The 72,089-nt window shown below is 43.3% G+C and overlaps 1 long non-coding RNA gene across 2 annotated transcripts; it reads left to right on the top strand.

Moving 5' to 3' along the window:
- Positions 1-11,976: 11,976 nt before the first annotated feature.
- LOC140906896 (uncharacterized) lies at positions 11,977-69,805 on the top strand. Of its 2 annotated transcripts, none has more exons than XR_012157293.1 (4): positions 11,977-12,025; positions 64,479-64,543; positions 67,433-67,572; positions 69,393-69,805. It is a non-coding gene; the product is annotated as an uncharacterized lncRNA (long non-coding RNA). The 2 variants fall into 2 exon arrangements; XR_012157292.1 differs by lacking the exon at positions 11,977-12,025 and adding an exon at positions 58,916-59,052.
- Positions 69,806-72,089: the final 2,284 nt, after the last annotated feature.

The raw sequence follows: 72,089 nt of genomic DNA, 5'->3' as shown, positions 1-72,089 counted from the left end.
CTGCTAAGGCAGTCTGACTTGCTGGGGAATTCCTAGTGTAGGCAGGGAACTGTGCAGCCAGGAAATACCCCCATCAGGAGGGAGTGAGACATGGGTCTCCACCCAAGAGAGATAACAGCAGGGAAGCCAGAAGCCTTGCAGGGCCACAGAGGGGGAATACAGGTGCAGTTGCCCTGAACTGTGGCAAATAGTATGATGGAAGTTTGGACAGCTTTGACATTCCTTATGAAACAGAGTTACAACACAGCGATAATTAATGAAGGCTTCAATTGATTGATTAGATGAAAGTGAAAACCTCCAAATAAGTGTAGCCTAAGGTGCAGTGTGCTTCCACAGCAGCCCTGGGAACTACAAGTTTTGGACTACAAACTGCAGCATGTTGGGAGAACTTCCTTGTTCCTGCCAGGACGTACCCTCCAGCCCCCCAGCAGGACATCTCAGCACTGACTGAGCTGGGAGCAGGTAGCGGGCAAGCAGAGAGGAGGCTGCTGGACTGTAATCCTGTTCTATGTTCTTTACAGAATAAAGCCTTGTTCCTGGACGTTTGTCTGAGTGGGTCTGGTCTGAGGTGAACACACATTGATACACAATGCAGAGAACACAAAAGAGCCTCAAGTTTTCCAGTTTCCCAAAGTTGTGTAAAAAGTCGCAAGGCAGGCTTCCCCTATCTTGAACAAACTCGTACTGGGCCAGTGAACAGGAGAGGGGGTTACATTTTTTTTAGTTGTTGGTGCCGTGACTCAAATAGGGGAAGTTTAATTTTTTGCACACAGTAGGGAAGCTGACACAAAAGAGAACCAGGACAGCATGGATTCACGGTTTGAAGCCCAAGGGGATTGGCCTGACTCTGGTTTGGTGTCAGTGAAATTAGAGACCCCCAATGGGTGTTGTAGCCAGGAGACTCCTGTTACTCAGGGTGAAGATATTGGGGGGGCAGGAGGAATCTTGGGGAGGAACACGGTAATGCCATACCTCCCTGCACAGTACCAAATCCTTGGGGTTCCTGTGTTCAGTGGTGGTGCAGATTGCAGAGTAGACATAAAGGACTGGATAAAATGTATACAGTACCTGCTAACAGCCACTGGCATTCCTGAGCTTTTGAAGTTCCCCACCCACATCAGATATCTGAGTGGGGGCCCCCGTAAATTAGTCCTTAATCTGCTGCCCCAGGAGCAGTTTCCAGCCCAAGCTATTGAAGAGCTTAAAGCAGAGTACAGTGACTGCCATTTATCTCTGGACCTCATGGCAGACTTTTATGAGAGACACCAACGCCCTAGAGAGACAGCTTCGTCTATGCCATCAAGTTAGAGGCACCACTGCGGGTAGTAGAGGAGACGCTCCGAAGGGCCACACTTTTCCTGATTGGGACTATAAGTTGACACAGCAGTTCATGCAGGGCATCCGAGAGCGAGAAGTTTGGGACAGGTTGGCACCTATGCAGCCTTGCTGCATGACATTCTGGCAGCTGCAAGGAGAACTGCGCCAGCTGGCTTGGGAGAGGAATGTAGAGGGTAGAATAGATATGCCAGCCCAGAGGATAAACAGCATGCAACAAGGTGCCCTGTCACATGGTGCTGTGCAGGCTGTTCCCAACGTGCCTCCACCCAAGGTGCCTTCACTGCCTCCAACCATATCACGTGATGTTGGAGGCAGTGAAGGGCCTAACTGGGCTAGTCCAAGAACTGACTGTCCTCCAGAGCCAGAGCCAGGAGAGAATGGGACAACTAGAGGCACAAGTGCTGCAGCAGGATGCAGTAGCGAAGACAACACCCCAAAATTCTAGATGGGGAAGTGGGTGAGGTACCCCCTGATCTTAGTGTCTGTGGCACCAGAGGCCATTTAATATACCATCGTTGTGGACAAGAAGGCCACATAGCCCGGGGCTGCCGTCAACCCCCTCAGCCCCATCCCATGGGGCCACGGCAAGTTGAGGCTCCCTCTTCTTTAAACTGCTAGAGCCTGACACCAAGAAGTAGGTGAAGGGTATAGAGCTGGTGAGAAGTCCCCCACTAGCGTCAGTGTGCACAACTTTCCAGCGTAATCTACCAGCTGCAACCTGTCATCCTGGACTGGTGGGGCTCTTGAACGAGGAAACTGTTGAAGTGAATGGTATCCTGTGCAAGGCTCTAATTGATTCAGAGTCTCAGATCACAACCATCAGAGAGGATTTCTGGAGAAACCACCCTACCCTGGGCAAGTTGCATCCCATGCCTGTAGATATCCTAATAGAGGGAGCCGGTGGCCAAGGAATTTCCCATCAAGGAGCAATCAAGTTAGATTTATTTTTTCTTGGCTGAACCTACAAGGGAGTCCCTGCCCTTGTGGTGCCTGGGATGAAGTACTGCCAGGGAGTCCCCATGTTGTTTGAAACAAATGTCATCCGTTCAAGTTGGCAGGATTTAGCTAACCAGTGAGGGAATCAATTCCCTGCCTGCCTGAAAGGGAAGTCACCAGTGTGGTATGCAGCCTAGAAGCAAGTGATCTCTGGCCAAGAGAGGCCATCCTTGAGATAAACTGGCAAGCGGCCCATCTTGTTAGGAGCTGGAGAAGGAAGAATTGTACCTGTGAAGGCCCCTTGGCGTACAGGATGGGGACCATACACTAGAAGCTGATGCTAAGACTTACCTGCCAGAAGACCTGAGGGTGGAGGAAGGCATAATGAATGTTGAACATGGGAAGGCTTATATTTATCTGCAGAATGTAGGACAAACAACAGAGGTAATAAAGAGGAACCAGCATCTAGCTACAGCTTCAGTAGTCTACAGCATGGCTAGCATGAGCAGCAACTTAAAATATTCTCCAGGACAAGCACTTGCCGACAAGCACAAGCACACAAGCACAAGTGGCACAGGCCGATGCTGCTGTGCAGGAAGTGGACCAGAGTCAGGTAGCTGTGCAGGACCCAGCTCAACTGAAGATACTGGAAAAGTTCCTGAGGTGGAATGCAGATGTATTTTCTCAAAATGATCTCAACTTGGGCTGCACTTCCACAGTCAAGCATGAGATACTGCTGATTGATACTATTCCTGTGAGGCAACCCTACCAGAGAATACCTCTGGCACAATACCAGGAGCTCTGTAAAGACTTGCAGGGGGTGGTGGAGGCAGGAGCAATCAGACCGAGTCAAAGTCCTTATGCATCACCAATAATGGTGGCGAGGAAGAAAGATGGTTCTATGAGACTGTGTATTGACTACAGACAGTTGAATGCTAAAACCACTCAAGATGCATTTCCTCAGCCCTGTATCGAAGAAGCCCTGGATGCCCTAGGAGGAGCCAGATATTACTCCACACTGGATCTTACCTCAGGGTATTGGCAGGTGGAAATGGCAGAGGAGGATAAACCCAAAACTGCATTCATCATCCCATGGGGCTGTTTGAATGTAATCTGATGCCTTTTGGTCTACAGAATGCCCTGGCTACCTTCCAGAGGCTTATGATGCATGTCTTTGGGGATTTAAACTTCTCAGCAGTACTGATTTACCTTGATGATGTCATATCATTCTCCCATACTTTTGAGGAGCTCCTGGAGATGGTTTTTGATAGACTCCGTCAACACGGTTTCAAGCTGAAGCCCAGGAAGTGTCACCTGCTACGAGAAGAGGTAGGATACCTTGAGCACATAGTATTGGCCCAAGGCATTGCAACAGATCCAAATAAGATACAGCAGGTGAGGGATTGGAAGACTGCTTCTAAGAGGGAAGTGTTACAATTTCTTAGATTCCTGGTTATTACAGGAGATACATCAAAGGCTACTCCAAACTGGCAGCCCCTTTATTCAGATTAACTGCAGGTGAACCCCAGACCAGAAGGAGAAATCAAAGTGGTTCCACTAAGATACCCAGTTTTGTTTGGATAGAGGACTACGACCAAGCTTTCACAGAGCTGAAGACAAAGCTGACTACTACACCAATACTGGGATATGCTGACTACAGCTTAACATTCATAGTCCAGACAGATGCATCTACAGAGGGGCTAGGAGCTGTACTGGTTCAGGTTCAGGTAGGGAAGGAGAGGGTCATAGCTTATGCCAGCATGGGCTTAACTCCCTCAGAAAAAAAATACTCTGCCCATAAACTGGAGTTCTTGGCGTTAAAATGAGCGGCAGCAGATAGGCTCTAAATTGATCTACTAGGACACCAATTTACAGTGCTGACTGACAGCAATCCACTGACCTATGTTAGTACTGCTGCTAAATTGGATGCAACCAGTCAAAGGTGGATGGCAAAGATGGCAGAGTTCAACTTTGACATAAAGTACTGGCCTGGGAGAAGTAATGCCAATGCTGATGGCCTGTCTCAGTTACCCCGGGAGGAGGTGGCTACAGTTCTGAATGCCGGATGCAATGTGTCCTCCATAGCAACCCAGGGTGAATGCCAAAGGAATGCAATGGTGAGAGATGAGCCACACCATAGGCTATGCATAGAATTAATCCCAGGCCTACCTAAGGAAGAACTGAGGAGGCTGCAGGAAAAGGATGCAGTAATCTCCTGAGTAAGGACCTACATGCCTAGGCAATGCCCAGGCAGTGCCCGGAAGAGGCAGAAGAAAGAAACACCAGGGCGGACATTACTGAATCAATGTAAGTGATTGCAGCTGGTAGAGGGGATCCTTTACAGGAGGACAACAATCCCAGGAGAGGGACAGATCCAACAGGTGGTGCTGCCCGAGAAACCTCAGAGAGAAGTGTTCAAAGCTCTGCACATGGACATGGGTACAGGTGGGCATTGACCGTACAGTGGATCTCATCCGCACTCGCTGTTATTGGCTAGGCATGCAGTTCACCATCCAGGGCTGGTGCTTCTTTTGCGAAAGGTGCTGCCTAAGAAAGAGAGGCATCTCTGAAGGCCGAGCTCCACTTATCTCAATGCATACCAGTAGGCCTCTGTAGGTAGTGTGCTTCGATTTTCTCACCCTGGAATTGTCCAGGGGGTGCATCAAGAATGTCCTTGTAGTCACTGACCACTTCACTTGTTATGCTCAGGCATAGCCTACTCTTGACCAGCGCGCATCTTCTGTGGCCAGGGTGATGTGGAAACAGTTCATCTGCTACTATGGCATCCCTGAAAAGATACATATGGACCAGGGGAGAAATTTTGAAAGTAATCTCCTGGTCCAGCTTTGGAATCTATTGGGGACTTCAAAGAGCAGAACCATGCCCTACCACCCTCAAGGGAATGGGACTACTGAGTGTTTCCACCGAACACTCATGAATATGCTGGGAACCCGGCATCTGGGCCAAAAGGCGAACTGGAAGGATTGTGTTGAGCCCATGACTCATGCCTATAACTGTACCCACCATGAATCCACTGGGTTTTCCCCATTCTTCTTAATGTTTGGCTGGCCCCCCAGGCTGAAGGTAGATCTGGCCCTGGGTATCCCTCACCGGGGAGATGAGCGGGTAGAGGTGGAGTGGTACATCTTCTGGCGAAGGGAATGCCTAGAGAGAGCATATCATCAGGGTGCACAGGCATCTGAAGCTGCCAAACTTCACCAGAAACAGTACTATGACCACCAGATGTGAGAAGCCCCACTGACTCCTGGAGACAGGGTGCTAGTAGTCAGGGAGAAGAAAGGGAGACAGAAACTGGGAGACAGATGGGAACCAATCCCCTATATTGTGATCAGGGGACTTGCCTGTCTATGCTGTACAGCTGGAATCAGGAGGAGGGGAATGAGTGATACACTGTAACCAAACTACATCATGCATGTTTCTACCTATCAGTGGAGTTAATCAACCAGCAGGCAGGGAGGTACAAATGGAGGAAGCCAAGCTGGGGCTTGAGGGAAACTTCCCATTGGAGGCAGCGGTCGGAAAGGAACTTACTGTTGGCTCTGTAGATAGACCGGCTGTTATAGGGGAAAGAAAACCAGTAGGGGGATGACGTACACAAGGGATACCCTGGACATGGGGGATGGGCAGTGCAATGAAGGGGTGTCAGGGCTACACTGTATTGAGTCACAAGGCCCAGACCCAGACCAAGACCATCTTGACTCAGACCCTCAGTACTCTGACCTGGAAGAGCCTGATCACACCATGGGGACCACAGAAGGAGACCGACCAAACTGAGGAGAGTCTGAACAAACCTAACTGAATTGGAGAAGGGCAGACAGAGTGGGACCAGATTGGAGAGGTGCCCAGAGATAGTTCACCAGCTCCTCAGCCCTCAACAAGACAGTGAAGGGCACCTGTCCAGCTCGATTTGGAACAGTGGGCTGCCTGATGAAAGAGAAGCAGAGACCGGGGGTTTGGCTAGTGTTGCTGTGGGGAATATTGAAAAGGGGGTGGCATATGATAATCAATCTGAGAGGTTTAGACTAAGGAAAGGGACGAGGTCGCCCTTTCGATAAGTGGGGGAAGGGTGTAGCCCAAGGTCCAGTGTGCTCCAACAGCAGCCCTGGGAATTACAAGTTGTGGACTACAAACTGTGGTATGTTGGGAGTACTTCCTGGTTCCTGGCAGGATGTACCCTCTGAGCCCTCTCCTCCCCCCAGCGGGACCTCTCAGCACTGACTGAGCTGGGAGCAGGTAGCTGGCAAGCAGAGAGGAGGCTGCTGGACTGTAATTCTGTTCTATGTTCTTTACAGAATAAAGTCTTGTTCCTGGTGGCTTGTCTGAGTGGGTCTGGTCTGAGGTGAACACACACTGACACACAGCACTGAGCACACAAAGGAGTGACAGGCCCAGTTTCCCAAAGTTGTGTACAAAATAGCAAGGCAGGCTTCCCCGATCTTGAACAACCTCATACTGGGCCAGTGAACAGGGGGTTACATAAGAAAGCAAGAATGATACAAGTGAAAGCAAAGTCAAGGTAAGTGCATGTACTCTAGGACTCTGGTGGTCTAGCAAAACGTGGCAGATGGGAAGGTGTCAACCATGTTACTTTTATTATTGCTCTGTTGATTCCGACAGTGTCATTATTGTGTATTCTTTACAACAGGCTGTAATTTAAAGGTACATGACACTTAATGAACAGTGCATCATGTAGACTCTTGCAATTTGCAGCTTTTCAGATCTGGTGGGTTTCCAGAAGGGATTTGAAAAAGATCAGGAGGGGACTTGGGGAAGCAGAGTCATGGATACAGCAACAAAGACATTACAAATGGAGAGGAATTAGGACAATAAGGACAACAATATTGAGATATAGGTTCACTCACAGGCCCCGATTTTCTGATTTTCCTGATGGGTGCTCGACCCCACACTCCACCCCAGACTCCGCCCCCACTCCATCCTTTCCCCCAAGACCCCACCTCCACCCTGCTCCCCCACTTCCCGCCCATTCCTTCCCCTCTCCCAAGCATGCCCCGTCCCCGCTCCTTCCCTTCCCCCTCCCCCTTCCCCCCAGTGTCTCCTGCCTCCAGCTTCTCCCAGCTCAGCCTAGGTGCCTCGCCAGGCCAAACTACCCTGCTCCTGGGGCCCATCGTGCGGGGCTTGGACACGCAGACAGCTTTGTGCCTGGGGGTGGGAGCATGGCCCAGATTGGGGACAGCCAACACCAGATCAACCAGCCCCAGTGGGTCCGGCTCCTCAGCTGCCTTTGCCATAGCCTGGCCCTCTTCTCCCTTAGTGCGCTGAGCTGTTTCCTCCCCATGCTGCCCCACGGATGCAGTCTGGTCCCCCACCCATGCTGCCCCTGGATGCTGGCCCCTCCCAGTTGCTGTTCTGCAGCCCAGCAGCTGCCTGAGAGAACCTGGCTGGGGACGTGGTTTCCGCTCTCTGCCACAGCCCAGTTGCTGAGGTCCTTAGCTGAGCAAGCGGGGAGGGGAGCCTCTGGCTCGCTCGCCTCCGGCACCCTCGCCCAGGGATGGGAGTGGCTCTCTCAGGCAGCTGCTAGCCTGCCATGCTGCAGAGCAGTTTCTCAGTGGCCGGAAGGAGCTGGTCCTGCCCCTTCCACTCCCTGCCAGTGAGTGAGCACCCAGGTTGTTTTTGTGGGTGCTCGAGCCCCAGAGCACCCATGGAGTCAGTGCCTATGCGTTCACTGGCGCTGCCAGGCATCCCAGGGGATCAACAGAGAATGCATAACCTAGTTCAATATATTATGTTACTCTGGTCATACTCATTCCCCAGCCAACAGCACTAACTTCTGGGACAGCTCAGGAGTTAGCTGTCCCCTGGTGGAGTGAGGAATTGTGGGCACTTTTCCTGCAACCCGCTTGTGGGCAGACTTCCAGACACTGGCTCCCTGAACCCTGGGATATGTCAGTGTGGCCAGCATGTCCAATGGCTGAATTAGGACTTACATATAGAAAATATTAAATTACCCTTGACTGATCTCAGAACAGATACAAAATATTGAATAGGAAAATATTCAAGCCTTTGGAAGCATCCCTTCCAGGCTTTATGTCTGTTTTAAATATGCTGCATTGCTGTGACAAAACAGTTTTACTATCATTTATTTGAAAAAAAAATGCAGGAAACGTCCCCTTGTTCTTTTGCTCTTCAAATCCTCGATCACCCAGGTTACATTCCCAGCACAATGACATGTTACAGCTGTAACGATGACAGGCTGCTTGATCTTGTATTAAACAGCAATTTTACTTTAATTGTTGTTTTTCATTGCTTAAACCATGGCAGCCCAATACTCTGTTGTTTCTGGCAATTCATGCTGACCATGCATCACACAAACAGCTCCTTTACTTGTTCTCTGTTTCCTTACTCATTCCCAGAGCCGGCTCTACATTTTTTGCCGCCCCAAGCAGAAAAAACAAAAACAAAAAAAACCTGCCGAATACACTGCCGGCGGAGAGAACAGGAATATCGGAGGGAGCTGTCGCCGAATTGCCGCCATGGGAAACAATGGAGAGGTGTTGCCGTCAAATTACTGTCAGGGCTGCTGCCGGAGTGCCACCCCAAGAACAGCCTGAGTGCCGCCCCTTCAGCAGAGCTTCCCCAGGCACTAGCTTCCTTAGCTGGTGCCTAGAGCCGGCCCTGCTCATTCCCCTATTATTAAAGGCCTTATTACTGTGTCATCTCTTAACAAGTATGCAGACATGGCATATGTACAAATCCAGTTTTTTATTTCCTATGCACTGCATGCTTACATTTCTAAGAAAACTCTTGATGTGCAAAGAGCAGCCACCCCTTTGTCTGTAGTGGTTGTTTGCCTGTAACAGAGGATGCACATACAAAACAGTCTTCAACAATATTATCTGATCTCTTCACCTTCTAGCTTTTGAGGCAGTTCCAAAACACAGGTGGCATTGTGCTCGTCTTTAAAAAATGCGAGTAAGAAGGATGGATTTTCATTTGCTGCCATGAGTATAACAAGAGAAAATAAAAGTTTGAACATAGATTCCTCCGAAGAACCTATAGGGATTTATTTGCTGGAGTTTGCATTTCCATTGAAAAGCTCATTGTGGCCCCAGAGTATTTCTTTCTGTTCTAATGGTCTAGTCAAGTGCAAACGTTTGGGGCCTAGCTTGTTATAACTGCTTTTGAAAGTAATGTGCCAACCCAGAGCATGGCATAATGGAATCATTTATTTTTCCTGACCTCCTTACTTCTGCTGGTACCTTTTTGATTATGTAAAGTGATGAATCAACCGACAGCAACTTCAGAGACTTCCTGGCTTGCACAAAATCCCACTCTTACTGTAACCAAGGTGCAAGCAATGCACCCACTAATGAATTCATCGGAGGGCGGTATTCATTGTTTGGAAGGAAGCAAGGCTAGAATCACACTAAACTTTTGTGTCTAAGTCCTAATTTGGGAGACTGGGTAACTATCTAGTTATTTTTTGTTTTTAAAGAAGTCAATACATATTCTCAGTGTGACCCCATTAAAAGCTATAGTGACATCAAGTTTCACATAAGAATGTTCATATTATCACATCTTTTGGCTTTCCTACTTTAGTTTCAGTGTGTCATGTCTCTTCATATACAGCATGTGCTGAGGGACTGCTGGAATTCAATTATCACCCGTCACTGTTATTTATATTGATTTGTAGATCATCCGTTGTGACAAGTTCATTGTGCAGCCTTAACAGGCCTTAATGGCGTTACTGTTTATTAATAGTAATGCACCAGTCAACTTCAAGTCTTACATTAAATGTAAGCTAGTTCATTGTCTGAAAGCTCAGTGGTGCCAATGTATGGTAGGTAGGGGTGACAATAAGACTGTCACTAATGTGTTACAACACTGCCCTTTATGCTAAGCCTCTACAAACATGACAAGGAACAATTCCTCTAATTAATGAGCTCCCACAGATTATTTTTCTTCTACAGATTTCTGAGCATAAAAAGCAGTTTCTTCAAATGGACAATTAAGTAATAAAGAGATGTAAGTAATCGAACATTTGTCATACAAATAATTGCCTGTTAATGTTCCTAATGTGCTAACCATGCTTTCTAGTTCTCACTCCTTTACAGTGTTCTTTGCTACGGCGTGTCTCCTTGGCCTGTGCAATTCCTCCCTGCCCGGCTTTTGGGCTGCTTCTGTAATGACTGACTGTGGTCAGTAGATAGCACTGCAGCATACAGGATCTTCTGAGCCAGTTTAGCACGCGTCTGGTGACAAACAATAAAAAGGGTGAAGATTAACATTCCAAATGGTTAGCACGTCAGAACAGAACACTAAACCCAAGAATATTACAGAGAATAGAGAGGTGAAAAATCATGTGCACCACGGGGCTCTTTTTCTGGCCAATTGTGTAGAGTTTTATAACGAGGGCAGAGTTCACTGGCAATTATTGCGGGGAAGAGTTTTCATGGAAGGCTATTTTTCTTTCATTCCTGAATCCCTGCTCTATTAAAGATCCATAGGAAAAGTGTGTTACATTTCTGTTGAACAGCACTGAGCCAGCTGTACCATGAGGCAGGAATGTTTAGGAACAGGACAACACAATGGATAAACAAATGTCCTGAATTGCTATATGATGGGTTACGTTTCACAATGTATGCTGTTTACTGTAGCACACCAGCAATATTAGAGGGAAATACAGCTGCACCGTTCATACAAACCAGTATACTGGCTGTTTACAACATTTAGAGGCCTAATTTCCAAAATGAAGCTATGTGTGTTTGCCTGGATGTAGATTTGTATATTTCCCCTCTACGCTGTGATCCTGGCCATGTGACAGTTAACAAGTTGGGTTATTTTTTTTATCCAATACAACATGTACTGATAATTCCAGGAGGAGGTTGCCTTGAAAAAGCCATAAAATTTAATCAAGGCATGGAGCCAAGCTGTTGCATGAGCCTGGGAGGGAGTAGGTGCAAAGTCTTTTTCAAGATGAAGATACCAGCACATCAGACTCATCTGTAGCAGCACAGCTCTGCTATGTGAGTTATTTACTATGACAGCAGAGTCCAGTATCATATACAAGCCCCTTCCAGAAAGTGTGCTGCTTCCTGGTATGTTGTTCAGTGGCATTGAGCACCTTCAAAGGAATACATTTATGTGCTCAGTTTGCCATTTCCCTAGTCTGTTATGTTTCCCCACAGGCATCAGTCCATACATTCTTTCCTTTACTAGGGAATGAGTTGCATTTTTTAATAATATGTATATTAAAGAGAGAGATGCACGCGTATGTTATTCCTGTGAAATACAATTAGGATTTTCCCCCCCTTTCTTGGATTCAGTTTTCTAAGTGAATTCAGCAGGAGTTGCCACTTTTGATGATGAGATGTGACCTGTTTTAATCACCACTGTCCACTGTCAAGCCTGTCAGGCAATTTAGCTTCAGGTGCATAATGGCAAGTTATTATAGGGAGAGAATCATTTTAAGTTTCTAGACAGTGGGAGCATTCCCAGAATCCATTACTGCCTGATTAAATTACCCAGATTTCTGCGTGTGAAGGTTTGTTACAGCAGCATGTAATCCACGGGAGTAACTAATCATATCATATTGATTTAGATGCTGCTAGAATGGGAAATCTAATTGTAATACTGTGAAAGCTTCTCAAGGAATCTGTACTAATGATTGCATTTGTAATCCCATTTGCAGGTGAAAGTTCTAAAAGACATCCGTGAGACGAATATCAATGCTGCAGTTTTGGACAGTGCATTGGAAATCAAGCTGCAGAAGGTGAGGCTGCTAGAGGTTATTTTGATGACTCAGTAGTGCCACAAGGTTCTACCATTCTAGCTTGCCCCTCTGCTGTTCTTTACCATACCTACAGAAAGAAATATGTGGGAAAGTTACATGCAAATATGAAGAAAATCTGAAGGATTTGACCTTCAGTCTTGCTAAACCTTAATATTCATTTCAGTAAGGTTGCTAAACTTTTATCTGTGCTTTTAAGGTTTGTGTAGAGAGCGATATCCTTGATCTCCTCCCTCTCCACATATGAGAACAAACGGGTCTGAAAAACACTTCTTATTCAGGGCAATGAAATGATGGCCTGCTTTTTATCTGGAGTGCTTTGTGGCTCTTTAGTTACTCTTTAGATGTTAAAAAGAAATTCTATAATCCTTTATTGGGTTCAGTGACTACCAGCAACTTAACCTTGTGTGTGTACGTTAGGCTATCCAAATTTTTTTCTATTTAGTGAAATCTATGGGTCATTTACTATAGATCAAGTATATTTAATGTTTTTAATCTGTTGTCTGTGTAATGTTGAAGTGGGGTGACCTGCAGACTGTATAAATACAATACAATGGCTTGTGTAGCATACTTGTTGACAAGGGATTATTTTACTAAACCAGGATATTCCCTCTTCTGAGCTGCAGTGATTGTGTTTTAGGAGTAATGTAAGCAGTTATACAGCATATCAAGCTAACTCATTCTTATCACTCACAAACAAGGTTTGTGTGTTAGCAAATGATTAGATGTGCAAGATGAGGACAAGTGATCTGACCGGTTACAAACCAGCTGTGCGTACCATTCTTTGGAAAGAGTTTCATATTCTTTCACAAAGCAAAAGCAAGGATTCCACTGGGCCATCAGATCATTCTTTTGTTTTCAGATGAATTTGGGACTGATGAAAATGACTGACTTGACTAATAGCAACGGCTAGTGCCAAGTGACTGGAGTTTTCTCACAAAACATTTAAAGCCTAATTTGCAACATCGTTGTGCCTTGGGTGTTAACTCAGTCCATTTTTTGATACAGAAAGAGACTGACATTTGGAGACAGAATAATCATCCCCCTTAAGAAAAAGGTTGTTGTTGGACTTTGTCTCAATGGACTTTGTCTCAGTGACTGCTTCTTGGAGCAGCTGGTACAGGAACCCACAAGGGGAGAGGCAACTCTCGATCTAGTCCTGAGTGGAGCGCTGGATCTGGTCCAAGAGGTAACTATAACAGGACCGCTTGGAAATAGTGACCATAATATAACAACATTTAACATTCCTGTGGTGGGAAGAACACCTCAACAGCCCAACTCTGTGGCATTTAATTTCAGAAAGGGGAACTATGCAAAAATGAGGAGGTTAGTTAAGCAGAAATTAAAAGGCACAGTGACTAGAGTGAGATCCCTGCAAGCTGCATGGACACTTTTCAAAGACACCATAATAGAGGCTCAACTTAAATGTATACCCCAAATTAAAAAACACAGTAAAAGAACTAAAAAAGAACCACCGTGGCTTAACAACCACGTAAAAGAAGCAGTCAGAGATAAAAAGGCATTTTTTTAAAAAGTGGAAATCAAATCTTAGTGAGGTAAGTAGAAAGGAGCATAAACACTGCCAAATTCAATGTAAAAATGTAATAAGAAAAGCCCAGTGGTGAGCTGGAGCCGGTGCGAACCGGTTGTTAAATTTAGAAGCGGTTTTAGAACTGGTTGTTAGGGCTCCCTGAGCTCCCGGCCGGGGAGGCTCCCCCGGCCCCTCCCCTGCCTTCTCCCCTCTGGCAGAGCCTCAGCGTGCAGCTGGACCGCTCCTGGGCAGCTCTGGAGCGCCTGCCGCTTTGAGCGGCGTGGCCAGGGGGCGGGGCTGTGAGCTCCAGCCAGCCGCTCGGCATCCACACACGCTGCCCTGAGCAGCATCGTAAGGGGGCTGGGCCGGAGCTGGGAGGAGGGGTTGGATAAGGAGCAGGGAGCGGTTGGAGGGAGCGGAGGATCTGGGGGGGTGGTCAGAGGATGGGGAACGGGGGGGGGGGTTGAGTAGGCAGTCTCCACCCCAGAAAGTTCCAGCCAAGCTGGGGCTCAGCTGGGGCAGCCCCCCGGGCCAAGGGGGCCCCGACTCGCGGCGCTAGGGAGGGTGCATGGTGTAGGGCTCAGTGTTATAGAAGGGGGCGCTTGGAGACAGGGCCGGCTCCAGGCACCAGCAAAACAAGCAGGTGCCTGGGGCGGCACATTTCTAGGGGCGGCATTCTGGCGCCGGCCATGCCGCCCCTAGAAATGTGCCCCCCGCCGCCCCAGCTCGCCTCCTCTCCGCCTGCTCCCCTGAGCGCGTTGCCTCTCCCTCGCCTGAGAGGGAGGGGGAGAGGCAGAGCGGCGGCGTGTTCAGGGGAGCAGGCAGAGCGGAGGTGAGCAAGGGCAGAAGCCGTAGGAAGCAATGGCGGGGTGGGGGGAATGTGGCATGCTCAGGGGGAGGCGGTGGGGCCGGGGATTTGGGGAACGGGTTGGGAAGGGGCAGAGCTGGGGGTGAGGGGGGGCATGAAAAAAAAGCTGGGGCGGCCAAAAATTTTTTTGCTTGGGGAGACAAAAATCCTATAGCTGGCCCTGGTTGGAGAAGGGGCTCGGTGCTAGAGGGGGGGTGCATGGATCAGCACCGTTTGGGGGGTACAGGGCTATGGAAGGGCTGCGGGACCCCACGTCCTGTCTTGGGGCAGGGGCTGCGCTGTGGCTGGTACCTGCGCTGCGCAGCCATCCGGACAGCCGCTCCGGGGCCATGCGCACAGAGGCCGATCCGATGCCACCTCGCTCAGCAGCCGCGGCCGAGCTCCATGCTGCTTCCTGCCCGGCCCAGGAAGTGCGACCAGCTGCGCTGGGCAGGGAGATCAGGCACCATGTGACTGGGCGCCGCGTAGGGCCGGGGAGCCAGGCCCCTCACAGCAGCAGCCTCCTCTGCCCCAGGAACCGGGCAGGGCCGGCTGGTACCATGACTGGGGGCTGCCTTGGGCGTGCTGGGGCGAGCCTCCCCCCCCAGTCTCTCCTGCTCCTGCGGTTTGGTGCTGTCCGGCCTCTGCCGCTTGGGGGCACTCACATCCTGCGGTGGGGAGTCGGGCAGACGGCAGCCTTTGCCTGCAGGGAGCCGCCGCCCCACATGCCAGGAGCGACCCCACTGGTGCAAGGACTGCAGGACTCCTGCGCCACCAGCAGGCACCTGGGATGGAGAACGGGCCTGGAAAGGGCAGGGGGGCAGGACAGAGCCTGGGGGGGGTGGGAGGGGGCAGAACAGAGGCACATCCCTTAAATCAGAACTTTTTATAGGGAACCGGTTGTTAAGATTTTGGCAGCTCATCACAGGAAAAGCCAAAAAGGAGTTTGAAGAACAGCTAACCAAAAACTCAAACGGTAATAACAAAATGTTTTTTAAGTACATCAGAAGCAGGAAGCCTGCTAAACAACCAATGGTGCCCCTGCACGATCGAGATACAAAAGGAGAGCACTTAAAGACGATAAAGTCATTGCAGAGAAACTAAATTAATTCTTTGCTTCAGTCTTCACACCTGAGGATGTTAGGGAAATTCCCAAACCTGAGACATCTTTTGTAGGTGTCAAATCTGAGGAATTGTCACAGATTGAAGTGTCATAAGAGGAGGTTTTGGAATTAATTGAGAAATTTAACAGTAACAAGTCACCGGGACCAGACGGCATTCACCCAAGTGTTATGAAAGAACTCAAATATGAAATTGTGGACCTATTAACTATGGTTTGTAACCAGTCTTTTAAATCAGCTACTGTACCCAATGACTGGAAGATAGCTAATGTAACACCAATATTTAAGAAGGGCTTTAGAGGTGATCCTGGCAATTACAGACTGGTAAGTCTAATGTCGGTACTGGGCAAATTAGTTGAAACAATAGTAAAGAATAAAATTGTCAGACACATAGAAGAATATAAATTGTTGTGCAAAAGTCAACATGGTTTTTGTAAAGAGAGATCATGTCTTACTAATCTATTAGCGTCCTTTCATAGACTGAGAACTGGTTAAAAGACAGGGAACAAACGGTAGGAATAAATGGTAAATTTTCAGAATGGAGAGGGGTAACTAGTGTTGTTCCCTAAGGGTCAGTCCTAGGACCCATCCTATTCAATTTATTCATAAATGATCTGGAGAAAGGGGTAAACAGTGAGGTGGCAAAGTTTGCAGATGACACTGAACTGCTCAAGATAGTTAAGGCCAAAGCAGACTGTGAAGAACTTCAAAAAGATCTCACAAAATTAAGTGATTGGACAATAAAATGGCAAGTAACATTTAGTGACACTAAACTGGGAGGAGAGGTAGATACGCTGGAGGGTAGGGATAGGATACAAAGGGCCATAGACAAATTAGAGGATTGGGCCAAAAGAAATCTGATGAGGTTCAACAAGGACAAGTGCAGAGTCCTGCACTTAGGACGGAAGAATCCCATGCTCTGCTACAGATTAGGGGCCAGATGGCTAGGCAGCAGTTCTGCAGAAAAGGACCTAGGGGTTACAGTGGACAAGAAGCTGGATATGAGTCAACAGTGTTCAGTTGTTGCCAAGAAGGCCAATGGCATTTTGGGATGTATAAGTAGGGGCATTGCCAGCAGATCGAGGGACGTGATCATTCCCCTCTATTTGACATTGGTGAGGTCTCATCTGGAGACCTGTATCCAGTTTTGGGCCCCACACTACAAGAAGGATGTGGAAAAATTGGAAAACGTCCAGCAGAGGGCAACAAAAATGATTAGGGGCCTGGAACACATGACTTATGAGGAGAGGCTGAGGGAACTGGGATTGTTTAATCTGCGGAAGAGAAGAATGAGGGGGGATTTGATAGCTGCTTTCAACTACCTGAAAGGGGGTTCCAAAGGGGATGGATCTAGACTGTTCTCAGTGGTAGCAGATGACAGAACAAGGTGTAATGGTCTCAAGTTGCAGTGGGGGAGGTTTGAGTTGGATATTAGGAAAAACTTTTTCACTAGGAGGGTGGTGAAACACTGGAATGCGTTACCTAGGGAGGTGGTGGAATCTCCTTCCTTAGATATTTTTAAGGTCAGGCTTGACAAAGCCCTGGCTGGGATGATTTAGTTGGGGATTTGTCCTGCTTTGAGCAGGTGGTTGGACTAGATGACCTCCTGAGGTCCCTTCCAACCCTGATATTCTATGATTCTATGAATGTGGATAAATGTAAAGTAATGCACATTGGGAAAAAATAACCCCAACTGTACATACAATATGACGGGGGCTAATTTAGCTACAGCTAATCAGGAGAAAGATCTTGGAGTCATCGTGGATAGTTCTCTGAAGACGTCCATGCAGTGTGCAGCGGCAGTCAAAAAAGCAAACAGGATGTTAGGAATCATTAGAAAAGGGACAGAGAATAACAAGGAGAATTCTTATTGCCCTTATATAAATCCATGGTACGCCCACATCTTGAATACTGCGTACAGATGTGGATCTCTCATCTCAAAAAAGATATACTGGCATTAGAAAAGGCACCTAAAATGATTAGGGGTTTGGAATGGGTCCCATATGAGGAGAGATTAAAGAGGCTAGGACTTTTCATCTTGGAAAAGAGGAGACTAAGAGGGGGTATGATAGATGTATATAAAATCATGAGTGGTGTGGAGAAAGTGAATAAAGAAAAGTTATTTACTTGTTCCCATAATATAAGAACTAGGGGCCACCAAATGAAATTAATGAGTAGCAGGTTTAAAACAAATAAAAGGAAGTTCTTCACTCAGCGCACAGTCAACCTGTGGAACTCCTTGCCAGAGGAGGTTGTGAAGGCTAGGCTATAACAGGGTTTAAAAGAGAACTGGATAAATTCATGGAGGTTAAGTCCATTAATGGCTATTAGCCAGGATGGGTAAGGAATGGTGTCCCTAGCCTCTGTTTGTCAGAGGGTGGAGATGAATGGCAGGAGAGAGATCACTTGATCATTACCTGTTAGGTTCACTCCCTCTGGGGCACCTGGCATTGGCCACTGTTGGTAGAAAGGATACTGGGCTGGATGGACCTTTGGTCTGACCCAGTATGCCCATTCTTATGTTCTTATGTTCCCTTGTGAAGGTTTTGTTGGAGGTGCCAATAACCAAGTGTCCTCTCAGAACCTGAAACTTCTGGAGGGCTGGGGAGGGGGTGGGGAGGAGTGTATTTTTCCTTCCCCTGTATAATGTGGTCAATATTCTCTGGTCAGGCTCAATGTGTTTCACATAAGACTGGGGACAGGGCAACGGTGGCTTTCCGAGCCCATCTTTCCTTGACCTGCTTACCCTGAAGACTGCACTAAACCGCACCAGCTACAAATGGCCCACAGGGTTCATTCTAGCAGCTGGGGATTGCTGGACTCCAGAGATGCTCCAGGGAAGACCCCTTTTTTCCTAGACACATTGGCTAATACACTAAGAGTTGGGAGCCAGGGGTGGAAGTAGAGACTGCTACAATGGCTCTATGCCACCCAAAGATTTCCTTGAGTAGGGAAGGATCCTCCACTGTCTGAATTTGCTAGGTTTAAGGCAGCTTTGCTCTGGAAAGTCAGCACAAAGCTAGCCTAATAGGCTGGAGAATTTAGCCTTATATGAGGGTTTGATTGATTTTTTCAATCAAAATTTTATGTAACCTTACAAAACAGAAAACTTTACAGCTGCTGCTTTGCAAGGCCATCAAGTCTCTTGTAACTCCAGAAACCCTGCAAAGGATATTGCCCATATGCTAGCCCTTTTTACAGGATAAAGATGCTTCAGATATTCCCTTTCAGTCTGCCTTCTGGCTGTGAAGGGGTAGGAGATTAGGAGAAATATAGGTGTCTTAGACAGACATTAATATTCTCCAAGCTGGGTTTAAAGTTTTTGTACAGTAAAGCCTTATTTGTGTAGCAGTATATTTCCTTGCATACTTCAGACATAGTTCAATCCCAGTCGTAACAGTAACAGGCTGCACAAATTCTGTGCACAGAATTTTAAAAATTCTGCATATTTTATTTGTCAAAATAACACAATATAATCACACCAGTTTCAATTATTTTGATAATCTATTTCCAAATACCTGTCAGCAAGTATGTCTGTAACAGTACAGACAACAAAAGATTCAGGAAATTATTTTTTGACAAATAGATTCCTTTCTAGGCATATTAATACAGAACTTTGAGTAATAATTCATTTAAACTACTATACAGAAACATATTTCCTGCACCCCTCAGAAGCAGTGCAAAGGCTTGGGGGAGTCAGGGGTTATGGAGGAACTGAGGGATGGGGAAGTAATTGCTGGGAAGAAGCCTGGAAGTGAATGTGGAGGGTTGTTGTGTGTGGTTGGGAGAAGTATTGAACAGTTCTTTATTTTTCTGGGGTGAGGGTAGGATTGCTAAGGAGTTGGGAAGCCTCCCCCATGCAAACCCTGGCTGACCCCAAGCCTCTCCCATTCGGTCAGGCACATCTGCCCTTTCTCTGTGTGTCCCTTCGCTCCCCCACCCCCATCCCTATGTGTCCCTGCACTGCCCTCCTCTCCCCATCTTCACGTGGTCTTGCACCACCTCCCATTCAGCCCCTGATCTATGTTGCCACCCCTCTAGCTCCTGTGCTCCTGCCCCAGTTCATCCCCCTATTAGCCCTTCTGGACCCCAGTCTGTGATCTCCCCAGCAGCCCCGTGTGTCTCACTCTGTTCCCCCATATCCTATGCCTCCTCACCTGACCCCACTGGCATGTTGCTGTGAGGAATGCAGCCTCTGACCCCACTCTCTCTCACCTCACTGTGGTTGGGTGCTCCTGCCCCTGAGCCTTCTGGCATCACAGCAGCCCCTGGTGGACGAAAGGTGTAATTGCAGCAATTCTCCGGCAGAATGTATTATCTGTGGGGGACATGGATTCTGCACATGCGCAGTGGCACAGAATTCCCTCAGGAATAACAGTAATAGCAAATTGTACAACTTTACATCTTATGTTTAGCAACAATGGACCTGGGTATGACAGGGTAAGTCATCCTGTATCTATTCAAGCAGCTAAATTAGAAATTCTGTGTGTTAATTACCTAAGCTTACAACGTGTCACACAACTTCTGCCGCAGCTAATAAACACTATAGCTGCTTACTCATTGTTTATTTACTCAGAATTCAGGAAAATAATTAGTTCATAAATCATATGAATTTTGATTAAACTGTTAATGAAGGTTTCACAAGGTGGTGCTGTTATACAGAGTCTTCTAATTTATTTTTTCTGGGGACATGTGACCAAATGTTCAGTCTTGGGACTGAACATGTTGTCCTAGTGGGAGCAGTGCAAGCACCAGAAGAGTTAACTCACTTTCTTGGTCACTGATTGCAGCCAGTTCTTGAGGCAGAATTGCTGTCTGGGAGCCGGGCATTGGTGTTGGGCTGAGATTCCTGAAAGAAGGGATTGTCTGTCTGCAAACTGTATGACCAACTTTTTTTCTGGGACTGGTGTATGTGTCTAAATAAAACAAGTAACACTTAGAATATACCCAGATTCTGTGTCGCTGATTTCTCCTCCTGTGGGAAGCCGCCCTGGACATCTGCAATTGCTCGGCATTTGCGTAATAATATGGCATCTGCAATAATTTGCACAATTATTTGACCAATAATATTCCCAATAATATGGGGAATCTGAACTGTGCTCTCAATTGCAATTTCTCTCTGGGTTCCTCTTGGTGGGATATGTGGCTACTCTACTCAATGGACATATGGTCATTTTTATCAAGGCCTAACTGGGTTAGGATTTTACCTCCAGAACAGTCCACCAGATTTCTCATTGCCTTATCAACTGGCATAGCTGCAGCTTAGCTTTGATTTGGTTTTCTAAAGTTCCCACTCTTTCGCCTGTAGTTCTATCTATCTATAAGTCATCTATGGATTGATTGGTTTTCTATAGTATCCATTACCATAGAATATGCAAGCAATTCCAATGTAGTGTAAATGATACAGAATCAGGCCCAGAAACTTCTAGGTATTTGATATGGAAAGTCAGCCATGACATATTAAGATGAGACAATGAATGTGGCTTTTTATTGTGAACAAAACAGGATCTGAACCCAAGAATTTGTACGTGAAAAGCTCATTAATTGACTCCTTGGGCTGGCCAACCATCACTGTAATCCTGAATGAGGACTGGCTCTGTTCAGAGTAACTGATAATGCAGTGGTTTTTAGATTCCCCCAAAAGCAGTTTAGCATGTAAGCTTATAGACCACTAGGTGTTAATAACTATATCTAAACTTTGGTTAATATATTATTAATTATTGTTATTATTATTATTATTATTATTATAATTCCCATCCTATACTCAGGTGATCTCTTTTCCTGATCTCCATAGCTACTGAAATTAAGTGCAAAGTAAAAGTTTTTTGAAAAAAGCACTGATAAATACTGGCATAACATCCCAGTATTGGAATTAAGAGTCAAATAAATTACCCAAATGTCTTAAACAGTTTTGAGTGAAGGACTTCTGTGTTCTCAATTAAGGTGCAAATTCATTGGGACAGATTCTAAATAAATGAAAAAATGGTTGCATTGACATCAATGAGTTACTCCAGGTTGACACTGGTATAGTTCACAGTTTCACATGGTTTTGATCTAAACCAGGTTAATTTGAGAAGTTTGGGTTGAATTATGGGATTTGCTCAAAGCAGCAGTCAGAAAAAGTGAATCACACAAAAACAAAATCAAACGAAAGGTCCAAATGAACTCTGCAAACAAAACCTGCTGAGTTTTGCACAGCTCTCGTCTATCACAACAGAAGCCTCAATGAGTAATATTTCTCCAGTGGTGTTGCTTTTATTTGAACTGTTTTGTAAAACATCGGAATGCCGTTTTTTTGTAAAACATCGGAACAAACAGGCTGCAGTGCTTACTCACATATTCTGCACAGTTTTAGGCATTATGTACCTTAAATACAGTTAATCTGTATCACAGATGTAAGTCTTGATGGGCTACATTTCTGTTTCTCCAGTATGTTCTGTTTTTCTATCTCAGTCAGCATATTACATTCCACCAGAGAAGAATTATTTCCACAATTAAATTAGTGCTGCATTTATACCGAGTCTGAAGTGTAGGGCTTTACTTACTTTATTATTCAGTTTGCTATAAATGTTGGAAATAAAATTCTGAGAGAGGGAATTGAGCAATTTCTTTGTCACTGCTCTGATACATATTTCTACTTATTTGTCATGTGTCTTTACTACATTAGAGTTGGTTGTTGAGCAAAGGCCAAACTGCGTTTAGAAAGATTGTAAGGTCTACTGTGTGGAAATAACATCAGTAAACTATGTTCCAGATGAACAGAGCCCAGATAAGTTTCATGTAAATTTTCCCAAGGTAGAGTTGGAGTTTCATCTACACCAAGATGATTACTGGTCTTGAACCTGAGTGGTGATAAAGAGACACATCTTCATTTCTAAGTTGATGACACTTATGGTTTATTTACACACAACATAGGATCTGAATTGTGCCAAAATGGTTCAGCACCACAGATTTCTTGTACAAACTTCTATATGGCTAGCAACTTTAAAAGGAATTCAGTCTAGCTGGAGTCTCCTTTTGTTCTGTACACTCTGCGCTAGCCATGGATGGATATGGTTAGTCTCAGAACTACATTCATGTTTTTTAGGACTTTTCTAAGCAGACATGTTGAATGCAGCTTTTTATTTCTTTAGAAGAGAAGGCATTAGCAAGGATAGAAAGGATTGACAATCCACTCATATGCCCCCTCACTTCCTAATAGTTTTACTGAGGGTTTTGCAAGCTTGTCAATCATTATTATGTTCCCTCACAGCATCCTGGCCCTTGTATCCTGTTCTCATTCCATGATCTTAGAAGGTGAATACTTTTACCTCTTTAAAGCTGTCTAAAATGGCAAATAAAAAAGTTATAAGTACATCATATAGTAAGTAGATGGATATATGCACTTCAGAGCCAGATTCTCAAATGTGTTTCTTAAATCACACATCTAAAATTTGCAAGTGCACAGCTTCTTAAGTGCAAACCACAACATTTGTGAGGGGTGAAAAAACAGTAATTGGGTGTGTAAACAGGCACTGGCCCTTGCAACTTCCTGTCATCCACTCAGAAAAGGGCACTTATGCATTCAGTTCCCTGGCTGCATGTATATATGCTAGCCTTTATGCAAATATACAAATAACTGTGTGGCGATGAGTGTACAGCAGAAACATAGACATTATAAAATATAAAGATCTAGCAGGTCACCTATGTCATTCCCTTGCCAATGCTGAATCATTCTGTAGAATGGATTTCTAGCATTCTGTGCTTTCTCATGTAGTTTTAAACTTCTCCCCTGGGGAGACTGTTCCACAATCTAATAGATTTCACTATCAGGAAGTTCTTCCTGAGTCTGTCTGAATTTTCACTTCCTTAATAATTGTTTCCTTTCCTTTCATTCCTAATAATATCTCCATGTACCATCCTAAATAATTCCTCTTCCTTCTTGGGTGTTCACAACTATCAGAGCTTTGTAAAGTGTGATCATGTGCTGGGCACATACACACACACACAGAATTTTATAATGCATAAAAATGTCAAAGTGTATTGACATGAAATGCACTGTAGGTGCACAGCATAGCCAAAATCCTACAGCCCTTACTTAGCCAAAAACACCCACGAAAGCCAGAGCGAAGGATTTAGGAGTTGGGATGATAACACATTTGTATGTGGGCACAAGACATGGCCCGTCACTATTCTGCTAATAGAGCTGTTTAAACTAAAAGCACGGAAGCAATTTGACTCATTTCAAGACTGTTTTATCTCTTCATTAGCCTTTGAATTACTATGAAAACATCCATATCAGTTAAACATACCATCAAGCATTCTTGCTGCTGACCTACCCATCCCATAATATCCCAGAGGAAAAAGACTGGCTCACGCCTCATGCTAAAGACAGGGGACCAGTCACGGTCATTACAATATTCCAAATAGTTCAACACATTCCAAACCTGCTGCCTTTGAAGAGGAGCTGCTATTATGGGATCACTCAATTGGGGTGGCAAAGTTTTTCTATGGGGGTAACATCTGCAGAAGAAATATTCTTAGTGATATTCTCATGGTGTGCTGGTTGCTTCTGCACTGCTGCTGAAATACCATTAAAATAATAATTAATAAAAAAATCTTCCGCTTTTATGGAACCTGAAGGTCTCAAAGCCATTTACACACATGGATGAATTAAGCAGCTCAGAACCCCAGTGACATAAATACAATCACCCTCATTTTACAGATGACAAAAATGAGGCACAAAGAGACTGCTAAAATTTATCCCTGGTCACACATGAACTTTGTAAGAAATCTGAGAATATAATCCAAGCAGTTTGACTTTCTATCCTGTGATAACCATGAGATCAACCTTCCTTTCTAAACAGACAAGGCAGCGTGTGTTAAGTTCCTATCACCCAGTATCATATTTAGTGGCGTTACTGTACAAAACTCTCTATGCTGACAAGCTCAAAGAAAAGTGATTGATAGCTAGAGAATTTTCTCCTTCTCATAGTGTGATAATAATGGACAAAGACAAAGAGGTTGGAGCAGGGAATTGACTGTTCGCGAACTATGTTGTTTAAAGTAACAACTTTGTGGCTTATTTCGTAGAGTTCAGACCCTTAGAGGAGGGTATGTTTGTGGCCCCCGGAGCGACCTGGGGATTCCTGACTGGGATTCTGAATCAGTTGGTGGATGACTTCATAGTTCATAGAACCTCCAGAGGAGCCTACATGGAGTGGTGTTGATTGGTCACAATACAGAAAGTAAAATGAGTGTCAGATTAGTCCAAGAGTCAGAAACTCCTGGCTGCTCTGGTTATTTTGGGGGTTCTTTTTATTTTTCCCCACTGTAGTTGAGGACTAGGCTGACAGAGGTGACACAGATTCTCTTCCTGTGGGCTGCTTCTCCAGATATTCTTTTCTCCACTGAAAACTGAAGTCATTGTAAATAACTCTCCAGCAGCTCTGGCACACAGTTATGTGATTAGGGCACTGACTTATCTGACGATATTGCTTCATATTACATTTGAGACAGTAAATGCATTCCCTCTCTTGGAACCACCTCGCTGAGTGCCCCAGGCGCTTAAGACTTTTACAGTAGTCTATGAATCCATCATGGAGCCCCTATAGCAACAACTGCATTCCCTCTCCCCGAGCCACTAACAAAAAAGATCCCTGAAGATTTTCACATCTCTTGGGGAGAAATATGTATCCATTTGTGTGCGGATTTGTTGTTTCAGTCCCAAAAATAACTCCCTGACACCTACCTACTTATTTTAAAAGTGTACGTAAGTTACAACCAGTGATCAAGGAGATGCTGTACAGTGGAAATGAGCCTTCAGTAGGGAACAAGTGCTGCAGCAAAAGAATTGCGGACGGAGCAGGCTTCACGCCAGTTACAGAAAGCAGCCTCGGATATGAATAATATTGAGTGAGAATAAAAGCAATTAAGAAACACATTCTATTTGTTGCTATGGACAGTATGTGCATAGCCCATAAATCAGCGGTTGTTACGCAACAGAAATCTGTTTTTTAGTCGGTACATATTGGCCACCAAAGGTTTAAATTAATCCATTTAAAGCAAACTTTAAACAAATCTCCCTGGGAACTAGTCAAACTTCTCACCCTTAGAGGATGACTGATAGTGTTTCTTTCCACTGTAAAACAGACCTTAAGCAGGTACCTTTTGAGCGCCAAAGGTCTGCTCAGTTCCAGTATTGGTGGGAGAACACCCCCTTATCCCTTATGGGCGAAATCTTGTCTATTTCAAAACACCATTCAGTAATAATGTGAAACCCTCTTAAGCAAATAAATGCTAGAGAAACAAGACTACCTAAAACTATACATTTGCTGTTCAGCCATGTCTGCGCTGGAAGCAGTTTGACCCTGTACCACTTACTTTGTCTGCTTTTTTTTAAGTAAAAGAAAGAGACAGTCCAGCATCTCTAAAGGAAACTGCTTGTGCAGATTTTGACTGTCCCTGATGGTGAGTGGGATTTCTGACTGTCACAGTGCTGATGACTAGGTTCCTGTTTACAGAAGAGCCTTCTCTTTTAGCTACAATCTGTTAACCAGGATAAGCCCTAAAACATGCAACTCATTGTTCCTTTGAGAGTAACAGTTCAGGTCACATTTTATTTTATGGTCTCTAGCAATCTTTCCTCCCTTGTTAATTATGATAGCTGTAATGTAATAAGAAAAATATTCATTAATTGTTCAGATTTTGTATTCCCTACAGTGGGAGCTGCCCAAGATGAGATGTGCAAGTCTGAGGATGACACTAAGCTGGGGTGAGAGGTAGATATGTTGGAGGATAGGGATAGGGTCCAGAGTGACCTAGACAAATTGGAGGATTGGGCCAAAAGAAATATGATGAGGTTCAACAAGGACAAGTGCAGAGTCCTGTACTTGGGATGGAAGAATCTCTGCTACAGGCTGGGGACTGACTGCTAAGCGGCAGTTCTGCAGAAAGGGACCTGGGGATTACAGTGGACGAGAAGCTGGATATGAATCAACAGTGTGCCCCTGTTGCCAGGAATGCTAGTGGCATACTGGGCTGCATTAGTAGGAGCATTGCCAGCAGATCAAGGGAAGTGATTATTCCCCTCTATTCGGCACTGGTGAGGCCACATCTGGAGTACTGCGTCCAGTTTTGTGCCCCCCACTACAGGAAGGATGTGGACAAATTGGAGAGAGTCCAGCGAAGGGCAACAAAAATTAGAGTGTTGGGGCACATGACTTATGAGGCAAGGCTGAGGGAACAGGGCTTTTTTACTCTGCAAAAGTGAAGACTGAGGGGGAATTTGGTAGCAGCCTTCAACTACATGAAGGGGAGGATGGAGCTAGGCTGGTGGCAGTGACACCGGTGGTGGCAGGTGGTGGCAGATGACAGAACAAGGAGCAATGGTCTCAAGTTGCAGTGAGGGAGGTCTAGGCTGGATATTAGGAAACACTATTTCACTAGGAGAGTGGTGAGGCACTGGAATGGGTTACCTAGGGAGGTGGTGGAATCTCAATCCTTAGAGGTTTTTAAGGCCCCGCTTGACAAAGCTCTGGCTGGGATGATTTAGTTGGGGTTGGTCCTGCTTTGAGCAGTGGGTTGGACTAGATGACCACCTGAGGTCTCTTCCAACCCTAACCTTCTATGATTCTATGTTAATGATTTGGCTGCGCTAGGGCACTTCCTTGTTTTTGTTTATTGTATTAACGAAAGGGTTTTGGTCTCATTCAGATATAACTTGTAATAATAAGTGTCATGTATTTTTGAATTCACCATGCATCACTTTCACAAGGTTTCAATGTGTGGTGGCACTTACAGTGAAGTAAGTTATAGCAAAACTATAACTATGCATTATAGACTCATAGACTTTGAGATCAGAGGGGACCATCATGATCATCTAGTCTGACTTCGTTCACATTGCAGGCCATGGAACCTCACCCACCCACTCCTGTAATAGACCCCTAACCTCTGGCTGAGTTACTGAAGTCCTCAAATAACGATTTAAAGACTTCAGGTTACTGCAGATGATGTTGGAGCAGGAGTTAAAATGATAGTTTATATTGAGGTAGAGTGAATTATTTGGAACCGTTTGAAAGCCTTGTAATAGAAAAACTCCATTCCTAGTGGTAGATAACTCTCTCTCACAGTGTCATTGTTCTGGGAATCAAATCCAGTTTTAGCTACTGATATATTAATAGGCTGGTCACATAGTATCTAAGCACCAGAGAAAAATTAAGAATTTCAGTAGACCCATGAAAGGACCTTACTCTCCACCACTTTTTGATTCAACCACTATTACTTAGAGCAGGAGTTCTCAACCTTTTTCTTTTTGATGACCCCCCCAATATGCTACAAAAGTCCATGGCCTAGCTGTGCCACCACAACTGCTTTTCTGCAAATAAAAGCCAGGGCTGGCATTAAGGGGTAGCAAGCAGAGCAATTGCCTGGGGTCCCATGCCACAGGGGGCACAAGAGAGCTAAGTGGCTCAGGCTTTACTTCAGTCCCGGATGGTAGGGCTCAGGGCCACAGGCTGCAGTTCTGTGCTGTGGGGCTTTGGCTTTATGCCCTAGGATGTAGTGAGCCTAAAGCCAGCCATGCTTGGTGGACCCCCTGAAACCTGCTCGCAGCCCCCCAGGGGATCCCAGACCCCTGGTTCAGAACCACTGACTTAGAGGATTCTTTGGGAGTGGTAGGACTCTGCTTGTCTTCCTCCCCCCATCATTATCTGGTCCACTGGAAACCAAATAGAAATGATGGCCTCATGACAGGGGAGTTCTCTCTACTTACAAACCTACAATTTGGAGGAAACAGTACCATTTCTGCCACCTTTCTCCAAAGGCCTCTATCCTGTATTAAGTATCAGGGGGTAGCCGTGTTAGTCTGTATCCACAAAAATTATGAGGAGTCTGGCGGCACCTTAAAGACTAACAGATTTATTTGGGCATAAGCTTTCATGGGTAAAAAACCCACTTCTTTAGATGCATGGAGTGAAAATTACAGATGCAGGCATTATTATACTGACACATGAAGAGAAGGGAGTTACCTTACAAGTGGAGAACCAGTGTTGACGGGGCCAATTCAATCAGAGTGGATGTAGTCCACTCCCAATATTTGATGAAGAGGTGTCAATAGCAGGAAAGGGAAAGTTACTTTTGTAGTGAGCCAGCCACTCCCAGTCCCTTCTCTTCATGTGTCAGTATAATAATACCTGCGTCTGTAATTTTCACTCCATGCATCTGAAGAAGTGGGTTTTTTTCCCCATGAAAGCTTATGCCCAAATAAATCTGTTAGTCTTTAAGGTGCCACCAGACTTCTCGTTATCCTGTATTAAGTGCTACTTAAGTGAAGACCTAATATCACAGTCTGTTGCTCAGCTCTCTCCCAGAGAGATCATAGGAAATAATGGTTTAGAACTGGCCCCACACTAGATCCTTTTTCTGTCCATCCCAACCCAAAAGTTGAACATTGAGATAAAACAGGACTCTGATTTCAATCATCCCAGATATGGGTTTTACAAAACCAGTGCCAGGCCTAAGTTTCTCCCCATTCAAATTTTTTTGTTCTGGGTATTAAAATGTTAACTGATATTTCCAAATGACTGTATATACACAGTTTAGGTGCAGCTAATTTTGTTTCCTGTCAAATGACTGCTAGCCACAGCTCTCTCTCTCATGTGTGTGTGTGTGAGAGAGAGAGAAGATATTTTTCCACACAGTTCTAAGACTTCTATTTGCTGCAGAAAAGAGCCTTGATTTCAGAATAACATTTTTCCTGAGCCTCATGCCCTACAGAGGGGAAGATTTATTCCATTATTCTTTACAATTTGTAAAACATACACAATCCATTAGGTGTAGCAGTTCTCAACCTTTTCCACACCAAGGCCCCTTTTTCCATGGCTCTAGGTTCTCTCTCCATTCTAGCCAGGACCCTCCTCTCACTTACCAGTAGGAAAGGCAGGTTGACTGTGAGCCTCTGACACCTATTGCGATGCCCCAGTTGACAAACCCATGTCTTAAGAGCAAAGTTGGATAGGTGATTGGAGCAGGGTTCTTCATCTGTGATCCATTATTCATCTTCTCCCTTTTTCCTGGGTACCATAATGTTCAAGGGTGCTTGTGGTTGGGACTGTTTATGGGGTATGGAGGTGTGGGGGAAATTATTCATTCATCTTGTTCATTTGGTAATCCTGTAAATTTCAGGACAGTTGCCAATGCAATATAAGATCATAGAATATCAGGGTTAGAAGGGACCTCAGGAGGTCATCTAGTCCAACCCCCTGCTCAAAGCAGGACCAATCCCCAATTTTTGCCCCAGATCCCTAAATGGCCCCCTCAAGGATTGAACTCACAACCCTGGCTTTAGCAGACCAATGCTCAAACCACTGAGCTATCCCTCCCCCCACATCTCTACATTTATGGGACTGTTTATGGGGTATGGAGGTGTGGGGGAAATTATTAATTCATCTTGTTCATTTGGTGATCTGTAAATTTCAGGACAGTTGCCAATGCAATATAAGATGCATCTCTATGCTCAGGCCTTCCCTGAGTCAGCAGCTGTAGAAGAGCTAGAAGTGACAAAGCAAGTTCACCCCACTCAAGAAAGCAGTGATAATTAGGCTAAATAAACAGAGGACAGGGTCATTTCAGAGAGAACGGATGCTACTTTTAATTTGTGTATCTGGAGCATAGCTGCTATAGTGGTCAATGCACTGAAAAATACTTTGATAGATACCATTAGATCAGAATAAGATAGCAAAGCTAAAACAGACCTTGGATGAGATATGGAAGCACAAAAACTAGAGAGGGGAAAAGACCTAATACTCTGTGCCTTCTATGCCCCCTGCCTATGTAGGAACATTCCCTGCCAAGCATCCCCTTTACAACTTCTGAAATATGTGTGACCTGTCTGCCAGTTGGAGTCAGCAGCAGCAGTATCTAGAGGTTCCTCTTAATACAAAACAGAACTGACTCAGGCCCCCACCCAATAATCTGGGAAAATGTAACACTGCCTCTGGGCGCCTCTGAGAGGCAATATTTCCCTTCTCGCAAGCACTGAGTCTGTGTATAACAAAAGAGAACTTTAAATAAAAGGGAAAGGGAGCCCAACATTAATTTGGGAAAACACCACAAACACATTCAAAAGCATGTGACCATAAGCAGACCGGACCCCACAGTGTGTGGGGCAGTGTCCTTTGCCTCAGTTTCCCGCCTTGCAGTGGGAAAGTCTGACAAACAAATGCCCCTTTAACACATCACACCCTTCTCACTGCACTGCACCCCACTCACAGTTGGTGGTGCTTGGTTATGGAAGACCCAGAGTTCAGAGGTGCGTTCACAGTGGTTCACCTCCCACCCTTGGTGGGGGGGCATTGAGCAATGCCTCTGCAACTAGCTCACAGCTGCTGCTGTCTCTTTGCCACTGCTCTCTGCACATCACATTCTGAGGTTCCACCACTTAACTCAGGTCTCCGTGATTTCAGCAGGTAGCAGGGAACCTCACGGCCAGTGCAGTTGCTGTGTTGTCTGTCACAGCAACATTGTCCCCACAACAAGGTCTAAAGCTGAGCCCCTTCGACCTGCTCAGCTGTGATGTCTGCACCAGGAACCACCCACCAGCGCAAAGGGCTCTCAAATAAATCTAATCAGCTCCATCTTTAAACACTGGAAAAGGGCAGTCCAAATGTTAGCTAGGATTCTTCAGGTAGAGTCTGCACTCCCAGGTAAAAACACCTGCCCCACCCCCTTTCATCTTCACTAGGATTTGGCATCCCTACTCCCTGCTTAGCAAGAGAGGTTCAGTTGAGGGTGACCCCCTCAATCAGGCTATGCTGAGCACAATTCTGCTGACCTTTACTCATACAGTAAGGATAACAATATTTCATTACCCCTGCATTCAAATACTAGAGTGATCTGTAACTCAAAGCCAGCCAGAGTTGATCATTTTGGCAAAGCAGCTCCATCATGGTGCGCACCTCGGCAGCATGTCTAAGCAAACACAGTCTGCTCCTGAAATCTTTTCCCCAGTGCATCACAAGATGTCAGGGGAGAGCTTGTTTAGACCCTGCTTACATAGAAAATAGAAGAAGAAATACAGCACTTGATTATTGCTTTGCTGTGTATGTGTAGGCAGCAACTGGTTTTCAGAGTGGAAATGCTAACAAACATGAGTTTGTGGGTGGTAAGTTTCTACTTACTGGTCAAACTGATTAGGATAGAGGTGGGAGACAGTGCGAGGACACTGCTTCCCTTCTTAAAATAATCAGTGAGTTTAATGTACGGAAATGACACAGAGATAGAGGAGTTCCTCTTATTTAATGGCATTTCTCCTTATTAAATGTTCTCCATTCAAGCCCTGGGGCTCATGTTCAATCTATGAATGTCTATTCTTCTATTTGGTTATAGAAGCTTCCCTTCTCTTTCCTTGTAAGAAGGCATGCATTTGCCTGAGCCTCTTGAAATCCCAACATGAATCATTCAATTCAGCTCCAGCCAGCGGACCACCCTGGTGGGGATGTGCCTTTGACAGCATGCTGTCAAAAGTGTTTCCCTACAGGCACACTCTCTTTTTAAAATTCCTGGCAGAACGGTTTTCTGAAAGCTTTTGTTTGGTAAGCATGTTTAATTTGCCGCCACTCTCAAACCTCCTGAAAGCTGAATTAGCACCCCGCCAATGCCTCTGGGGTGTGTTTTTGCACCCCAAAAAGGGCCTCAGGTTCTGCAATCTGATTAGATGCATAATTTAAATTCAGCAGACATCTGGCAAACACATCTGAAGATTTTCAGTATGTGCCATCTCGAAATAGCTGGAGCAGAATCTACAGTGTTAATTAGCAATTACATTCATGTCCCAAAAATATGTAAATAAAGTACAACAAGCTAGAAATGCTAACGATCACAAAGACTGAAGGTACTCAGCAAAGCCTAATTAAAAATGTGAGGAGACTGCCAGTGTATCTAATGTATGCATCTTCCTTTTCAAGATGATCCTTTCAATAGGCAGGGCTATAAAATATGAGTTATTCCTATTCAGTGGAGATCATACACCTGGAAGCTCTCTCCATTTGGGGAACGAAATAAATAGAACTCATGTGATGAAAAGAAACCTTAAATCGTTAGCAGGAACAAAGCTTTTTGAAGAGTCATGGCCTTGATTGGTAAACAACTGCCTCTATGAAGGTTGGTTCAGTAATATGATGGACATCTGCTCCCTAAAAGCTTACAGTGCTATTGTGGTTTCCGTCATAAGCAGGAGCTGTGAAGAGGCTTAGCTCCTTTGGCTTTTCCCTGTCTATATTCCTGGCATTTTTCTTTAAAAAATGATATAGTCTAAACAACACAGTGCTGGATAGAATGTCTTTGTAAGGCAAACACAGAAATGTAATAAAGTGCAGCTGAGATACCCTGTAAATTGAATACACCAAATTGCCTCTGAATGATACTTGTAATTATAGAATCATAGAATCATAGAATATCAGGGTTGGAAGGGACCCCAGAAGGTCATCTAGTCCAACCCCTGCTCAAAGCAGGACCAATTCCCAGTTAAATCATCCCAGCCAGGGCTTTGTCAAGCCTGACCTTAAAAACCTCTAAGGAAGGAGATTCTACCACCTCCCTAGGTAACGCATTCCAGTGTTTCACCACCCTCTTAGTGAAAAAGTTTTTCCTAATATCCAATCTAAACCTTCCCCACTGCAACTTGAGACCATTACTCCTCGTTCTGTCATCTGCTACCATTGAGAACAGTCTAGAGCCATCCTCTTTGGAACCCCCTTTCAGGTAGTTGAAAGCAGCTATCAAATCCCCCCTCATTCTTCGCTTCTGCAGGCTAAACAATCCCAGCTCCCTCAGCCTCTCCTCATAACTCATGTGTTCCAGGCCCCTAATCATTTTTGTTGCCCTTCGCTGGACTCTCTCCAATTTATCCACATCCTTCTTGAAGTGTGGGGCCCAAAACTGGACACAGTATTCCAGATGAGGCCTCACCAATGTCGAATAGAGGGGAACGATCACGTCCCTTGATCTGCTCGCTATGCCCCTACTTATACATCCCAAAATGCCATTGGCCTTCTTGGCAACAAGGGCACACTGCTGACTCATATCCAGCTTCTCGTCCACTGTCACCCCTAGGTCCTTTTCCGCAGAACTGCTGCCTAGCCATTCGGTCCCTAGTCTGTAGCTGTGCATTGGGTTCTTCCGTCCTAAGTGTAGGACCCTGCACTTATCCTTATTGAACCTCATCAGATTTCTTTTGGCCCAATCCTCCAATTTGTCTAGGTCTTTCTGTATCCTATCCCTCCCCTCCAGCATATCTACCACTCCTCCCAGTTTAGTATCATCCGCAAATTTGCTGAGAGTGCAATCCACACCATCCTCCAGATCATTTATGAAGATATTGAACAAAACCGGCCCCAGGACCAACCCTTGGGGTACTCCACTTGATACCGGCTGCCAACTAGATATGGAGCCATTGATCACTACCCGTTGAGCCCGACAATCTAGCCAGCTTTCTACCCACCTTATAGTGCATTCATCCAGCCCATACTTCCTTAACTTGCTGACAAGAATACTGTGGGAGACCGTGTCAAAAGCTTTGCTAAAGTCAAGAAACAATACATCCACTGCTTTCCCTTCATCCACAGAACCAGTAATCTCATCATAAAAGGCAATTAGATTAGTCAGGCATGACCTTCCCTTGGTGAATCCATGCTGGCTGTTCCTGATCACTTTCCTCTCATGCAAGTGCTTCAGGATTGATTCTTTGAGGACCTGCTCCATGATTTTTCCAGGGACTGAAGTGAGGCTGACTGGCCTGTAGTTCCCAGGATCCTCCTTCTTCCCTTTTTTAAAGATTGGCACTACATTAGCCTTTTTCCAGTCATCCGGGACTTCCCCGGTTCGCCACGAGTTTTCAAAGATAATGGCCAATGGCTCTGCAATCACAGCCGCCAATTCCTTCAGCACTCTCGGATGCAACTCGTCCGGCCCCATGGACTTGTGCACGTCCAGCTTTTCTAAATAGTCCCTAACCACCTCTATCTCCACAGAGGGCTGGCCATCTCTTCCGCATTTTGTGATGCCCAGCGCAGCAGTCTGGGAGCTGACCTTGTTAGTGAAAACAGAGGCAAAAAAAGCATTGAGTACATTAGCTTTTTCCACATCCTCTGTCACTAGGTTGCCTCCCTCATTCAGTAAGGGGCCTACACATTCCTTGGCTTTCTTCTTGTTGCCAACATACCTGAAGAAACCCTTCTTGTTACTCTTGACATCTCTGGCTAGCTGCAGCTCCAGGTGCGATTTGGCCCTCCTGATATCATTCCTACATGCCCGAGCAATATTTTTACACTCTTCCCTGGTCATATGTCCAACCTTCCACTTCTTGTAAGCTTCTTTTTTATGTTTAAGATCCGCTAGGATTTCACCATTAAGCCAAGCTGGTCGCCTGCCATATTTACTATTCTTTCGACACATCGGGATGGTTTGTCCCTGTAACCTCAACAGGGATTCCTTGAAATACAGCCAGCTCTCCTGGACTCCTTTCCCCTTCAAGTTAGTCCCCCAGGGGATCCTGGCCATCCGTTCCCTGAGGGAGTCGAAGTCTGCTTTCCTGAAGTCCAGGGTCCGTATCCTGCTGCTTACCTTTCTTCCCTGCGTCAGGATCCTGAACTCAACCAACTCATGATCACTGCCTCCCAGATTCCCATCCACTTTTGCTTCCCCCACTAATTCTACCCGGTTTGTGAGCAATTTCTTGTACAAATTACTGATATTCTCAAAGATGCCTCCTGCTATTATGTCTGTTAAAAAAAACAAAAACAAAACCAAGCCTCACTTAAGAAGCAAGAGTTGTTGTATGTCACCCACTGGTCATTATTAAAGGAACATGAATGACTTTGAAGGCAAACCCTCCTGAAGTGGGACCCCAGGGGCCAGTCATCATTTCATCCAGTGTAAAGGGGTATTCTGGAGGAGGAGGAGGAAAAACTTCCAGAATGAGGTGCATTTTCCCATTAAAAAACAATAAGCCTGGATGGACATGGTCTTCTGCCGATGACCTCAGTGCGTGAGTCTGTGATTAGGACCCAAACCTGCACACCCCCAAAACTCCCATTGATTTCAGGATCAGGGCCTTGAGTAGTGTGCTGGCGGTACACAGGAATATAACAGACCAAGCCTAACCTCATTGCTGCAGAAATCCAAAGCATTTGCTGCAAGAAGCGCTTGTCAATGGAAACCATTCAAATGCTGCTAGATAGAGAATTTTTTTTAAGCCGGGGAGGGGGAATGATGTGCTGCAGTTTCATTTTTATTAAATAAAAATGTTAGTGCTGAGATTTGTGTGCAGTGTACTGTGTGTGAAGCTTGTAAAATGAGTTGTTAAATTCCTTTGTCCCTGGCTTTACCAGTGAATGGTGCTAGCTGCCAGGTTTTGTAGCCCTTCAATGGACACTGAAGTTAGGTAAACAGTGGATCCCATTTTAAAGGGTTACTTTTTTAGATGATAATATTTGAACATAAACTCTTTGAACTGCAAAACTTGGAAAACCAACCCCAGATTATTTTAAGCATGCAGCAGGCATGTTTGAATGGGCAGCCACATAGACTGTAAAGACAGGAAAAATCAGCCCCTATTTTTCTAACCAGTTACTAGTATTATTAATGCCCATTGACAGGTTTCAGAGTAGCAGCCGTTAGTCTGTATTCGCAAAAAGAAAAGGAGGACTTGTGGCACCTTACAGACTAACCAATTTATTTGAGCATAAGCTTTCGTGGGCTACAGCTCACTTCATCGGATGCCTTCCGGATGCATTAGTCTCTAAGGTGCCACTAGTACTCCTTTTCTTATTAATGCCCATTGTACATGTACTAGCAGTACATTAAGGTCCACATTTTTCCAAGTACTTGCATGATTTGTGCAACATCCATTGTGCAAGCACAAGTCAGGGATTTTCTTGTGCTCCTTCTGATGCACATGCATACTGATGCATACATGCACTGAGGGCCACTGAGCGTGAGGAGCAAAAGGGCATGCGTACTTTGAACATGGGGGTACAGAACACATTCACTCTCAGAAGGGAAAATGCCCTATCTGCCTTTTACCTTTACTCAACCAGGTTTTTATTTTTTACTACATTTCTGTGAGGGACAGGGGAATCAGGGGCTGAGAACTTTGCTTGCTTTTAGTGAGGGACTTGATATAGCTTTAACTTCATGTAATGGTGATTGGATATTATGGAGATTGTTGCCTTGGAGATATGCCAATAAAATAAGATTCAGAATACCAGAGTGTTTGTGACGGTTAAATTGCACAATTGGACAAGGACAAAAACCTCTTGGGGAAAACAGCATTGAGGGGATATTGTCCAAGAAAAGGGAAATATATGTGTGTGTGCCCATCTGCAGATATGAGTAACTCAATACAGAGAGTAGTTAGCTAACAGGCTGCATAGTACTTATCAGCAGAGATTCACGTAGGGTGATTTTCCACCCTGGCCTTTTTCAAAGCCGGGTGAAGCTGCACTGAGCTGCCTGTGTGCAGTTCTAAGACTTTTATTAGCAAAGCAAAATGAAAATTGATGCTCAGTTAAAGAAGGGGAGTACATGAATGGTGGTGTAATAAAGGCTCTTTCTGACATGTTGATGCATAGCTTTTTTTCTGAGTGCAGGTTTGGGGTGTGTGTGCAGATGAAATGTCTACATTAGGCCCACTGCCCAGGACAAATAGACTGTCTAAAATGAACAACTCTGTAATGAGCTAGTTTTCAGTTGCCATGGTGGAGATTGTAGACTAGTGCTCTGCATGACTGTTTCTCGTCAAAAATTGAAAGCCTGAGGGCAGAACTGGGTTAAGTTTCATTGCTCCCTGGGGAAGTACTTTGGCTGGGGTCCCCATAGGCACTGGAGCACCCCAGGCAGATGGAATCTTCATAGAGCACAGGGGCTTATTTTCACTTGGCAGAGGGCATCATAAAAATGTGAGCTCAGTGTCGGAGAGTTTATTTCCTGGCCCCGGTCAACAGACCTGGGTCAGGGTACAAAGGTAAAAACTTGTGTCAAATGAGAGGGGTCAGTATCCACTGGTTTCAGTGGAGGCAGGGACTGTACAGTGGCAACATGTTTGTGAGGTGTCATAGTATTGCTGGCATCTGCTCTATTTTATTTCCAGTTGAATCCCTGGCCCATGGTCTCGGGACTATGGATGTTCTGCAGTTTTCTTAGGTGTGGGAGGGGGATGGTTACCAAGAAGGATAGAGTACCATCATTTTGTATTAGCAAAGGAAATTCTATTCCTCTGTCTGATTTCCATCCTACATATTGATGCTGTAGACAGCTGACTACTCCTAAAGTCAGCCTTAGGGAGGAGAGAGCCAGGGGAACATTTTCCTCTCTGAAGAAGAGTGCTACACGATTGACTAGGAATAGAGCTTTGCTCTAACAGACCAACTACCTTGAAATAGCCTCACTTCTGCCAAGTCGGACTGTAAATTGCACATTAAAAGGTTATGAGGGTTCAAGCGTCACTCCACAGTTTGAGTGTAGGTGCTTCTTCTTGGGTTGCCAGCAGCTGCAAAGATCTAGGTACCTGGGATGGGGAAAAGAAATTCTTGTTATTATTAGTAATAATTAGTACTGGAGGGAGAGGGGGCTTCTCTTGGAAGGCTTTTCTCCACAAGAGAGCTGTTGGGTTTTCAGTCCCAGAAATTCAGCCTGACTAGATTTTCCACTGCATGGGGGCTGTCTCCTGAAGAACAATCCCCAGGGAGCTGTCTGCAAAACACTGACGGCCAGAAAGGTGGGGGAGGATGTGCCACAGCAGGAGAGAATTTTTAATTAGAGCTGCTCTCGCTCAGAACATGGGGATTGCAGGGAGCAGGTGGAATAGGCCCTTAAACATTGCTGCTGAACTGCCTTAATCAGAACAGCTGGTAAATCTCTCGAGGACCGGATGGTGCTTTTGAACATGAAGGAGGGAATTCTTTTCTTTGCTGCTGCTGGATTGTGGCTTCTCCTCCCAGCTGCCGAAGCTGAAAGTTAGCCAGGCCCTGGCTCTCAGTCAGGCAGAGGAAGGCATTTTTAAGTTGCAGGTCGGTGTGTGGAAAAGGGGGTAGGGAGAGCAACTGCTCAGCTGCCGCAACACTTGAAAGGTAGGAAGGATCCAGAGTAGAATCAGTGCTGTGTATTTTAAGGGCTCTAACCTGGAAACCTTGGCTGTGGATACTATTCATCTGAAACCTCAGGGAGGTCAGTGCTAAGGGTGGTATGGGATTTCACTGCAGATGCAGTAACCTGCCCAGGGCATTTCTGTGCCCATGATTTCTGCTGGGGGTGTGTGTGTGTGTTTTCTCTTGCTGTGTAGAGGTAGCTGAAAACAGGCAGTGGCAAAATCATTATCCACATAGGCTCTCACTAGAGTAACATATGCCAGTGCAAGAACATCCAGTAACCATTAGATGGATGGATCATATCACGTAAGCTTCTGGTGCTTGGCATGTTAAAACTCACTGCATCATAAATGGCAGCACTGGTGCTCAGGGCTTCTCAAAACATCATGGTGTTGAGCGGTGTTAATTTGTGCTGACTTCAGACTGTGTACTCATCTCAGCTGCTGTTGAAAGCTCTGCTCACCTTATACAGCATCGGGGTGCACTTGTGCACAATCATCAGACATAAAACCAGCAGTCAGTGCCAGAGGAAGAGGAGAGCTGGGAGTGGCAGTAAAGCATTTGTTCCCCTGTAATCAATATAAATGCTGCTTCTCTACCCCCAAGTTACCAAAACAATGGGAACTTTCAGATTCTATTTTCAATGTGCAGCCCTACCAGGATGTGGATTCAGTACCTGTGTTTATATACTTGTCAACAAATAAAATTGCCTCTCCATATTGAACTCGGCTGCTATCTTGCAACCCAACTTTAATCTTACCAGTGGCATCAGCTACTTGAAACCAGCATTTGAGCACTGTCTGAAGAAGCTCAGAGTGTTTCGAGCGAGCAGGGTTCGAGTGAGCATCTTCCCAGCAAAAGATGTTGCAAATGGAGCAGTTTGTTGATACCCTATATCTATGACTGTCTGGCTAGCAGAGGATTTTAACTTCCATTGCTGGAACATCACAACTGGCTAGCAATAGTGATGCAAACAGTTTTGTATGGCTGTGTCTCGGGGATGCTTGAAAGCATTATATCTGTGACATGAAAGTCTATTTAGTAGTTCACTATTAAACACACTGGCAGTTCTTCGCAGTCATGTTTGTGTGTTGTGGGGTATATGTATATCTGTTTTGCCAGAGAGTCTGGCTTTTCGACATAGACACAATCAGAGTGTACAGTACTCTTTTTGCTTCTTTCATCCAGTTAATGTAACTTTTGCCAGACAATGCTTAGAATGAATCAGAGGGTATTGTGTCAACTGATCTGTGAACAATGTAACCAATTTTTCATTAACCAACAGCTTACGGAGAAGTTGCTAAATTTTATGGGCCATTAGCAGCTTCTGATGCTGCAAATGACTATGAAAATCAGGGTCTTGCAGTTTTGAATCCTGCTCGTTTGATAAATTGCCTCATTGTAACTGTAGCATTTTGAAGAAATGTTCTCAGTCAGTATTACCCAATTTAAACAAGTTGTTGAAGGCTAGTAAAACAACCCACCCAGTGGGAGGCGAAACGACTGTGACGGCATGCAGACACTCCACATCTTCAAATATGTGCTAGGTTTTTAAAAAAAAGTTAATTTTGAAAATCTTTGCATCAAGGGAGATCGTTCATTGTGGTTTGGAGCTAGGGAGGATAAAGAGGAACAGATATTTATATAGCAAATAAGGTGCCCCTTCATAACAAGACAGCTAATAATGCATAACTCTATTCATCCATACATATCAAAGGACTTTATAAAGGAAGGTAAAAGTCATTATCCCCATCTTACAGATGGGAAAACTGAAGCCCCGAGAGGTGAAGTGAGACTTGCCAAGATCACACAGCATAAGTGGCAGAGCAAGGATTAGCACCTAGATCTCTGGACTTTCACAGAGCACGATCCACGGGCCATGTTGCCTTCTCCATGTGGGCAACAGTGGTGCTAGTTGCATCTGTTTTGAACTAGAGGTTAATATAATTATTTTTACAGCATCTCAAAGCATACTGGTCATTTTGCAATCTCTTCAGGCCAGAGACATTCTTTTATTTGTGTTGTAATCTAATTTGTAAGAGAAGAGCTGAAGCCACAAAATTTAAATCCGGAAATGAATTTTGAAGGATGTTTGGAGATAGTGTCCAGACCCAGGTTTATAGTCTACACTCATCTCTGATTTACACACAGTTTTTGTCCACAGGGTTCAATTGTCATTTCCCTGGGCTCTGTGAACATGCAATTTTTGTCTGGGAACTGCAAGACCACATTATAAACTACCAAAGGGTAGAACTTTTTCTGATCCTCGGTGGGGAAGAGGAAAATGGGGAAGCCTGTCTCATACTGGCCTAGAGCCATGCTAGGAGCACCCCAATAGCTAATATGCTTCTGTTCCCAGTGTTGGCTGGAATTTCAAACTTCTTGTCACAGCTGAAACAACTGTTAGCCTTGGTTGTTAAAACCAATTGAGGCAATTGAGGGTTTTTAAAATTGAGGCAGAAGTTAACTATGAGATGCTTTAGCTAGCCTAGGTGGATGGGGCTATGCTACATTATGGCCAGACTTTAAAAAACATGCATTCACTTGCTATGTGGGTAAAAGAACAGTTGTATAACTGGGTTAATAACACAGGTTAGCCTTATCCACACAGATAGCTCCTAACCATGTTATAACATAGCGGGACCACAGCCTAATTTAACAAACAGTTTTAAAATCAGAAGCTGTAGCTATAAGGTAGACTGAGCCATAGACAGGTTTCAGAGTAGCAGCTGTGTTAGTCTGTATCCGCAAAAAGAACAGCAGTACTTGTGGCACCTTAGACACTAACAAATTAGAGCATAAGCTTTCGTGGGCTACAGCCCACTTCATCTGATGCATAAATTTGTTAGTCTCCAAGGTGCCACAAGTACTGCTGTTCTTTTTGCGGATACAGACTAACACAGCTGCTACTCTGAAACCTGTCATTATGCAAGGCACTGAATTTAGCTGTATGGAATAGAAATCCATCAACTTCACAAAAAAACTCGTACAGATACAGACAGATATAATCTCCCATTCCAAATGCAAACAGATGGACATCGTACCAAAAGGACTAAAGGTAAAAAATCCATTACAATCTACATATCACACAGACTATGCTGACAGCTTGTACCACACACTCTCAAAGAAACTGCAAAATCACCTGATCAACATCCTCTACAGCAAACAGGGAAAGATTAAGAATGAGCTCTCAAAACTGGATACTCTCATAAAAAACCAACCTTCCACACAAACTTCCTCATGGATAGATTTTACAAAAACTAGACAAGCCATTTACAACACAAACTTTGCTTCTCTACAAAGGAAAAAGGACATTAAACTATCTAAACTGCTACATGCCAAAAGGAGCAACAACAGAAGTTTCCTTAACCCACCCAACAATATTGTTAATCTTTCCAGCTATACCCTTAGCCCAGCAGAAGAGTCTGTCCTATCTCGGGTCCTCTCCTTCTGCCCCTCCAGGCCCACGAACATGATACAGTTCTGTGGTGACCTCGAATCCTACTTCCAATGTCTCTGACTCAAAGAATATTTCCAACACATCTCTGAACAACATACTAACCCACAGAATCCTTCCTACCAACACTACAGAAAGGAGGATTCTGCGTGGACTCCTCCTGAAGATCAAAACAACAGACTGGACTTCTACATAGATTGCTTCTGTCGACCTGCATGGGCTGACATTGTGGAAAAGCAGCATCACTTGTCCCATAACCTCAGCCATGCTGAACACAATGCCATCAACAGCCTTAGGAACAACTCTGACATCATAATCAAAAAGGCTGACAAAGGAGGTGCTGTCGTCATCATGGATAAGTTGGAATATGAACAAGAGTCTGCTAGGCGGCTCTCTAACTTCACATTCTACAGGCCATTATCCTCTGATCCCACCGAGGATTACCAAAAGAAACTACACCATCTGCCCAAGAAACTCCCTGAAAAAGCACAGGAACAGATCTGTGCAGACACACGCCTAGAACCCCGACCAGGGGTATTCTATTTGCTACCCAAGATCCATAAGCCTGGAAATCCTGGACTCCCCATCATCTCAGGCATTGGCAGCCAGACAATCCTGCTGTTAGGGTACATGGACTCTCCCCTCAGGCCCTATGCTACCAGCACTCCCAGCTATCTTCAAGACACCACTGACTTCCTGAGAAAACTACAATCCATTGGTGATCTTCCAGAAAACACCATCCTGGCCACTATGGATGTAGAAGCCCTGTACACCAACATTCCACACAAAGATGGACTACAAGCTATCAGGAACAGTATCCCCAATAATGTCACGGCAAACCTGGTGGCTGACCTTTGTGACTTTGTCCTCACCCACAACTATTTCACATTTGGGGACAATATATACCTTCAAGTCAGTGGCACTGCTATGGGTACCCGCATGGCCCCACAGTATGCCAACATTTTTATGGCTGACCTAGAACAATGCTTCCTTAGCTCTCGTCCCCTAACACCCCTACTCTACTTGCGCTAAATTGATGACATCTTCATCATCTGGACCCATGGAAAAGAAGCCCTTGAGGAATTCCACCATGATTTCAAAAATTTCCATCTCGCCATCAACCTCAGCCTAGACCAGTCCACACAAGTGGTCCATTTCCTGGACACTACTGTGCTAATAAGCGATGGTCACATAAACACCACCCTATACCAGAAACCTACTGACCACTATACTTACCTACTTGCCTCCAGCTTCCATCCAGGACACACCACATGATCCACACACCACATGCCAAGCTCTGAGATACAACTGCATTTGCTCCAGCCCCTCAGACAGAGACAAACACCTACAAGATCTCTATCAAGCATTCTTAAAACTACAATACCCACCTCCTGAAGTGAAAAAACAGATTGACAGAGCCAGAAGAGTACCCAGAAGTCACCTACTACAGGACAGGCCCAACAAAGAAAATAACAGAACACCCCTAGCTGTCACCTTCAGCCCCCAACTAAAACCTCTCCAGCGCATCATCAAAGATTTACAACCTATCCTGAAAAATGATCCCTCTCTCACAGATCTTGGGAGACAGACCATTCCTCACTTACAGACAGCCCCCCAACCTGAAGCAAATACTCTCCAGCAACCACACACCACACAACAAAAACGCTAACCCAGGAACCTATCCTTGCAACAAAGCCCGATGCCAACTCTGTCCACATATTTATTCAAGTGACACCATCATAGGACCTAATTACATTAGGCACTTCATCAGGGGCTCATTCACCTGCACATCTACCAATGTGATATATGCTATCATGTGCCAGCAATGCCCCTCTGCCATGTACATTGGCCAAACTGGACAGACTCCATGCAAAAGAATAAATGGACACAAATCTGACATCAGGAATCATAACATTCAAAAACCTGTAGGAGAACACTTCAACCTCTCTGGCCACTCAGTAAAAGATTTAAGGGTGGCAATTTTGCAACAGAAAAGCTTCAAAAACAGACTACAACGAGAAACTGCTGAGCTTGATTTAATATGCAAACTAGATACCATTAACTTAGGTTTGAATAGAGACTGGGAGTGGCTGGGTCATTACACATATTAAATCTATTTCCCTACGTTAAGTATCCTCACAGCTTCTTGTCAACTGTCTAAATGGGCCATCTTGATTATCACTACAAATGTTCTTTTCTCCTGCTGCTAATAGCTCATCTTAATTAGCCTCTTCCTTCTCTGTATGTGTGTGTGAGATTATATATTTTACTATATGTTCCATTCTATGCATCTGATGAGGTGAGCTGTAGCCCACAAAAGCTTATGCTCTAATAAATTTGTTAGTCTCTAATGTGCCACAAGTACTCCTATTCTGTTTGAGCCATAGACAGAAGCACAAGAACAGCTCAGGCATATATATGGCTTTGTCATATGAGAGGGGAGACCGTCTTTTTTCCTAAAAAATAATTAAACAGTCTATATAGGGTTCAGCCTCCAGCCTTTGACTGACACCCCTTCTATACTGATGCCATTAGAGTCAGCCAGCATGGCCATTACAACTTGAACATCTTCCCTGAAATGCCAGTGCTGCTACCTCATGTGGGATCAGAGGTAAAGGCAGAAAACTGCAAAGCAGAAATTTTTAATCCCATTCAGAATCCTTAGAACAAGCCTTTAGTCAAAATTCTTAAATGATTAGGAAAAAAGTCTGGTTCTGGGAGTTTCAGTACGGCTGCCTTTCAGTGAGAATCCCACTAGAGAAATATGCCCTAGCAGCAGTTCTAAGAAAAACCAATGGTAGGTGATAGGTTGGCCAGATGCCAACATGCCCTCCTTGGCCTGTGGAGGTGGATTAACAGGATAACAGTTCAGATGGGGATGTTTTCTGACAAACCTTGGCAAGTGATTGGAAGATTTAGTGATTTAAAGAGACACATTTTGGCACCTTACTGTAGAGAGGCGATGGAGGAGATGGCATGTACATATACCCATGAGGGGGAAGTGAAAAGCAAGGATTGACTGTGAGACAGACGTATGCTAGACAGGATTTGAACTTTCCCATATACTGAAATTGTTGAGATTCCCCAGCAGCTCTCCAGCTCCCCACGGACACTCAAAGGAAAGCACATACACGATGTTTGCCAGTATTCAGTTTAGCTGAAGCAGAAATTCTTAGGGACTCTCCATGTAATCAGAGGAGATGCCTGGGCATAGGAGCGCGGCTCTGACCACAGTGCATGAGGGTGTTGAAGACGGATGGAAAGGTGGTTTAAAGCTTACATTTGCACTGCTCTGTACCAGGCTGGTTCCCATTTGCTGGGATAGAGCAGCCCTTAGTTTGTTCTACCAGATACCAGGTAGCAATTGGCCACAGCGGTCCAAAAGCACAGCTGATGATCAGTAAGATAAAGGGTCATCCAAACCCCACTCCTCTGGCCATGCTATGCTGGTAGCAGGGTGGGCGAGCAGAGAGAGGTTAAGCCACTTTAGGGCACTATGTTAGCAGAGAAGGGAAAAGCAGCTGCACCACACTAGAGACTTTAATACCTTTGACTAGCTGTGAACTGGTGTGCACTCCACAGCAGCCTGGGTAGAGCTGGCAAGGCCTGAAGGTATATCTACACTGCAGTGAAACACTCGCAGCTGACTTGTGTCAGCTGGCTCAGCTGCAGGGCTGTAAACTTGCAGTGTAGATATTCAGGCTGGACCTGGAGCCTGTTCTCGGGGGCCCTCCCTGCACTCTAGGATAAAGGAGGTTGTCATGGTCAAGGAGAAAGTCTAGGGAGAGAATAAGCCATGAAATCCTGCCCTGGAGTAAGGAGTCTGGCAAGAAGTTGGGAGGAGTGAAGTAACCATGGGGAGTAGAGTGAACTCCAGAGGTAAACCCAGAAACAGGCAAGAGAAGATAGAGAGTCTAGGTAGGAAGGAAACGAGAGAAATAGTAACAGTAACGGGGACTACTGGTTATAGGGTCCTTGGACTGGAACCCTGTGTAGAGGGTGGGCCCAGGTTCCCCTGCCAGCCACTGGCATAGTGACACAGAACCCTGAGCTGGGGCTGAACACCATCTGGAGACAGCATTTGGACCATTGTTCTGTTGGACTTTATAACTCTAGAAGGGGTGGAGTAAATGGTAAATTGGCCAGAGGCCAAGTTGACCAGAAGGGATTATCGCAGAATGAGCAACAAGCAGCAAGGGGACCCCCAATGCAGCAAGAGCTACATTCCCAGATCTAGATGCAAGGAGGTGCACTAATGGTGAGTGGCAGCCCCATTACACTAGCCTTGGAACTGACATTAAATACTTTCCTGGAAAAAAAAATCAGAATCCCTTAAACTTGTCTGACATAGATGCCAATGCCTGTTTGCAGATACTGAGGAGAAAAAAAAATGCACATTTCAAGGGCTCTTCAGGGAAATGCAGGTAGTTTTAAAGATGTTTACTGCCAATGAAACTGGAACACTTAGCGCTAAGAAGGAAAAGAGTGTTCCAGCTCTAGCTGAGCTATCAGATATAAATGCTAGTTCAGAAGTCCCTGCAGCTCAGCAGGAAACTTCAGCTAAGGAGGTACCAGAGAGTTTCACAGCAGCTATAGTAATAAAGGTACTGAATGCGTGCCTAGAAAACCAGTGGTAACGTTTTCTGGATCTAATGAAGAGAAGCATACCAAACCTTGCTAGCTATTAGAGAAATAATAAGAAATGGAAGGACTGTAAACAGTGGAAGTCAAACAGACAACTAGTTTTAGTAAGACTGAGTGGTGCCATTTTTGCATGCAAACCAATCAAGTTTCCAGGGGCATTATTTGTTTAGAAGTGAAGTTGGACAGAGAATTAAAAGAGAGGAAAAACAAGAGTTAGCAGCAGCGAGTGACAGAGCATTGAGAATGGAATATGGAGCTATTCACGTCCAGGTAACTCATATCCAGCCCATGTTGGCATTGCCATGATGGTTCCTTGGTGGCATATGTGAAATGTGCTGATGCTGTCAGCTGATAGGTGTCTCTATCACAAAATGTGCCATCAAAATTGCAACCGTTGTTGGCAGTCCCAGATGAGAGGCCATTGACTGAATTAATTAACAATCAACTCATCTTCTAGGGTGTTCAAGACAAGTGGCACATTAGCATAATGGGCAAACATATTCTGCTGAGCTCCCACTGTATCTGTTCGATAGTAGATTCCAGTCCCAGTGCTGCAATCTGGAATCCGTCAGGAGCACTTACTATGTGTAATGGAATCCTCAGTAGAGAGTAGTGGACCTGTAAAAACGACTAATACAATCTGACAAGATGACAAAAATACATATTTAACAGAGAATGGATATTAAGGGGGAAAAAATAAGATTTGAGAACTGGAAGATATAGAATCGAAGGGAGGTCATCTAGTCCAGTCCCCTGTACTCAAGGCAGGACTAAGTATTATCTAGACCATCCCTTACAGGTGATTGTCTAACCTGCTCTTAAAAACCTCTAATGATGGAGATTTCACAACCTCCGTAGGCAATTTATTAAAGTGCTTAACCACCCTGACCGTTAGGAAGTTTTTCTACTTAGTATGAGTCCCTGTAGTGGCATTAAGATATCACATGATGTGTGGACTAGAGATAGGTCACTTAAGGTAAAATATCAGATACTTACCTGTATGTCTTTGATCTTGTTTTCTTCTGATGTTTCATGTGTCAGAAATAATTCCATAGTAGCTTTTTTTTTTTCCTCTCTGCATTTTGATACTTGTGCCTCTGGGCAAGGCCAGGAAATAAACAGACTTTTGAAACGCAAGGAGTGAGCCCTCTGAATGCTTTTACATTTTTCTATCTCCTGGATCACTTAGCTTTGACCACCTCTATAATTGTCCTTAGCAACTCTTCCCTGGTATTGTTTGAAGAGGGAGATGGCAGTCTAATCTATGCCCAACATTTCATTTCCAAGTATAGTATATTTGGCTGGGTGTCCTCAGAGCTTAAAGTACTTTCTCTGCTTGGGCCAACCATCAACTGTTTTCTGGTAACAGTTCAGATACTAAGTTCAAGTTGCCTTAATACAAATACATTTTATTTAAGGTTTTAGAGAAATAGAAAATAATAAAATATTTACAGATTCCAAGGCTTGAAGGGGCCATTGTGATCATCTGGTCTGAGCTCCTGTAGAACACAGGCAATTGAATTTCCCCAGAATAATTCCGAGATATTATATTATATTAATTAATTAATTTATTTTTTTTAAATCCAATCCTGATTTAAAAATTGTCAGTGATGGAGAATCCACCAGGATCCTTGGCAACTTGTTCTAATGGTTAATTACCCTCACTGTTACAGGCATACTTTTTTTTTTTTTTTTTTAGTTTCAGTCTGAATTTGTCTAGCTTCAACTTCCAGTATTTGGATACAATTAATTTAGGCTTGAATAGAGACTGGGAGTGGCTAAGTCATTATTCAAAGTAACCTATTTCCCCTTGTTTTTTCCTACCCCCTCCACCCCCACACCCCCGTTCCTCAGACGTTCTTGTTAAACCCTGGATTTGTGCTGGAAATGGCTCACCTTGATTATCATACACATTGTAAGGAGAGTGGTCACTTTAGATAAGCTATTACCAGCAGGAAAGTGGGGTGGGGGAAGAGAAAACCTTTTGTAGTGATAAACACCCATTTTTTCATGGTCTGTGTATATAAAAACATCTTCTGTATTTTCCACAGTATGCATCCGATGAAGTGAGCTGTAGCTCACGAAAGCTTATGCTCAAATAAATTGGTTAGTCTCTCTAAGGTGCCACAAGTACTCCTTTTCTTTTTGCGAATACAGACTAACACGGCTGTTACTCTGAAACCTTTGGAACATGTTAGACCTTTCTCTGCTAGATTGAAGAGCCCATTATCAAATATTTCTTCCCCATATAGGAACTTATAGACTGTAATAAAGTCACCCCTTAACCTTTTCTTTGTTAAACTAAATAGATTGATCTCCTTGAATCTGTCACTACAAGGCATGTTTTCTAATCCTTTAACCATTCTTGTGGCTCATCTCAGAACCCTCTCCAATGTATCAACATCCTTCTGTTGGCACTGTGAGCACAGTATTTCAGCACCACTTGCACCAGTGCCATCCCAGCATCACATTAGCTCTTTTGTCCAGAGAGTCACATTGGGGGTTCATGTTCAGCTGATTATCCACCACGAGCCCCAGATCTTTTCCAGTTATTGCTTCCCAGAAGAGTCCCGCATCCTGGAAGTATGGCCTACATTCTTTGTTCTTAGAGGTATACATTTACATTTAGCTGTATTAAAATGAATATTGTATACTTGCACCCAGTTTACTGAGTGATCTCGATTGCTCTGAATCAGTGACCTCCTCTTCATTATTTGCCACTCCTTCAATATTTGTATAATCTGGAAACTATCAGTAGTGATTTGATGTTTTCTTCCATGTCATTAATAAAAATGTTAAATAGCGTAGGGCCAAGAACCAATCCCTGTGGGACCCTTTTGGAAACACACCCACTCAATGATGATTGCCCATTTACTATTGCATTTTGAAACCTATCGGTTAGCCAGTTTTTAATCCATTTATTGTGGCCATGTTAATTTTTTTAAATCAAAATGTTGTGCAGTACTAAATCAAACACCTTACAGAAGTCTTAGTATCTTATATTAACACGATTAGCTTTATAAACCAAACTTGCAATCTCATGGGGAAAAAGGATATCAGGTTAGTTTGACAAGATCATAGAATCATAGACTTTAAGGTCAGAAGGGACCATTATGATCGTCTAGTTTGACCTCCTGCACAACGCAGGCCACAGAATCTCACCCACCCACTCCTGTAGCAAACCCCTGACCTATGTACTGAAGTCTTCAAATCATCATTTAAAGACTTCAAGGTCCAGAGAATCCTCCAGCAAGTGACCCGTGCCCCACGCTGCAGAGCAAGGTGAAAAACCCCCAGGGCCTCTGCCAATCTGCTCTGGAGGAGACTTACTTCCCAACCCCAAATATGGTGATCAGCTAAACCCTGAGCATGTGGGCAAGACTTGCCAGCCAGGCACCCAGGAAAAAATTCTCTGTAGTATCTCAGATCCAACCCTATCTAACATCCCATCACAGGCCATTGAGCATATTTACCGCTAATAGTCAAAGATCAATTAATTGCCAAAATTAGGCTATGCCATCATACCATCCCCTCCATAAATTTATCAAGCTTAGTCTTGAAGCCAGATATATCTTTTGCCTCCACTGCTCCCCTTGGAAGGCTATTCCAGAACTTTACTCCTCTGATGGTTACAAACCTTCATCTTATTTCAAGTCTAAACTTTCTGATGGCCATTTTATATCCATTTGTTCTTGTATCCACATTGGTACTGAGCTTAAATAATTTCTCTCCCTCCCTGGTATTTATCCCTCTGATATATTTATAGAGAGCAATCGTATCTCCCTTCAGCCTTCTTTTGGTTAGGCTAAACAAGCCAAGCTCTTTGAGTCTCCTTTCATAAGACAGGTTTTCCATTCCCTGGATCATCCTACTAGTTCTTCTCTGTACCTGTTCTAGTTTGAATTAATCCATTTTAAACATGGGAGACCAGAACCGCACACAATATTCCAGATGAGGTCTCACCAGTGCCTTGTATAATGGTACTAACACCTCCTTATCTCTACTGGAAATACCTCACCTGATACATCCCAAGACCACGTTAGCTTTTTTCATAGCCATATGACATTGTCAGCTCATAGACATCCAGTGATCAACCACTACTCCGAGGTCCTTCTCCTCCTCTGTTACTTCCAAGTTTTGCGTCCCCAGTTTATAACAAAAATTCTTGTTATTAATCTCTAAATGCATGACCTTGCACTTTTCACTATTAAATTTCATCCTATTACTATTATTCCAGTTTACAAGGTCATCCAGATCTTCCTATATGATATCCCAGTCCCTCTCTGTATTGGCAATACCTCCCAGCTTCGTGCCATCGCAAACTTTATTAGCATATTCCCACTTTTTGTGCCAAGGTCAGTAATAAAAAGATTAAATAGGATTGGTCCCAAAACCTATCCCTGAGGAACTGCATTAGTAACCTCCTGACAGTTCACCGTTCAGTGTTACCTGTTGTAATCTCTCCTTTAACCAGTTCCTTATCCACCTTTCAATTTTCATATTGATCCCCCGTTCAGTGTTACCTGTTGTAATCTCTCCTTTAACCAGTTCCTTATCCACCTTTCAATTTTCATATTGATCCCCATCTTTTCCAATTTAGCTAATAATTCCCCATGTGGAACCGTATCAAATGACTTACTGAAATTGAGGTAAATTAGATCACGAATATGATTAAAGGCTTAGAAAATGTGGCCTATGAGGGAAGACTGAAAAATTGCATTTGTTTAATTTGGAGAAGAGAAGACTGAGAGGGGACATGAAAACAGTTTTCAAGTACATAACGGGTTGTTACAAAAAGGAGGGAGAAAAATTGTTCTCTCTAACTTCTGAGGATAGGACAAGAAGCAATGGGCAGGTTTAGGTTGCAGCAAGGGTGGCTTAGGTTGGACATTAGTAAAAATTTCCTCTCAGGGTAGTAAAACGCTGTAACAAATTGCCTGTGGAGAGGTTGTGGAATATCCATCATTGGAGATTTTAAAGAGCAAGTTAGACAAATACCTGTCAGGGATGTTTCTAGATTATACTTAGTCCTGCCATGAGTGCGGAGGACTGGACTAGATGACCTCCTGAGATCCCTTCCAGTCCTCTGATACTCTGACATGGTAAAATGTCTGCAATCCCCTCTAACATTTTTATAAGCAATTTCCCTTTACTTGTGTTCTCTCATTCACTGTGTGCTTAAACCAAAATGTAATGAAGAACATTCATTATTTAATTGTATGATTTAAATAGCGATCTCTCTTATATCAGCCACAAATTGGTAAACTACTGTTGGATAAGGAAAAGTGTAATTCTTTGAGTTTTGGATCAAAAGTTCCTCAGGAAATATCTCAACTTGACATGAATCCCTGAGTAGCTACGTTTTTGTTCAATATAAAATGGCATGTATGCAGACAACTGTCTATTAAGGAGACTCATGTGGGTTGCATATTCCATCCAGGTTGCAAAACAGCCAGTGTTCATGAAGGTTGCCTCATATGGGACCTAGATCAGAGTATTTGAATAACTACAGTGGAACCTCAGAGTTATGAACACCAGAGTTATGAACTGGCCAATCAACCACACACCTCATTTGGAACCCAAGTACAGGCAGCAGCAGAGACCAAAAAAAAAGCAACAAATACATGTAAATGACCAAAAAAAAGGGGGGGAGGGGCAAGCAGCATTTTTCTTGTGCATAGTAAAGTTTCAAAGCTGTATTAAGTCAGTGTTCAGTTGTAAACTTCTGAAAGAACAACCATTACGTTTTGTTTAGAGTTATGAACATTTCAGAGTTACGAACAACCTCCATTCCCAAGGTATTCTTAACTCTGAGGTTCCCACAAATGCAAATACTATACTTTTATTATTACTTTAACATGTTGATCTGAAGATAAAATCAAGTTCTTAATTGAGGAAGTAAATCAGCATTTGGTCTATACTTTGGTTCTGTTACTATCTAACTGTACTGTCATCTGCTTTTCCCAATAACCGTTCCTCAAATGCATGACTAGTTTAGTACACAGTATATGGCAATTGTAAGGGTATAATCACATGTTTCAATGCTAGCATTTCAAAAATCATAGACATTAGTAAATGACATGGAGTTAAACCCAGACAACAATGCACTTGTCTCTTAGTTTATCTTTTCACCATGAAATATTAATAAGCCAGCTCTACCACTGCTGCTAGCTACTGCTACATGAAATACTTTTGTATCATCAGAGCAGTGTAATTTACAAAATGCTTGTCTCCTGAGAAGAGCCTCAGAAGAAGGTGCTCTGTATTTCTTTCATATTTTCAAGGCAGCCTGGTATGGAATTTTTCTTACTTGAATTCCCCATTTTCTTCTTTGTTTGGTCTATGGTATATTCACTTTAATTATAAATCCCTTTTCATTGGTATCTATTATGAAAATTCATTAGGTGGGTTTAATTTTCCACAATGAAATGGCATAGTTCTGAGTTGCTTCAGAGTTTTCTTTGGAACCCTACTAATTTAAATTATGTGCAAAGAAATCTCACTGAAATATATTAATTCAGGAGACTGGAAAATGAGTCATCTTAAATATGCTTCCTGTTCATGCCTGTTTAATTGAACAATGTGCGTACATACACCATATCTGTGGTGGGGATATCCACGTGATAAACAGCTTTTAACATTTGCCTTGATCATCTCACTTGCACTCTATCATCTAAATCTACCTCTGCTGGGAGTATTTCTAAAATTCTAAGGATGAAATCCTGGCCCCATTGCAGTCAATGGTAAAACTCCCTTAGATTTCATCAGGGCCAGGATTTTACCTCATATCTCCAAGCTAATGCAAGCAGTTTCCAATGAGAAAACCTATCTAATACATTTTTTTCTTCCTCCCTTCAGCCTCATCTCCCAGTTCACTCGTCTGAGATGCAGGACAGGCAGTATTCTGTCCTATACAAATGACAGTCTTAAGAGCAGATATCTCACACCATTTTATTGCTAGGGATTGGTGCTACATACCATTGGACAGGGGAGATTTCCAGATTCCCAATGGAACCCAACATTTGCTCCTGACTCTAATAGGTTCTGAGAGGACCTTAAAATCATGACATTAGGTACAGAAAATCAATTTTTGACAATTATAGAAGTTTCTGAAATGGATCAGTTATTTTTCACTATGCATCTTATTCAGTGTTTATCACCACGGTATCTCTCAGCACTACACGTGTGCAATGTGGTAAATAGAACACATGCTGGTGTGGTATAAAGATTTGATTTACACTCATTGGGGATGACCTGTAGAACTCACAGGTGGTCTCATCACTCATGAGTAATGTGAACATTTTGAACTCAAGCTGATAGAAACTGGATGACATACCACATTCATACGTATTCTCTCTCTCTCTCTCTCTCTTTGTCATATTATATACTTTGTATCAAATAATTTATGTTGGTATTGCTTAAGTATATGCACCTAGCACATTTTTGGGTGCTGTATAAATAAAAGTATTAGTATCTGATCTAGTTTTCACGTAATGGCAATTTGTTAAATAGTTTACTATATTCCTTCCCTTGAAAACTGCTTCTTCATGACTATATGTCAAAATCAGTCTAGGATTCATGTGTTGTGGGGTAATGTAATTTTCTTGGACAGGTAAAGAGTCACAAAGAAACAGACATTTTTCAAAAAAATGAAAATAAAATAGCCAGTTAAAGATCATTTAATCTCAAAGACACTTAGTTTAATCACACTTTTCAGCAAATATTCTGAGAGGTAACTGTAAACATTTGAAAGCATGAGGATTTTCTTCTTCCTCTCGAGTTTACTAGGGAGGATAGGATCAGCTTAATAATGGAACCATGATCTTAATGACAGAAGGGCTACCTTCTTCTCCATAATAATCAGCTACACACACCTGCAAAGCTGAGAATTGAATCCTATTCTTTCAGCTCCAGAAACACTAGATGACCTCCTGAGGTCCCTTCCAACCCTAACCTTCTATGATTCTATGATTTACCCCATTTGAGGTAAGTAACCAATCTTGCTATAGATACCAATTAGCTGTAGAAATACCCCTAATGTTCTTTCTGAGCAACATGCAGCTAACAGCAACACACTCACTTACACATATAGAGACTAGTCCAAAGGAAAGACTCCTATTGACTTCAGTGAGTTCTGGCCATAGTGCTCAGTCATGCTCCCACTAAAGTCAATGCCCAATCAATCAATCAGTTAACAACTGACACAGGAGTGGGCCCATAATTCCCACTGAAACCAAAGTATTTGGCCCAAAACTATCCATAACAAACATAATTGAGAACTTTGCTTAACTTTGTCAGATGTAGCATGGAATTAGTAACCTTAGAGAAGCTGTGACAGTGAGCCAGCGAGGGTTAAACAACCAGTAGGCTAAGTGATCTAAAGATCAACCTTTAAGAACATATTAGGGAAGTACTGAAACGGTAAACAGGGCCATTTCTTGTAGATAGCTATCAAAGCCATCTTAGATGCACTAAAACCTTTGAAATGTAAACCTATATTGTCACAGAATTAGAAGTAAATACTAATTGTATTTGTCTGTGTTTACCTATATCTGTTAGGAATTTAACAATGTGATCTAATTAGCCGGTAGATGCAAAACTTCGGTTCCTGTTGGTAATATTTCATCACTATATTCTGTTGATTCAGAGATCAAAAGGGAATATTGTCAATTAGATGAAACGTGTGGTGTAATAATATCATTGTTTTATTTCTCTTTTAAGTTTGTAGTACACTACCTGTGAACCTTTGAATGGTGAATTGCCTTATGCTAATCAATGCAACTAACTACCAGTGTATAAATAGGAAATAGAAAGTTTACTTCAAAGCAACAATGTATATTACCTATTCTTCATCCAAGGAATGCCTGTGGTATTATCTGCTGTCAAGAGGATATTGTAGCCTGCCAGAGAACTCTAGGGCCTGATCCTGTCGTCTCAGATCTGCTTAAGCTTTGTCAGGAGAAGTTGAAGTCGCAAGACTGAGCTATCCAGCTCTATTCTGGATTACCCTGCAATTTCTCATGGAAGAATTTAAATACATGGCCTGCCTATTGCACTATGACTTAATGAATTGATTCTGGAAGGATTTTTTGCAAAACAGCAGCTCAACATCTGTGCTATGAAACTGACCTAAGGACTTTATTCATATCTCTGTGTATAATGATCTTTTAACCATAAGAACTCTCTTTTCTTTTTAATACAATGGAGATTAGTTAATAAGAATTGGCTGTAAGTGTATATTTGAGTAAAATCTGAAACACAGAGCATAATGTGTCCAATTTCTTGGGGCTGGTAAAACTTTATATATGGTGAATAAGATTTTCAGTGTCCTCCTCATATTTGATTTGGCTGTCTGGGTGGGAGCCCAGGGCTGGGTTGCTTTAAGGGAACTGTATTTTTGGTTTCTGGATAACCAGAAAAGTGTTGCAGAAGCTGTTTTGTTGCTGGCTCAGTGAATCTAATTATTAGAATAAACCATCAGTTTTGAGGATTGTCTGCCCCATTCTTTGCAGTTTGCCCTGACTGAGCACTCTCAGTGAGGCCCCTCCAGCAACCACGGTCATAGCAGCCTTCTCAGATTAGGGTGATTTTATGTGATTCAGAAACTGACAAAAAGAACAAGGAGTACTTATGGCACCTTAGAGACTAACAAATTGATTTGAGCATAAGCTTTTGTGGGCTAAAACCCACTTCATTGGATGCATGCAGTGGAAAATACAGTAGGAAGATATACATACACACACACAGAGAACATGAAAAAATGGGTGTTGCCATACCCACTATAATGGGAGTGATCAATTAAGGTGAGCTATTATCAGCAGGAGAAGAAAACCTTTTGTAGTGATAATCAGGATGGCCCATTTCCAACAGTTGACAAGAAGGTGAGAGTAACAGTGGGGGCGGCAAGGGGGTGGGGGGGAAATAAGCATGGGGAAATAGTTTTACTTTGTGTTATGACCTATCCACTCCCAGTCTTTATTCAAGCCTAATTTAATGGTATCCAATTTGCAAATTAATTCCAGTTCAGCAGTCTCTCGTTGGAGTCTGTTTTTGAAGTTTTTGTTGTTGTAATATTGTGACTTTTAGGTCTGTAATCGAGTGACCAGGGAGATTGAAGTGTTCTCCGGCTGGTTTTTGAATGTTACAATTCTTGACGTCTGATTCGTGTCCATTTATTCTCTGTCTGGTTTGGCCAATGTACATGGCAGAGGGGCATTGCTGGCACATGATGGCATATATCACATTGGTAGATGTGCAGGTGAATGAGCCTCTGATAGTGTGGCTGATGTGATTAGGCCCTATGATGGTGTCCCCTGAATAGATATGTGGACACAGTTGGCAACAGGCTTTGTTGCAAGGATAGGTTCCTGGGTTAGTGTTTTTGTTGTGTGGTGTGTGGTTGTTGGTGAGTATTTGCTTCAGGTTGAGGGGCTGTCTGTAAGCAAGGACTGGCCTGTCTCCCAAAATCTGTGAGAGTGAGTGATCATCCTTCAGGATAGGTTGTAGATCCTTGATGATGCATTGGAGAGTTTTTAGTTGGGGGCTGTAGGTGACGGCTAGTGGCGTTCTGTTACTTTCTTTGTTGGGCCTGTCCTGTAGTAGGTGACTTCTGGGTACTCTTCTGGCTCTGTCAATCTGTTTCTTCACTTCCGCAGGTGGGTATTGTCAAACTGACAAATTTTCTTTGACCTTTGCAGAACTAGTCTCCCTTTACTGCAGAGTAAATATGGAAATGTCCAAACTTAAGTTATAAGGGAGCGAAAATAGGGCTTTAAAATGGAAGCTGGTGGCAATTTTAATTTTTGGAAACCTACTACCTCTCCATAATACTAGAACTATCATAGGCTGGCAAGAGGAAAAACTAGATGATCGTGTTGGTCTCTGCTTCCAGTTACTAAAATACTATATATTCCCTAGTTTAGATATACAATGAATTCTTTTCTCCTTTTATTTGCAGTGTTCATGGCTTTGGCCAAGATTCTGCTGTGACTAGTAACTAACCATCCATAATTTAATTAAATGTAATTAGGTGACTACTTGCAATTTTGGGGGACAATGGAGTAGTTTCTGGATGCAAATCTCTGGTTTTACCAAAAGAGATTAAAGCACAAGTGCTGAAATACTATTAGAGATGTATATGTATGACCTATAAGACTAATGCTGTGTAATGACGTCGTTCCTTTGTTTACTTTGATCTTTTGCAGTTCTTTCAAATTAGGGCTTTTCTACTAAGTCTTAAAAGTATTTAAACTCTAATAGAAAAGAACCCCTGTGGATAAATTAGCACTCTCAAGGTATCTTTTAACTCACTATTATCTCTTCCCTGGAGAATGACTTAATTACAGCTACATTGTATGCATTCTATGTTGTCTAAGACTGTTGAAAGTGAAACCGCTAGTGGAGAGGAACAGGCATCATTTGAAGCTGATAATGAGTTAGGCATCAAAATCTCACCTAAACTAACACTTAGAAATCAGCCTTGATGGTGATGATTAACTGATGTCTATTGCACATCTATAAATAACACCCCCCCCTTCCATAATTGCTGTCATTTTGCAGAAAGTATTTTCACCTTGCCTTTTGAAGTTAGAATAATCAGTGTCTTTTTTTTTTTTAATCAGGAAAGCAATTTGCAAAGTTGTTAGATCAGAAGCAGTATATGATACCTTGGTGGGCAATTTAAGCACAGATGTTTTTGGAAGATAAATTTGCCACACTATTCTCAAACCTAACCCGACAACGGTTTGTAGACCATCAAAATTGAAGTTTGCATATTTTGGTGGGTAAAGAATCTGAAGTTCATTTGCAAAAAGAATATTTCACTGCATGCCAAAAGGATTAACACTCAAGACGGCAAAGATATTGAGATGGAGGCACTTGCTGCCCGTTGAACTTTAGGAAATGAAAGATTTGAGTGAGGGCCCTGGGCATGGGAGACCTGATATGTTAATCCAACTGCCATTTGATATTAGAAAACAAAAGTGATCGCTTGTCATGACTCTTCCTCTTTATTTTTGAGTAGGTTTTATTTAGAACTTCTCTTTCACCAGTGTCGCAGCTGCTTTTAATCCTGTATCTTGCAAAGTCAAAACATTTTTATTTTCTCTTATTCTGATGAAAAACAGAAGCACTCAAATAGCGGTTCCTGTTGGCTAGACATCACACTGTATGCAAGCCCCCAAGTCTCTAATAAAAATAAGGAGATGAATACTTAACCAGTCTCATTCATAACGTCAAATGGGGCAGATTCTCAACTGGGCGATCTATTGCAACATGCTTTACAAAGGTAGGTAAGCAGAAAGTGACCAAAGATCTATCTTGTATGATATTCCCAAGAGCTTCTTTTAGGTCATCTGAGATGGTTTATTATTTTATTTATTATTTATTTATTTCATTAATCAAAATCTTTAGGGTTTTTTAATAACTACAAAATGTTCATGGTGACCACAGAACAATTTCTACCAAGAATAATAAAATAGCTTGAAAAAAACAATCAATCAGGTGAAATGAGTGTTCACTCTGATAAATGGGGTGGGCGTGAAAAGTTGAATGAGTGTAAACAATATCCGAGGCGTTCTTTTGCTCTGTATGAGTTTTAACAATGCTTGTTCAGGGTTTTGTGACAAGTTATTCAGAACACAAAGTCACTGGAAACAAATCCTCCATTATGAAAAATATCCATGTATCACTACTGAGTCACACTCTGGCACTCATGACACCTGCACACCTTTTAAGAAACATTGTGCTTTTGGTATGGCTTTTTCATCATCCTAAGAATTGCCTCCACAAAAGTGTCCTGACTGTAGATTTTGAAAATATGGTCATCTTAAGTAAAGATTACTATTCTATTTTAGAGGCAGAGGGAAATTGAGGCACAGATGTGTTAAGTGATTTGTCTAAAGTCACAGAAGTAGAGATTCACAGAGGCAGGAGTAGAACTCGGGTGGCCTATCTCACAGGGTATCTCTATGCTGCAATTAAATACCCAGGCCTGGCCCATGTCAGCTGACTCAGGCTTTGTCTACAGGGCTGTCAAATTGCAGTGTAGACATTTGGGCCCAGAGTGGAGCTGGGGTTCTTGGACCCTCTCCCCATGCAAGATCCCACCTCTTGGGCTCCACATTGCAATTTTACAGCCCTGTAGCCTGAGCTACACGACCCTGTATCAGCTGACTTGGGCCAATCACAGGTGTTTAATTCCAGTGTTGACATGCACACAGTTTGGTCACCTATCCAGGAGACCATATCACTTGTGTTTTCTTTTAACACACAAACTGCTCCAGAACTCACAGCTAGTGCCAATGGCCAGAACTAACCTTAGATCTTCATCTGGTAAAAATACCATAATGATGGGTGCTATAAAAAATCCAAGATAGTTAGAAGTAGGGCTGTGAATTAATCATGGTTAACTCAAGTGATTAACTCAAAACAAATTAACTAGATTCAAAAAGTCACGATTAATCGCAGTTTTAATCGCACTATTAAACAACAATAGAATACCAATTTAAATTTATTATACATTTTTGCATGCTTTTCTACATTTTCAAATATATTGATTTCAATTACAGCACAGAATACAAAGCATACAGTGCTCACTTTATATTATTCTTTTTGTTTAAAAATATTTACACTGTAAAAAAAGATAAACAAAAGAAATAGTATTTTTCAATTCACCTCATAAAAGTCCACTCAGTCCTACTTCTTGTTCAGCTAATTGCTAAGGCAAATTCGATGAAGTGAGCTGTAGCTCATGAAAGCTTATGCTCAAATAAATTGGTTAGTCTCTAAGGTGCCACTAGTACTCCTTTTCTTTTTGCGAATACAGACTAACACGGCTGCTACTCTGAAACCTAAGAAAAACAAGTTTGTTTACATATACAGGCGATAATACTGCCCACTTCTTATTTACAGTGTCACCTGAAAGTGAGAACAGGTATTCCCATGGCACTGTTGTATCCGGTCTTGCAAGGTATTTATGTGCCAGATATACTAAACATTCATGTACCCCTTCATGCGTCAACTTGTAGGCTCTAAAGTTTTACACAGTTTTGTTTTTCAGTGCAGTTATGTAAAAAAAAAAAAATTCTACATCTGTAAGTTGCACTTTCATGATAAAGAGATTGCAATACCGTACTTGTATGAAGTAAATTGAAACGTGCCATTTCTTTTGCTTATCTTTTTTTACAGTGCAAATATTTGTAATAAAAAATAATACAAAGTGAGCACTGTATACTTCGTATCCTGTAGTGTAATTGAAACCAGTATATTTGAAAATGTAGAAAAGCATCCAAAATATGTATAATAAATTTAAGTTGGTATTCTATTATTGTTTAACAGCGCAATTAAAACTGCAATTAATCGTGATTATTTTTTAATCTCGTGATTAAGTGCAATTTTTTTTAATTGCTTGACAGCTGTAGTTGGAAGAGATTTCACTATTTTCTCTCAGACACATTCCCACCAGGATTATACACATCTTTTACTGGAAAATTAGACAATTGCATGGCCTTCTTGCTGGTCATAACTTTGATTGACAATGAAATGCTTCAACTACTGTAGAATATGTTTACCCACTTTTTGAGTAGGGCAGACTGCTGAGAACTTATACATCAGTACTCTTTACCATTGAATGGCTACCTATACACTTCTCGAGGTGCTGGTTAAGGTCTTAGTTACCTCAAAGGCTGCCTCTTTGCCTATGCCCAGCCACCTCTCGTGTTTATGGCAGGAATGCTGTGGGTGTCTGTCCTGAGGTAAAAGTTAAGTCCCAGTAACAGGCTGTGACCTCTAATTAATTCCTGTCAGACATATATCAGAGCCTGAGCACTCTTAGGCCCCAATCCTGCAAGCTGCTCTGTGCAGGGGTCCTCTTCAGTCACAAAAGTCAGGATAGCTCTCTCTGGGCAGTGGGGTCAGCTCATATGATCCATACTTTAGGGTCATGGCCTTAGAATGCACTGTAAGATGCCTCTCTTTTTCTAGGCTTTAGAAGAGTGGTGGGCAATCTGTGAGCCACAGGTGGCCCATCAGGGTAATCCACTGGCAGGCCATGAGACAGTTTGTTTACATTGACCGTCTGCAGGCATGGCCGCCCACAGCTTCCAGTGGCCATGGTTCTCTGTTCCTGGCCAACGAGAGCTGCGGGAAGCGGCGCGAGTTGCCCACCACTGCCTTAGAACCTCCTGGAACTGAACCTGCTGGTGACTCTCAAGTTTCTGTTAAGGTGACCTAATTTGCTGCTGTGTTTAGAGCCAAAATTATAGATCTGTATTCCATAAAGCTACAACAGCCATGATTCTGCTCAGATCTCAAAAGGGTAAAAAAATGAAGGCACAAATGAGCACTGTCTGACCACAACCAGGTACGCTCCAGCTGTGTCTTGCACCCAGCACTCCCCTATTCTTGACGTTGACAGTTGCTCTCCCTCGTCACCTTCCAGTGGATTAGAACAAATTACATTATTTAAAGAAAAATAAAATAATCAAAAGATACGTTTGTTTTATGAGGAACTATAATGCTAATAAGGATGTAATGAAAGGAATAAAACTAAGAAAATGCCATAAGGAAAAATAGTTGAAGGTAGAAGATCTTTTTTCCTAATTAAGAAAATTCGCATTCATGTAGTGAGTTCTTGGCTGCTACCCCAGTGAGTTGTGCTAGTAGTGTACACTTGAGAATTTCTAATAAAATTATTCATTTTGGGTTGTTAACTGCTCGTATTTTAAACTCCGTTATGAAGGTAACTTTTGATCATAAATGGCTAGGTACTGTGTAAAATCATTATTAAAAAACTCAGAATGCAAAGCAGCTTAGAACATATTCTGCTCTTAGTAGAGCCTCTCCTTGCCTATAATACCAAATTAAAAGACCCCCCCCCCAAAAAGGGGGGGGGACACACCAACCAACCACCTCAAAAAAATTGTCTCCAAAGTCAAGATAATAAACCAAAAACTCGCCTGACTAAAACAGTCTTGCAGTATGAGCTTGGCAAACTCAGGCTCCTGTTCGTTTTCTAATAAGTATCCTTATAGCAAATATCCTTTATTTTGAAGACCATGGTCTTGATTCTGATCGCACTTATGCTAGTATAAACCAAGTGCAAGTCCGATGACGTCAATAAGAGTTACATTGGAGTAAACTGTTGTGGCAGCAGCCCCTGTAATTTAATTACTGCTTGTGCTAGTACCCCATAAAAAGTGATGCCACTGATTTCAGTGGCAGCAAAAGCGGGCCCAAATGACAGAGAGAGGCAACAGCACCATCGAAAGGTAGACTGCTGCTTTTCATAAAAAAGACGAGACTGTTGTTTTTGATGTGTCAATGCACGGGACAACATTTGGGGGAGACAAAAATCTAGATGGTTTAGCAACGTTCTTACAAGGCTCCATCAGGGTAGTAGGTCAGTTTCTGTTTCCTGGAAAAGTAAGAGAACCAGATGAACATTATGTATATAAGTAAAGTTACATAGTGTTAATATGGGGCCCAGTCATGAAATCCTTACTCAGGCAAGACTCCCACCTGTATGCAAACAGATGCAGTTGCTACTCACATAAGCTATGTGCTCAGGTATTGGGAACTCTTCTTTTAAACATTTAGGGCAAAATGATGGCTGCTTAGAGCACTGAAAGAAGGGCATGCCTGCACTCCAGAGCAGAGGAGAAGGAAGGATTAAGGTCTTTGCTATCATAGGGCCAGATTTTTAAAGGTATTTAGGTGCTTAAAGATGCACATAGACACCTACTGGGATTTTTCAGAAGTGCCCAAGTTCCTAACCCCCACTGGTTTCATTAGGAGTTAGGCACCAAAGTGCTTTTAAAAATTGCACTAGGTGCTTAGCTGCATTTTTAGGCACCTAAATAACTTTTCACATCTGGCTCAGGGTGGCTGGTATGTGCAGACTACAGTGCTTTTTGCTACGCCTGTCAGAAAGGGTGTGTAGCCTATGCTCATACTACCATGCAGCTGCCTGCAGATGTGCTATTAAGGGTGGGGGATTGATTGTCTCCCCCATATGGCTTCTGCCCTGTATGCATATGTGCAGAGGACAGGACAGGGTCTCTCAGCATCCTCTCCACTTCCTAGCACATCCATGCAGGGCTGGGGCATAACTTGGCCTTTAAATTCCCCAAGCAACATCCTTTCCCCTTGTCTTCACCCCCTTACTTTGGTATTTCCTAGTGAATGATGCACAATTAAGTGCATACATTTAATTGAGACCCATATGCCATGCATTCCTTTATCTATTTGTCCAGAGTATATTAAAATCACCACCTTTATGTGTATGTGCATGTCCTACCCCCTTTAACAAACTGACACCAACCAATAAATAACAATAGAGAAGCATAAGCATTTTCCTCCCCTCCTTGTTCATACCCAAAAGAGCTATATCCAAATTCAAATAGCATTTTAACAAAAGAATAGCACTGTAAGCTCTTCAGGGTAGGGACTGTCTCCTCTTCTGTGCTTGCATAGCTCCTAGCACATTGGTACTCTGTTCTCTATGTAAGGAAACATGTTCTACAAAACCTTATAGGAACAGCTTACTGATGCCAGTTAGACGAGCCTCTGGGAAATTTTAATGTGTGAGTATGCAGCAGACTTTTTGCTTAGTTTTTCATTTAGAAATAAATACACATCATTTGCACATTTGAATGAAGCTCATGTTTTGTTATCAGCTGCTGGCGTCTCCTTTTCATGTTATGTTCCCTACAGGTCTGGAAAGTTATTATGCAAAGAAAGAAGAGGAATATGAAATATTAAAAGCAGATACTATTCAGGTACCTGCTTTCTATCTCTCACTTTCTCTCTGAGTAAATTCCATAGCAAAGCATGAAGAAAGATAGAAAATTTAAAAATGAGTCGATCTTAAAAGGCCTGTGTAACAGATTTTAATAATAATTACTTGGAGATCAACTGGAAAAAATACAGAAAGCCTTTGTTTTGTTTTAAGGACATTGTCGATCAGGCCCAACTGAGTAATTACTATTTCTAATTGCAAAAACTAATACAACTCATATAATGTATAAAAATATACACGGCATGCAACACAGATCTTTTTTAACATAGTTGTAAGTCTTCTATCATTAGCCGGGCAAGGAATTTGGATGAAAGTTGACTAAACCATAGTGGTTAGAAAGAGCAGTGGACTAAGAGTTTAGGCCAGATTCTCAGTTGATATACATTATCTTCAGTGGAGCTGCATTGATTTACTCTAGTTGAGTACATAAGCTCTGGCTCCTGGATTCTTTTCCTGATCTGATTCTCTGGCTGACCTGGGGCAAGTCACTTAACTTCTCGGGCCTTGTTTACAATAGAATTTTTTTCCTAAATTTTCATCAGTGGTAGCAGTACATATGGACAAAGTAGCATCAGTGGCCACTGGTGTTTTAATCACCATGTCATTTATTTTGACTCTGAGCAGGATTAGACAATGGATATGAATAATACTCATATTATGCACTGAACTACCATTACCTTCACACCCCCATTGGGTGTTGGAAGCATCCCATGGTTCTCCTGTGATCTTATGCTGACTCTGTGCACCATGGATCATTCAAAAGGCTTGCCTAAGTTCATAAAAATAAGTGCTGTTTTTGAAACCATAGTTTAACAACTTGTTCTTGGCTATGCTTGCAGCTAAACTGTGTTTAGTAATGGTTCAGATGCTTCATTGTTAGGGCCCTACCAAATTCATGGCCATGAAAAACGCATCACGGACCATGAAATCTGGTCTCCCCCAGTGAAATCTGGTCTTTTGTGTGCGTTTACCCTAGATTTCAGAGGGGAGAGCCATGTTTCTCAAATTGGGGGTCCTGCCTGAGAAGGGAGTTGCAGGGGAGGTTGCGGTATCACCACCCTTACATCTATGCTACCTTCAGAGCTGTGTGGCCGGAGAGCAGCAGCTATTGGCTGGGGGCCCAGCTCTGAAGGCAGTGCCATTGCCAGCCGCAGCACAGAAGTAAGGGTAGAAGCATCGCAAGCCCCCCTACAATAACCTTGTGACCTCTCCACAACTCCTTTTTGGGTGAGGACACCTACAGTTACAATACCGTGAAATTTCAGATTTAAATTGCTGAAATAATGACATTTACTATTTTAACAATCCTATGACAATGAAATTGACCAAAATGGATCATGAATTTGGTAGGGCCTTAATCCTTGTTCAACCCATTGTCAGCAACAGTTAATTTTCCTAACACAGACCAGGCATTCAAGAGATAACTAGCATACTTAAGCAGAAGATTCTACTAACTCATTAATTTTTCTGTTGTCCTTCACCTTTGTTTGTGTCTGTCTCTTGAAAGAAGCAGTGTGTTAATTTGTGCTCCTCTGTGTTCGTGCTGTGACATATCTTGATCACTCATCCAGCCTTGCCTCTGGTCATCTCCATCCACCTGAGTCTTGTTTCAGCATCAGAATGTATAGAGGTTTGCCTAGGCTCTAGGCCCTCATAAGGCAAATTAAAGTTGCTGGAGAACTGATTTACAACTGCCTCTCGACTAGGCAGGCCATTCATCTGGTTTTCAGCTGGACAGTGTTGCTTTTCTAAGGTTGTCCCCCAACCAGTACTGAGACAAAACTAGACGTGGCATTGGATGGGAGATGCCATTTTGAAGAGTGCACTGCTTCCCCGCCCCTGGTGTGACGCAGTGCATTAGAGGTCACACTGGTGGGGGCGGGGTGGTGTGTTCTTCAAAACGGTGTCCCCTCTGTGGCATCACTTCATATGGTCACACTGCTGAGGGAGGGGCCACATTATTTCCAGAAGTAGCAGACAGTCCAGTATTCTGGGGATGCGTGAGTGGCCACCCTGTGTCTATTTAAGTTTTTATGCCATACATTCCACTCTGGTATCTAAGCACCTTCTGGTAGCACAGCAGGCAATGAAACTAGCATCAGTCACATATGTTTTTCCTTCTTGCATGGGTGCTCTCTCGCTCTCTCTTTCTCTCACTTTTTACTTGTTCCAAGGTAGCCAGTTTATTAGGGCTGCATGTGATTTCAGTGTTTTCTTGATGATATCCCTCTCATTTATACAATTACCACACCTCCTCCAGAACCTAAGATCTGCATCACTTTCTGTGATAGGATGATATATCTGTATTTTGCCATAAATTAGAGTCTGACATAATTCTCCTTGAACAGTTTTGGAGTGTAAATCCAAATTAGCCAGCTTGACAGGGCAGTATATACCAGTTTATTTCTTTACATTACAGATTGGATGAGGGCCGAACCAAGCCTATTTTTCTTGAGAAGCATCTCACACAAATCACTTGTAGCAGATTATGCAGTGAGGAGGACAGGAAAACTTGGTGGGCTGGAAACTGAACAGGCCACAGAAGTTTCTTCTGAGAAACCACATGGGTGAAAACCCTTATAGTGTTTGCTATCTGAGTGGTGTTTATAATTGCAACAGCAATTCTTAAAATTCTAAATAGATGTTGACTGGGATAATTTACTAATTCTATGATTGTGTCCAGCCATTTCTGTCTAAAAAATAGAATAAAACACTTCTGAGTGTATGTGGCTGCTTTGAATCATTACAGTGATAGTGACATCAGAGGCATAGGGCAGATCTAAGACTTTACTACAAATGTAGGAAGCATGATTATTCATATGACATGTGACACTCCCTTTAGTTCTAACCATCCGTTCCTACATTGTAGCCTGAAATACAGCTCTGGGCAGAAGGACAGCACAAAGTCTATGCACCCTGGAACTGAAGTGTGCAGGGCACCACACGGCTGAATTTCACCCACAGCACGTACATTCACAATACCACAATACATTCCCAATACCTTGTAAGGTAATGACGTTTGGAATTTATTTGCAATCAAAATAAGTTTAGGAAAAATACTTTAAAAAATGGAAGAGCAATTTAGTAAAGTTTTTTATCAGCTTGTCATAGCTGACGGACTAGTCAAAGTTCAGGGTCCTGGGCATGCTCCAGTTGGGGGTAGAAATTCATGATGGAGTATGGTATTTGATCTGACGCATTCTTGTTTATTTACAAGGGATTAACAATGTCCGGCTTCTGCGAACACAGGAGGAGCCAAAAGCAAAGGGGCAATTTCTTAGATTGCAGGCCCCTTTCAGCCAGTACCCCCGACCTTTCTCTAAGCTTCTCCCAGGTCATATCATACTTACAGGCTGCTGCTTTGTTTTCTTTCTCCGCTCTCGGTCTCTCTCTTTCATGTCTTTGCTCTGTCTTGCCTGCCCGCCCCCCCCCCCACGGTCAGGAAAATGCCCAATTGAACACCCTGCCCACATGATGTTTGTTTCTGGGCATACTCTAACGGTACATCTACGCTGCAAAAAAAAGCCTCTGGCCAACTGACTCAGCCTCATGGTGGAAGAAACTGCAGGGTTAGGGTTATGGGCTACTGATATCACCACAGGAGACTTAAATTAGCCTCCTGTGGGAAGCATCACCCAGCATGACCTGAGTGGCAATTTTCTCACAGCCCACTGATGGGCTGGCACCAGTATTTAAGCCAGGAAGCCATGACAGGGAGTTGTCTGAGCAACTATACACACTGCCCACTTGTCTTGCTTCAGACCCTGCACATGAGAGATCCCAGACTCTGGCTTCTGGCCCTGCCTGCCTCCTGATGCACGGTTCATACTGTACGACAATGTACGGTCGGGACGCCATTTGTCCCGATATTGCGGCTTTGGCCGCTCTGGCTTTTTTTTTTCCTTCCCCCATGTGTCCCGATATTTTCTCCCTTACATCTGGTCACCCTATCTACACTGGTATGTTTAGCCCCATCACTCAAGCCTCATGAGTCTGTCAGCTGACCCAAGCTCTGAGTCTCGGTGCCAGGGTTTTTTCCTTGCAGCATAGACATACTTTTTGTGCTTTGTTTGAGGTGTGGCCCCTTAACTTCTCTTGCAGCAATCTGAAGTGAATGATGCATTCACATATCAGTTTTGTTAACTCAACTCATAACAAAGTTTAACCCAGCTCATAATTATAGTTTAAACATAGTAAATAATAGTGTAGACAGATGGGACTTCCTCAAAGAAAACAAGCTCATTCAAGCTATCCTAAATGGGATCCAAGCAAAACTGTTAGGCCCCATATTCAGCAAAACACTTAAGCATGTGCTTAACTGTAAGCATGTGTTGAAGTCCATTTTTATTCAACAAAGCACACTTCAAGGGTATATGTAAGCCCCAATGACTTCAATATGACTTAGGCACATGCTTAAGTACTTTGTTGAATCAAAAAGTTCATAGACAGATATGGATATTAATAGCCATATCCCTCTATGAACTTTTATAAACAAACAAAAAACGTTATGGAGTTCTGCTTTTTATTTTGTGCGGGGAGTGGGGGAGTAAGAGGTGGTTTTTTAAAATTGTCTCTGAAATGAAAATACAAACAAAATGGGATTCATAATTTTTCTTTTGCATGGAAGATCAGCTCTTCCTGAATATCAGGCTCCTTTAAAGTGTCTCAGATTGAACAGTGAAAAGCTGACACTCTCAAAATTGCAAATCACTTTGGAAAAGTGTAGCTCTATTACTGTATCATTGCTGATTTTTGCTCTACCTGGATAGGCCTCCTTAAAAATAAATGGTCTAATTAAAGCAAGAGTAAACTTTATCATTTCTCTGCAGAGTAAGCCAGTAGCAGCTACCCTGGATAATCCCCAAAAGCAATTCTTCTGTGTACCAATGGCGTTACAAGCGAAGATGATTTTGAGAAACAGTAATAAGAATATTGTCTATCTTGATGCATTTGGTTCTAACCTCAGTGGGAGACCAAACTAGTAACTGCAATTATTCCTAATAGATTGGTAGAGTTTTTTATGCTCTAATTCCTACTGTCACAACAATAGCCCAGAGATGATAATGTCAGAGAACGCTAGCTTTTGCTCAAATGTTATTAGACTGGTCTTGGGCTTCAGAAAATTGCACTTTTTATGTAATAGAAGATGAAAATATCAAAAAAGCATGTGTTCTAAATAAAGTCTGTTGTTAACTGGCTGCCTGCAATTGCCTTTAATGTCTGAGGCAATTCTAGTCAAGTAACATCATGGTACATGTAATAAAGATATCATGGCAAAAAAGTACTGTGTGTTTGTCTAATCTTTTTCCAATGCGTCTCGTTTACTTGGATCAGACAAGTTGCCTGGTTTTCATTTGTGGGTTATTTAGTTTGGCAAATAATATACTTTAATTCTGAAAATGACTCAAGTTAAATTAGCAAGGTAGCCTTGTACATGCTATTATATCTACAAAGGCTGGGAGTTCTGTACTTTTTCTTTGTGAAACAAGAATTTTTTAGTTGAACATTGATAGCTAAGTAAAGGTCATCTCTTCCTTTTTTGCTGTGTAATTGACTTGGCTGCTTATGCTCTTTGGCAAACAGTATATTAATTAAACTCACAGATTATACTAAACTGACAGCTGTTACAAAACCTAGTGTGGATGGCAAAATAATAAAAAGGGACCTAAAGAGGTTAGAGAGGTGGGCAGGTAAGAAAACGAGGTTCACCCTGGAAAAAATGTAAAAGGAAAAAGCAACCCAAAATGCAGTTACTCATTAGGAACGAGGTACATGGCGATAAAAACCTAAGGAACACAGTATATTAGAAATGAATTCATAAATTGTGGCAGCTACCCCCAAAAGTCCTCACTATGATTCTGGGCTGTAGAAGCAGATAAATCATAGAGGAGACCATGTCTACATATCTCTTCTGTGAGGTGCCCAGCACAACTCTGGGTGCAGTACAAATGAATTCATAATTAGCTATTCCTGGGAACATAACATTATATGTGCATGGCTATTATAATATTATGTGATAAAGCATGGCCAGAGAGCAGTAGGAGAGCCTTATTCCTTGTAGAGGGAAGAAAGTTTGCTACAGATTAATTAAAACACCTGAAGCCAATTAAAGCACCTGAAGCCAGTCACCTGATAAATCCCCCTGCTTCAATCAGACAAGGGAAGGTGTTGAAGCAGAGTGGATTGGTGTTGGAGTAGAGAGCAGTTTGGAGGGAAGCAGAGGAGAGTTTGGAGAAGTGCTGCGGTGGACTAAGAAGACCAAGACCCTAGGTAAAGGGACACCTGATTTGTGCAGAGGGAGGGCAGGAAGCCCCACAAGCTGAAGGGCAGGAGAGGGAAGTAGCCCAGGAGAAGGAACCGCTAGTTCAAGCAGTTTACCGCTATCCCTAGGGCCTCTGGGCTGGGACCTGGAGTGGGCGGGCCTGGCTCCCTCCCTCTCTACTCCCCTCCTCTAGGACCCTAGTTGGGCAGTTAATACCCCATTTCAGGGGTGAGAAACTGTGCCCTGAACCCTCCCCAAGAAGAGAAAGTGTGAGACCCATCAAAGTAGTGCTGGCAATTTGACACAATTAGTATTTATTGCATCAGGCATTGTTATGGTGCTTCACACAACGAAAGTGCATGTTCTCTGTACAGAAGAGAATCTAAATAAGAAAGACATAAGAAATTATGATAAGGAAGCATGAAGGCCCCCAAAATAATGGACACGCAGGGTGAATAAGTGGGAATACATAGCAACAGAGCCAATATCAATAGTGGAAAGCTAGCTGGAGTTGTAGGCTTTAAAAAGCAGTCTGAAGAGGATGGGGAAGAGGATGTTTTGGTGAGTGTTTGGGGGTGAAATCTTCTCTTGTGCAGAGCACCAGGAGAAGGCCTAGGCACCACTTACATTTCACTTCAGCCCTTATGTAATTATGAGCTTAAATAGGATTTAAATGGTTGCATAGGCCCTCTGCTGGGTCTCTGCACAAGGGGAATTTCTCCCTGCAGAAGGCATAAAGGTTCTAGACAGAGGGTTCAGCATGAGAAGAAGGGTGAAGGAGACAAAAAGCATCGAGGATAGGTGAGTGGACAGCACATAGGGGATGTGGAGCGGAGTTAGTAGAAACAAGGACTGAGATGTAGCTGGGGCAAAGTTGTGCAACATCCTGAAAGTGTGAATGAGGAGCTAGTGAGGACATCTGAGAATACATACATGGCAAGAGCAACACTAATACATCTGGCAAATCTAGAACATAGCATTTGTACATCTGGGAGATCAAAACTTGGTGGCCATTAAATAACTTAGTACTGTTCTGGAAGTACAAGTTTAGTATCCAATCATAGCCATGCATGCAACAGTAACTAACGGTGTCCCCCTTATTGATCTATGTTGCGTTAAAAATTTGCCATGTAAGAAGATAAATTCAAAATACGAGTGGAAAAAAAATCTATGTCTTTGAATCACTCAGAGCAGTAGAAATAGAATGGTCTTTCTCATCTAGTAGATAATAAACACAAGCCAATGGAGAAAAATTGCTGTATCC

Source organism: Lepidochelys kempii, chromosome 1 (genome assembly GCF_965140265.1).
Source record: "Lepidochelys kempii isolate rLepKem1 chromosome 1, rLepKem1.hap2, whole genome shotgun sequence".
NCBI lineage: Eukaryota > Metazoa > Chordata > Testudines > Cheloniidae > Lepidochelys > Lepidochelys kempii.
Note: the sequence above shows the minus strand (reverse complement) of the source record. Positions and strands in the feature narration are given on the sequence as shown.